At 45.8% G+C, this 72089-nt stretch overlaps 1 protein-coding gene across 1 annotated transcript; it reads left to right on the top strand.

The window, feature by feature from the left end:
• Positions 1-14280: 14280 nt before the first annotated feature.
• On the top strand, positions 14281-49269 carry LOC142784751 (glutamate receptor ionotropic, kainate 2-like). The gene is made up of 8 exons (XM_075883251.1): positions 14281-14304; positions 29951-30055; positions 37478-37591; positions 40904-41107; positions 42200-42723; positions 43916-44114; positions 46431-46644; positions 48998-49269. The coding sequence occupies exons 1-8, from the start codon at positions 14281-14283 to the stop codon at positions 49267-49269; spliced, it is 1656 nt and encodes a 551-aa protein (XP_075739366.1).
• Positions 49270-72089: the final 22820 nt, after the last annotated feature.

The raw sequence follows: 72089 nt of genomic DNA, 5'->3' as shown, positions 1-72089 counted from the left end.
CGAGCACTAGTGAACATGGTGCGACGAGTGACTTGCGCCGAGCAAGAAAGGCTTCGCCCCTGAAAAAAAAAACAAATATATTTCGCAATAAGTCCACAAATCCTACGTTTATTCCGAAGGTACCTCCTGAGTTTCTTGAACGCGCTACGAAATGATGTAGCGAGTATGTGCTACTTTGTTGGCAAGCCCTGTAATAATAACAACTGTTGGCGCTTCTATCAGCAAAACATGATGTGATCCACAAAACACGATAGTATACACGACGTGGAGGGCTCCTGAAATACTGACCACCCGAAGTTTTCACATGCAACACGCAACCCGAAGTTTTCAACGTGGGCCTGTGAGTACGCGGGCCTGTGGCGTGTCGTCGCCATCGCAAAACAGGAGCCTTACGGACAACGCGGCTTGAATTAGATTCCCTAAGAATGTGTCAAACACCGGGCGCCGTACCCTCAAGACCTCTTCAGGTGACTTTCTACGTTGAACCAGATATTAAACTGCAAAATAGTAATAATGTTCGAATAATTATTTCACTTTGAATAATTGCTCTCTCGTGGAGTCTTGAATTCGAGCTTTAAATGGCACGTTCGCCTCAATAGATCAGTGGCTACGGTGGTCGGCTGCTTACCCGAAGGTCATGTGTTCGATCGCGGCAACGGTGGCCACATTTCCAAGTTGGCGAAATGGTTGAGGCCTGCGTACTATGCGACGTAAGTGCACGTTCAAAAGCACCGGGAGGTGTTTTTAATTTCCGGAGCCCTTCATTAAAGAGTACCTCATAAACATATGTTGGTTATGGGGCGTAAGAGCTCCCTTGCTTTCTATAGTTCTAAGTGGCACGTCTTCGCTAGACTTAATAACGTGTAGCTTTGCATTCTAACAATGAATGCATAGTGATGGTATAGGAAACTGCACAAAAAATTATCTGTTGTTTCACTTGAAGGTTTCTTGCTTGGCTGTTGAAAAGCCTGTGCCTTAATTTTCGGTGTCTATCCTTAACAGTGCAGCAATGTAAGGGACATTGTATATCTAGCATGTATATATAAGGTGCAAGGTTTGCAAAAACATAGATGCAAATATGCCACAGGGTGACAAAAGGCTCTCTTTCCCATTTTTTAATGTTTTCTTTTATTTTGCCTAAGTATCTGGTTCAGAAAAGCTTCAACTTGTCTAAGACAGTTCTCTGCTAAATCACCGGAGAGAACACAGCGTATAGTAAACGTGAACGAACAAGGATGACACATAGAGCTAAGGGTGTCACCTTTCTTTGTCCTGATCCTATGTTGCATTGCGTTCCTCCCAATGTTTTACGAACACATCCATGCCTCTATCCACTGACTCTCATAGTGCTTGCGATCACGTATGGCTAGGAGTTAAAATGCTGCTTGCGTCGGACGCGAATGCTATAACATGTATCAGTGCAATGCTTGCAGACATAAAGCATGCCCGGAACTCAAGAAACATATTTACAGAGGTCACTACAAAAACAAGGAGGTGCTAATTTCTTAATTTTTGAAAATAAAAATATGTTAGCCTGTGGTCTAGCGCAAACTACTTGGAGCAGCATTGTCTCAGCAATGAAGAGAGAGACAAAACATCTTTATTATGTGAGTAGAACAAAAAGCATGGGAGGGACCCCTAGTCCGGGGTCCCTAGGATGACTCCGGCGACGTGTCGAGCCCGTTGTATGATGGCTCGCAGAACCTCGGGAGGTCCGTCGCGGAGGGCGTCGTCCCATAGCTCTTTTTTGCGCAGCGGGCGGAGGAGGGGTGGTAATGGAGGGAAAAGGTTTGCCTTGCACTCGATAGTGACGTGGAAGATGGAGGGTGACCTGCCGCAGCCCGGACAATTGTCGGCATAACAGTGTGGCCAGAATTTGTTCAGGAAGACAAGAATAGGAAAAGGTCGGTTTGCAACTGGCGTAGTGCCACTGTTTCCTCTCTCGAGAAGGATGGTGGTGGCGCACGGTGAGTGCAGCGAATGCTTCTATAAAGACGGAGAATCTCTCCGTAACGCAGCAAGGGATCCCCCCACCCTGAACTGGTAATTTCACCATGCCGGGCCGCCCGGAGGGAAATATCGCGGGCTACTGCCTGTGCGCGTTCATTGCCCGGCAGCGAGGCATAACCAGGGGTCCACATTAAATGGATGCGGGAAGGTGTGACTGAATCATTTTTCGGGATCTGTTTGAGAATTTGTTGTGCCGCTCTCGGAATGCCATGTCCTGATAGGAACGCCCGGCATGCCTGTTGCGAGTCCGTCAGTATATACCCTTCTCTTGGGACACGAACGGCGTGTCGAATGGCGAGTGCAACGCCGAGAATTTCTCCGTACGTGACATTAGTGCCGCGCATTGCAGCAGAGTCCTTCAGGGATTCAGTGCCGTCCAACACTACGGATGTATAGCCCTCTTGAGTGCGCGCCGTGTCTGTGTATAGAGCCTGGGAATCTGGGATGTTTTCGAGCATGCGGTTAAGGTATCGCACGTGAGCTTTACGCAGTCCTTTGTCATTCACTGGGTGCATTTTACGCTGCAAGGGATGAATATTCAGTACCTTACGTAGGGCGGGTGATAAGGTCGTTGGGTGGGCTTCAGGTTCAAGTGGTGGGACAGAGTGCCCTAACCGTGCAAGGAGATAGCGGCCAGTACGTGTGAGCAAGAGGCGCTGGCGGTGACTGACCCAATGCGCCTCTAGTAGTTCTCCTAGTGTGTTATGCGTTCCTAAATTAAGGAGACGGTATGTGGAAGTATGGTGCGGTAGGCCATGGGCTAGCTTCGTCACTTTACGAATGAGGGCATCAACGCGAAGTTGTTGCGCTTGGGTCAACCGCTGAAAGAGAAGATGGTATGTAAGACGACTGATGATGCATGCCTCCACCAAGCGGAGCAGGTCCTCTTCTCGAAGACCCGAGCGCCTGTTAGAGACCCGCCTGATCATGGCCAGAATTTGCTAAGTTTGTCGGGATAGAAGGGAAACAGTATAGTTAGACCTGCCATCCGCCTGGACGTGTAGGCCTAGGATGCGAACACGGCTGACATGTGGTATGGGTATACCATCCACGTGTACAGTGATGGGCGGCATAGGTGAGGGGCTGCGGGAACGAATGATTATGAGCTCCGACTTTTGCGGAGCACAATTTAAGCCCCCCTTTTCTCGCGTACTCAGAGACAGTGTCGACTGCTTGCTGCAGTCGCTCTTGAATAGCACCGTTGCAAACGCGTGTACACCAGATAGTGATGTCGTCCGCATAAATAGCGTGAGCGACATCGGGGATCTGATCGAGAAGCCGGGGGAGCCCTGCAAGCGCGATATTGAATAGGGTGGGGGAAAGAACAGAGCCCTGTGGTGTTCCACGCCCTACAAGGCGGATTGTACCTGAACGATGCGGCCTGATTCTGATGGTAGCTGTGCGATCTCGAAGAAATGCTCGGATATAGTTGTACATACGAGCCCCACAACGCGACTCTGCAACATTGCGAAGGATAAGTTCATGTGAAACATTATCGAACGCCCCTTTGAGATCTAAGGCAACAAGTGCTCTCGTTTGGGCGCGCGACGGTGGTCCTAAGACTTCCTCCCGTAATTGTAAAAGGACATCTTGGGCAGACAGATGAGCTCGATATCCGAATTGAGTGTTAGCAAAGAAAGAGTGTTCTTCCAGGAAAGGTTGCAGGCGCCGCAAGAGTACGTGCTCCATTAGCTTACCAATGCATGATGTTAGAGAGATGGGCCGTAGATTTTCAACTTTTATAGGTTTACCCGGTTTGGGGATAAGTGTAATGTCAGCATGTCGCCACGCTTGGGGAAGTGTGCCTTCGCGCCAGTATTCATTAAAGATATGGGTAATGTGGTTGATATCCGCGTCACTCAAGTTACGAAGGATGGAAAATGGGATTTGGTCCCCTCCTGGAGCCGTGTTTAGTCGTAGGCCTTGTAGGACCACCCGCACCTCGTCCGGGGTTATGTCGGCATCCAGCAATTAATCCTCCTCACCCACATACGGGTAATCAGGGTATTGTGGTGGCAGGCCTATGGGATTGAATTGATGTTCTAGTTCCGTGAAAAGCAAGTCAGGATCATCCCGGTACTCGTGCATTAAGATGTGCAGCTGCTGAAATGTTTTTCTCTTTGATGTGTTGAGGTCTGTGAGCGAACGTAGAATCGACCACGTTTTAGCTGTGCTTAATGTGCCTGGGAGGCGGTTGCAAAACTGTTGCCAGTTATTACTTGTGAGGGACGCTGCGTACTCCTCGGATGCCCGTGTAATTTCTTCTATACATTTCCGAAGTTTTCTGTTGAGGCGTTGTCGCTTCCATCGCTGCGTCAACCCTCTCCGGGCGTTCCAAAGATGAAGTAAATGCGGATGTATGTCTGGTGTCTCAGTTGTGGTACGCACTGTACGCGTGGTGGCTTCAAGATTGTCAGCGAGGGACTCAAGCCATCGTTCGTAGCCCTGGCCCTCAGGCGGGTCTTGGCGGCGTTCCCTGAATTTTGTCCAATCTCTAATGCGCACATTTTGCTCTGGCCTGCGAGCGCCTCGTAACGACAGAATGGTTGCGATAATATAGTTGTCACTGCCAAGGTGCTCTTCTAAAGGCCCGTGCGCTACGACTGGGCCAGTATTGCGGACAAAGGTAAGGTCAGGACAGGTGTCGCGAGAAACACTATTGCCTATACGAGTGGCGTGCTCTGGGTTGGTGAGCAGTGTGTATTGCATGTTACAGATGGAATTCCATAAGCGGGTTCCCTTGGCTTGCGATTTAACGTAACCCCATGCGACATGTGGAGCGTTGAAGTCACCACATACCACACAAACCCGTCCAAGGCTGCCAAATTCTTTTAACAGACGGTAAAAACAGTTTGTACGCGAACGAGGGGATCTGTATACATTGAGGATAAACAAACTTTCGCCGCGTTTTCCTTGCGTAATAACTTCCAATATTTGATGAGGAATGTCGCTACTCGTCATATGCATGCGACATGTAACGCGTTTCGAGACTAGGGCTCCCACAAGAGGTGAGACACCCGAGAGTGGGCTGTAACCGGATATTGAAGGGGTGCAATTGGATTCCTGTAAAAGGATGACATCCGGAGGGTTTGTGGATGTGGCAACGTACTGTTGCAAGGAACCTCGTTTATGACGGAATCCCCTACAATTCCACTGCCACACCACTAGCTGTGGCGGGTCACGCGGCGCCATCATCATCACGAGAGGAAGCAGAGGGGCGTGTATAGGGATGCGCGCGTCGGTTACCCCCGTTAGAGTTACCCACGTTTGAATGTTGCGTCCGAGAGATGTGGTCGGGTGGCAGGCTGGCGCTGTAACTGCTAGGTTCAGGTGTTTGTATGTTATTATCTCGTGTGAGAGTACGTTCTATATATAATTTCACTTGCTCCGTAATTCCTATACGAAGTTCTTCCATCTGCCGTTCGATTCGGTTGAGGGCCGCCTGCATACTTGTACCCATGTCTGCCACCAGCGCGTCCATTTGTTTTTGCAAGTGCTCACAGCGTGCCTCCATGTCACGGCGTAAACGGGCGATTTCTACCAGGGTATCGGGAACAGAGGATGAGGTAGTGAGAGGGGACGGAGTAGAAAGTGAAGTATGGGCTATAACGAGCTGTGGGAGATCAGCCGCTCGACTTACCTCCCGAAGTGCCTGTGTGGATGTTTTTTGCGCCGAGATTCTCTGCGTCTCCGTGGGGGCCTGGGCCACCTTGGCAGAGGCGTTGGTGCGCAGGGCCTTCTTGTAGGGTTGTTGTGAGGGTGGTGCAGTTTGGTCAGGAGGGTGTTTCTTGGGCGGCCGCATTGATGCTCCGCGGGATCTGGACCGAGACGTGGAACGGGTCTGGGATTTGCGACGGGATCTCGAGCGAGACTTCGAACGCGCTCGCAGTGTCCCCTGAGTCGAGACTTGTGAGTGTCCAGTCGCTGCCATATCTTTGGAAGCAGTAGATGCGCTGGGGGGCTGCAGTTCACGCTGCTCTTTCTTCAGAGCTTTACGCACCCACGCCTTGTTCGGTGTCTGGCGAGCGCGCCGTGGGCAGTTTGGGTCGGATGTACGATGGTTTCCGTCGCAGGACCTGCAGTGAGAGGTGCACGGATGTGACGGGGCTGGGTTGTCAGTCCCGCATGTTGCACAAATAAGCATGTGTGGCGTGGGACAGGGATCAGCCCAATGACCAAGCCGGTGACATATCTTGCAAACCAGTTGGCGAGGGCGATGATGGTAGCTGCGGAGTTCGGCGCTGTAGAATCGCACATAGCGAGGCACTTTGAATCCTTCAAAGGTGACTAACGCAACGTTGGTCTGCCCCATCATACGTGCTTGAAGAATCTGGGTTCCAGGTGTCAAAAGCTCGTCCACTAGCGTGGACGACGGCGTGCCGGGTACAAGACCGGGAACAATGCCCTTGCATGAGTTGTCTGGGGCAGCAAAATACGTTGTGATAGGATACACTCGCTGACCAAGCCTTAGTTCCCACACCTTGTATAACGCGTCGGCAACATGTGACTTGGCTGTGCTTATGACTGCCAAGTTCTGCTGGGGCCGCAGGCGGAATATGATGTTCTGACGATCTTCGGTGCTCAAGCTTGCCGCGCTCCATAAAGCGTTGGCGAGTTCTGGGCACGTCCAACTATCGAGGCAAAGTCCGCCGTGGGGTCGCAGAATTATCTTTTCATCGTGTTAAGGAAGCGGAGGCGGATTCTGATTCTGGCTCCGCTTGCGTGTGGTTTGCTGAGGGGCATAACGAATGCCCGATGTATCTTCGGGGGGTTGCGCCTCGGCGTGCATATGGCGGGTGCGTCGTCTGCGTTGGACCGTCTTCCAACAACCTCCCACGTCGTTGTCCGTGTTGTCACAAAGAGTAGTGTCCTCCTCCATCCTTTCCCCGGGTGGAGTGTTGACTTCAGGTTGTTAGGAGAAAGAATTGGAGACAGCAGGGTCACTTGCCGGCCTCGCAGTATTCGCCTCGGGTGTCTGCGCTGCTACCGAGGGACGCGCGTCGGCGTTTGCCGTCGACCACGGCGTTTCGTGTTCATTGGAAGCTGTCGTGGAGGCAGTCAAATGCTCCATCGAAACAGAGCGGGTAATAGGCCGAACGCCCTTGGCACTCAGGTTGAGAAAACGTACCTTGGACGAGCTGGTGGATGGGCGTTCCTGGCTCACGGTAGAAAAAACACGCCTGGACAGCTATGACCCCAACAGGGGCGGCTGCCTGGGAAACCGCTTCAGAGCTGCAGAGACGTGGGCAGCGGCAAAAAGCAAACGCACAGCAGCGAAGTCGTTGGCTACCTGCGACAGGGAACGTGGCAACGTCGTAGATTCACAGCTGGGGAGCGGGCACGGCGGAACGCGCCGTAGTCGAAGGAGCCAAGAGACGAGCGTCCGCACTCCACGGTTGCCAGGGCTAAAATCCTCAGCCATGAAAGAACTACATTTTCTGCGACGCACATAATTTTTTTTGTATTTCTGTGAAATGACCGTTGCACGTTATCTAATAATGTACGCAGGAACCATAACAAACGGGCACTCGCTCTACGCTAAAATAGAAATTGTGGAAATGTCCTGCATGAACCAACAGCATCTCCTTGCTACAACTAAAGGCCCGTATACCTTAGTGTTTATTGTGGACCTCGCTGCCCTGAGGCATGCAAGCGATATGAGAAATGTACGTTTGGTGAATCCCCTGTGCATATAGCGTTTAAGCCCAAGCGATGTTGTAAGTGGTTAATGTAAGCTTGGCTCCGTCGCGCATTCACTAGAAAGAGACTTGGTCCACCTTTATTTATCATGTAAGATGACAGACACACGGTTACATTGTAAAAAAGAGCGAGTAAAAAGGGTGTATTTTCGTCCAACAACAATAATCGTTATCTATATTGTGTTCCATCCTTGCGCTATCGCCCTGCGCCCGGTACATTCCGATCATCATCGACATGCCCATTATCAGGGTTACATTGCATTCTCGATAGGAAAGTGGCCAGCGCCGAGTATTCGAGAAAGTAAGTGCACGCAAGCCTGATGACAATTATTATTGTGGGGAAAAAAGACACCCTTTTTACTCGACATTTTATTAGAGTGTAGATTATAGGTGAGCCTTATTAAAGCTGAAAGTTGACCGTTTCGTTAAAGATTCATCATAAAAGGAAGGGTGCACGCAAACACAGACAGACAAAGGGCATTGAACAGATGCTAACAGCGTTTCTTGTCGCCTGACTCTCTGCTCTTGTGCCCGTGTTCGAAACCTCACCTATTGCTTTCAGGGATTTAGTGTGCTTTCTCTGACGGTGAAGTGAAGTCGCAGGATGTAAGGATAAAGCTGGACTAGATAGAGAAATATTTAAAAAAAATCACAACGCACATTCTTCAATGCATGATATTGTAGGACACGTTGTTTGGGTTCTGATTACACACTAGCAGAGCCAATCCGAAAATGGTGCCTGCACGCAAGCTTTGAAGATTGCGCACGCCCGGAAAATTCTTGCGACCTGGCTTGAAGTTCTATGCGCCATTTAGTGAGCCCATGCGGGAGCCAAATACTCATAACTGTGTTCAGCACTTTATGAACCTCAGTCGAGATTAGCGAATAAGTTTGTTTGTTTTTGTTTTAAAAAATTTAGCCCCGTAATAACGTTATTGCTCAGTAAATGTTTAGCGCTCTTCCACGGTAGTACTCGGTTATATGATAATATTTGTCCTCTCAGAAGAGAAACTTCGTTTTGTATTTCTTATAAACACGTGGAGAACGCTTTTGAAAAAGCAGTCTGAACTCTACAGCGAAATACCTAAACGAGGCCATTTCCATCAACTCCCTACGAGAAAAAAAAGACAACTTATCACGAACGAACTTTTCAGTATGTTCGTTGTAAATATCATGACTCTATGTGTATTGAAATAAATTGCTTATTTTGTTTGTAGCTTTGCTGTGCATTATCACGTCTGGCTTTAAGGATGTCAGTGCATTCCATTCCTCAACAAAAAAAAACAACATTATACTGAAATACTTATGAAGCATTAGCAATGACCATTACCCTCATAATATTTGACATTTCTGTGTTACGATGACATCTGCTAGAGTAATTAAAAGACCGTTAAAAACGTTAGACGTCAAAAAACCCCAAGTGGTCCAAATTTCCGAAGCGTAGCTTCCACTACGGTGTCCTTCATAATAACACGGTGGTTTTGGCACGCTAAACCCAACAAGTAATATTTTAATATTAATAATTCCGCATGAACCAAGAGCATAAATTTTGTGGAAGCATATCGCACAATACTGTCAACCGAAATCCTGTTTACGCTTGCTCTTTGCCCTAGCACTCGCAACACTATTTCGCACTTCACAATATTCACCTTATCGGCGCATCACATGACCTGGTGTGAATTAGAGATGCAAAGGAAAGTGATGCACCCAGACAACGCTTTTTTTCACCTGTACCGTGGGTATCATTTTGCAATCAAGCGGTGTTCATTCATTTTTCGCTCAGCTCATTGCTTCCAGCACGCCGGAAGTATTTCAAACCTTATATCAATGTTTCTAGGGCTCTGTAATAATACCAACTGGATGTGCCGAAAGTACAAGTTCTGAATGCACTGGTGCACAGTCTTTCTTGAAATGCAGGCTTGTTCATATTTTTGCGACATTTATCTAAGGCTGGTGCAATCGGTGGAACGATGGCCATTTTTTATTTCCTTTATCGAATTCGCAGCGTTGGTGCGGCTGCGTGGCCTCTTGCACTTGACTCAGCCTGGCAGTCTCCCAATTCCGGTGTCGCTTCGGTTACTTGCGGAGAAGATGGACCCCGGAATCGTTCTGCGGGAGATCGCTAAGAACGGTGAAAGCAACATTGTGCTCGACGTGGCGACTCACAAGCTGGGTGATTTGTTGAGACATGTACGGGAACATTTATATTTTGATATGAGTATAGTGTACGAGTCTGGTTACGTTTTCTTTACTGTCGTTTTCTGGGCCATCGGGTCTTTGACTTTATTATTTTAGCCTTACGTCAATCTGGTGAACTACTTTTCATTCACTATATTTAAACCGTCCTCACGAGAAAGGTAAACATATCTTTGAACACTAACCTTCGTCAGTATATCACCTTTAATTAAGTCAAAAGTAAATTGATACGTACTTAATTACGTTGGGTTGTTTGCTTTGTGTTAGTTGTTCAAAATAAAGAATAGAATCATAAGTTTTCGTCACTTAATCCTATCGGTATTTGAGCAGTTTTCAAGAGCGTCATACGAGTTTGACTTGAAGTATTCGTGCGAGTAGTTTGGAATAACTGTTTTGTCGCAAATTCTAGATGTGCTGATACATACTGTTGTGTTCTTTTAAATGCCTTTATTCTATGAGGCACACATCGCGTCTGACGTAATGTGAAAATATTTTTACAGGCACAAAGAGTTGGAATCGTGAATGAGTATCACAACTTCATTGTCACCACACTGGTAAGCATTATCGACGAGTTCTTTTAAATGACAATGTTGTCCTCTCTGCCGTGCTTTTTAGGATGTTCTGCTTACAAAGAATAATACAACACGGGCAACCAAATTCTTGATTACAATTGTTAACTCCATGGATTTGCTCGTCCATCACCGAGCCCTGGTCTTAAAGAACGCACCCTTCCCGCGTGATGTCTAAAGAAAGCCTTCTTCACAGTATGCGTCTACAAACATTACTGAAGAAATGCCGCACACCGAAATAGTGGATTCTATCCAAGGGTCATTTTAGTCTACAATCGCATTGATACCTAAAGGCTGCAGAGTGTTCTTACAATAAATATTAAAAACAACAAAGATGCGGGTTCGAAAAAAATGACCTCCCCGTGGCTCCGCCTCACTTGTTATCCTTCCAGATGTAATTTTTGGTTCATTTAGCTTGTCTGCCTACAAATGTGGATCACCAAATAGCCTTACTGTTTATTAAGTTGTCGTGCTGTCGTGCCAAGATATATATTTATTAAACCACAGTTTCTCGTTTGGTTTTGTTCGATTTGCGAAATTTCTCGTACATTACTGCATTTTAAACTAGAAGGTCAGAATGAGCATTCCTATTACACAATACGACACAGCGTGACAGTCATGACCACCTGACTGACACATTCGAGCTTTTGTGGAAAAATATAACAGAGATACATTGTCGCTCATTGCCAGTGATACAGGAATATAATGCTTTGAAGTTAGCGCGCATCGAGCCTCCAATGTTATTGAGCTCTAACAATAAACCTAAGTAAGAAGGTACAATTTACAGAAGTTTAAATTGCACAAAAATGTTATGATTTTTATGAAGCTAGGTTCCAAGATTTTGTTAACGGAACCAAGTATCTGGATGGTGCAGGACCTCCACACTGTCGACCTGACAGCCTTGCAGAACTCAGGGACGAATTTGACTGGCTTTATGCTTCTGAAGAGAGAGGTTTGGGAACAAGACATTGGAGCTGTACGTTAGAAGTACACAAAAACTGGCTTATACCCACTCTTCTTGACTCATCGGGTCTCCTGGAAGCAAATAAGGGTGAGGTCTTAAAGCAGTCTATTTTTATTACCACTGTTTGCAGACTTAGCCATCACAGTTATATAATTCAAGCTGCTTTGCAAGCAGGCTTGAAAATGTTAGACATGATTTTTTTACGTCGTTTTACGTGTCTCAAATACTCCTGATATCTTGTGACTGCATTCAAGGAAAACCAGCGCATCAGTCAAGCGGCTCGCATTAAGTAGTTACTTCGGTAAGGGTTCTATTTCTCTGTTGAACATTCATAACAGTCACTGAAACGACTTCGTCATACTCAAACCACAATACATCGCAAGAAAGTATATTGTAAAATTTATATATTCAACAGCCATACCATCATATTTAACTTTACTCGTATAAACTAGGGGCATCAATCACCATCTCTTATAGCGAGGACACTGTGTCTTCATCAGTAGAAAATAACATGGTATTCACTACTCGCGTAAGAATAGATTTTCCTTTGCACATCGAGGTAGTTATTGGCGCCAAAGAAACTGCACTCTTTCAGCAGATCTTGCTTAGCGATGCTCTGAACCTTAGTCGAAAATTGTGTCATGAAGGAGACGTGAAATTCACGTGTCCTAAATTATGCATTGCTCGCATAGAAAAATACTTATTTGCATTCAATACGCAAGTTTAGCAGAGCACAACAGTCGCACTGTAATGCGATGCTGTAGAAAACGCAGAGTTCTCAAAACCAGTGTACTAATCGTGAAAAGCCGCGCACTGAAAACTAATATCTGCAGCTTCTACCACATTTACCATGACACAAATAGCTCCATTGTTTTGTGATACTCTTCTCACATCTATTGTCCTAGCACAACTACACGAAGAAACAGAGATAATAATTGTTTTGTCCTGAATACTTGCTTAAGGCTAACCAAAAATTCGAGGAGCATAAAACTTCGCTTTTAGAAGTTGGGCGTAACAGCAAGATCTTGTTGCGAGTGCGTATTTCAAACATTTAGTGCATAAAACCTTTTCAAGTTTGCTATGCACCTACTATACCTGGCCTTAAGGGAATAGATGCAGTACCGTGTGTGCCTTTTTAAAGGGGGTAACCGGCCTGCAACCACGGATCCATAATAATAATCACATATTCTTACGCGCTTTGCCAACGAAGGCTTGTGCCACGCATTATTTATGCAAAATTTCATGTTGCATTGTGAAGCATGTGTACAGGACGCGTGCGTTGGGAAAGCATGGAAGCTACTTTCAGCGCATTTTCAAGCTGATCAAGTTCTTTTCGCTGTTTTCACAAGCAGAGGCGTGGTCGTGTGGTACAACATCCACTTGCTACGCAAACGACTAGTATTCAATCGACAATCGGACCCAAACAACTCTGGTGCGGTCCTTACTCTTTTTTAGGATTGTTCATCATTTACTTATTTTATTTGCATCATTCTCAATTTTTGAGTAACGCGAAAGATGATGATTTTTCGCTCACTGATAATGTTTCGCACACCAACAACGTAAACACCTATGCCGACACCAGAATTTCTGCGAAACGATCTTTTTAAGGCTATCGCGTTAAAATATCATCTTGTGTGAGGTAGAGCAGAAGTGGTTCGGAAGAAAGTTCACAAAACAGAAAAGACGTCCACTTGCGAATAAGCCTGTATCCTGTCTTGTGTACTTTATTCCAAACCCTTTCCCCCACCCCAAGTGTAGGGTAGCCAACAAAGTCAAGCTTGGTTAACCTTCTTGCCTTTACTCTCAGTCTCTCTCTCTTTCTTCCGAACCGACTTGTGCCCTCCTACGCAAGGTTTTCCGCCAAAGGACCCAACAATACAATGTTTTGCAATATTACAATATGTATGTGGTGTATAGTGAGAACTTCCTTAGGTGCTAAAAACTCGGGAGACTAATTATCAAAACAAGAGATGAACGTTGGGTAGAGAAACACGCAAAACGCAGGACTCAGGCCTTTCCAATATATTGATGTACATCTATTGGCACTGCTTTTTAGAACAAATCATAATCGCTTTCAGGAAGTATACTTTTAGCCAAGCACCTTCATGTCATCTTATTTCTGCAAACGTCCTCGGGCTCATGACGCACCGGTGTTAGTTGGATTTGTTTACGCGCTCTCGGTGAAGAAAAAACTTGTAATTGCAAAGGAAAGGCAGGGAGGTTAACAAGTTTAGAAGAACCAGTCTGCTACCCCGCATATTGGTAAGAGGGTGGGGAAAAGTGCAGTTTGCAAAGTATTGAGCATAAGAAACACGTGGTATGCCATGCGTGTAGGTCTCAGTCACAATTGAATCATTCTTTATAATTCTCTCCTGACGCAGGAATCGGTCTTTACCATGAATAAAGCGAATAAGCCTATATATTGCTATATAGGCATATTATATTGCTATCAATATGCTGCAAAATATTTCATTTCTTCCACCGAAGAAAATGCCAATAGACGACTGGGATACATTTTTATTAATAATGTTATTATCAAATGATCTTAATATAAAGATTTACCATAGTAGAGCTTCTCTAAAGTTCGAAATAAGGTTGGTCAAGTCACGCATGTGAGAAACTTCGAAATCAATACTTTGAATGAGCGTTATGCACAGCGTTGAAATGAACTATCGCAAAAAGTCCTGGTGTTTCCGTCCAGACAGACACGGCTCTGACTCAAGATGCTCTGATCGTTTTGGTGCGAGCCATCCAGAGCCTCGCCAAGGCGCGTGCATTGGAGGCACCACCACGATTCAGCTGCCGTACAAGTCCTGCGGAAAGGAACCTCACTCAGTCGAACATGCTTAAAGAGGCTGTGAGAAAGGTAAGCCAGCTACCTTAAACTTACTTCCATACAATCAGTGGCGACACTTGTTATAGCTTCAGTTTAATACGACGGTTACCGTAGGTGCAACACCTACAAAAATATGTTTGTTTTGATTATGAGGTCTGATAGCAATTTTGATTGTAACAACGCATCGTGAAGTTGCGTCATCAAGGCTTCTCAATCACTGCCCTCAGGTTTTCAATCTTGTTGAGGTAGGATTTAAATGTGCCGTGTCATTGTTGCAATAGAGAGCAAACGCAAGCATAATGTGCTTGTCAAATGGCTCTTCATAGAAAACTACGCACAATACAGCAGCGAGATTGTTCATATTCATTAAGCATCCTGTGTATTCATTGCAGAATAAAATATTGTTTTGAACTTTGAATCAGAGCCATAATGGGCGGCGGATGCCACGCTGTTTTTATTTTCAGAAGTAATCACATCACGAATCGGTCCATTCCTACAGGCCATTTTCCTTACTTCGTACCATGTATAGTAGCACCAGCAGATTTTCTGCCATATGTGAGAGGTACGGTTACACAAACTAAAACTTTACATAGTGATCTTGCTAGTAGTAAGATTGGCCTGGTTTTTTTAATACTGTGTGGTCCCATAATTCTTCAGCTACTAGTGCGGATTAAATCAATTTTGAGGTCAATGCTAAATTTCAAATTTTGTTGAAAAACTTCTGTTCCATATTTAGAGGCCAACAGGAGGAAACAATTCGCCCATGCTCCATGATATTAGCATTCGTGGTTCAACGTTGTTGGAAAATGAAACCCTTCAGACCACGACCATATTTTGTGCAAATCATGCAAGAACCACAAGTTCTCGCACATGACATTATGTTAAATAGACGTAATACCTCAAGCTGTGCCGGAAGTGTCCTGAATGTGTAATTTTCTTGTCCACAACGGTAAATTTGCCGGCTGTGGACATGTTGAAAGTTTCGCCACAAACCACTAGCAGTAGAACACTCTTGACATAAAAGAGAGAGAAGCAAAGAAAGGTAGTGATGTTTTATTTCGTGGTTCAAAGTTACCAAAGGTTACTCAAATTTTGTTATTTTGATAACAAAGTCTATTTCTTCACAAATAAGGGGTTCTTAGTCAAACTAACAGGAAATGTCAGGCACCTAACTTTGTTGGAAAGGTAGGCAGAGATCTTTATTTTGTGGTTTCGAAAAAACAAAAAATAACTAAGATTTTGTGATTCTGAATATAAGGTCTACATCTTCACAAACGACGGATTTACTTAAAGTAGGAGTAGTGAAACGGACACAAAATAACTGATACCAAACCTTGTTAAGAAGCATTACAGAGTATGGCGTAGACTGTACGTGACACATACAATGCCAACTTCCTGAGCTTAAATTAGCAAAGTACGTGTGTTGTCCTCATTCGTATGCATTGGCCTTGATTCCTCGCGAGAATGCACATGCCAATTTGAGAGCAAGGTGTGCTTCTGAGTGCTGCCATGACACGCTGTGTTGTTGCTACAACTGATACCGTTGAGTCGCCTAACGCCATGAGGAGGACTAGCAATAGTACCTTGACGTTTGCATGAGCCATTTACACCTTTGCAAATTAAACCTAGCTAACTCGTCCTCTTATCACCCACGCTTTTTACGGTACCTTCAATAATTGCATGTAACAAGATTAATTACGGCAAGCCTCATTCTCCGTTACTTTCTCCAAGTAATATTGCTACGGAGAGCAAACATTTTTACCGTTTTTGCCTTGTAAGATGCAGTTGTCATTAAATAACGAAAGCAGGCAGTCTTTATTCTCATTACTTTTCACGAGTCAATGGTAGTTCTTTTTCCATCCCAAGTGTGAGAATATCACTGGGCTTAACACTGATTGGTGTTATTTCCACACACGGCTGATGGCTGCCAATAAGGGGGGGGGGGCATTGTATCCATGCTGTTCATTTATCACTACAGATTCTCTTGTGTAATGACTGTTTTTCTTGTAACAGAGTATATATGGAGAAGACTACAAATACTCGCAAGAGCTCTCTTAAGGTTGTCATATATGTGTAGCAGTCCTGGCATATGGAAACCTTTTCTCTAGCAGATGCACCAATTCATTGCTCTAGTAGACGTGGCCGTGTTTATTAGTACTGACCATACATAGTGACCGTGCTCATTCATATAGAGAACGTGCTTATTGGTATCGTGGTGTGGCAATGCAAAAGTTGCTGAGCTCATGTGGCTGGGCTTACGATGGCGAAAAAGTGATCGTTTTTGCCGTGAAAACAATAACTCAGGGAAATCCACGGCATCTCCCGTGTGAAGTGCTAGTAGATGAAATCAGCCTAATGACACTTGAGGAATTTACGCGGCTATTTACCCGCGCGCATGAATAGAACAGACAGAACAAGCAACAGTCGTAACACCAGCGCACGGAGTATGCAACGTAAGTCACATGATGGAAGTACTATAACAGAGAATAGCAAGGATAGCAGAGAACTCACATAATAGCACGTGAGAGTTTCATCATGAATGACAGCAACATAGGAGATACTAGATTGTTTGCGCGCATCAGGAACAACAGACACATAGTAGTCGTAAGGCGGGGAAGCAAGCGTTTCAACAATACAGGCAACAGAAAGTGCAAGAGATAGATGTGGGCAGCAGAAACAAAAAAAAGCATTCAGTCCTCACCCACAACAGGTGATCAATCTCGGTTTCGCGAGTTCGCTCGGGGCTTTCTCAACGTTCCACATGTGGTGATCTTACTTCCACTGCTTGAGCTACCAGGTTTGGAGCAACTCTGCGAGTTTGTGGTTCATGACAACTTTTCGGGTGAACACACATTTTTGGGAGACAGAGATGTCGATCTTGCGGCTTGCGAAAAGGTATGGCTTCCTAATTTTCGTGATAGTTACCGGCTTCTACAATGTTTAGATGCCTTGCCGGTCACTTCTTAGTTGTGCACAGCTTGTTCGCGCGACTTTTTATTTTTCCTTGACTCCGTGTTTTTTTGCTTCGTTGACGCTGCCTTCACGCTATATTCTAAGCCCACCGGTGACCGTTCATCGAGCTCGTCTTTTGCACTCGTTCTTTCGGGAGGTCGGATATTGGTGATTGAGTTTTCCAGCGCCTGAAATGCTCGGGATGCTTCCTTCAAAGGTGTTGCGTTCGAAGATTGTTCGTTTTCTGTGGCCTTGAATTTCTCTAATGAAGTTGCAGAGGCACTTTGGCGTCTCCGCAGCGTTGCTAGGCTCCTCTAGCGATTTTGTGGAAGATGTTAACGCTCCGGTGTCACCGGTCAACGTAGCCAGAAACAATCTTTAGTCGCGTGTTCCACGTTACACCGCTCACACTTGCACACACCATCCTCAGAGGTATGGCCGAAGATGCACATAGTTGAGAGATGGAAGTTGGCCGGACGCAACATGCCCTTTCTTGCTGCATCGCGCGCACAGCCTGCGCACACAACGTGACTCAAGCATCGCGTGATTACCTTTATTTGAGAGTAAGTTATGGGCTGGCTTGTTCATCTTGATCTGACTATGCGTTGAGAGCCAGTAGCGACCCCGCCGGAGCACTGGTCTCGTTGCTGACGAAACATGCGAGCAAGACGCACTGCAAAAATGTATTCCTGAATGGAGCACAACACAGTGATAAGAGAAAGTGTTTCGTGATTCACAGTATTCGTACTCTACTATGAGAGAGCAGCGAGCCGTCCTGGTAAATATAATCCCGAACACCTACCGCCAATGTGTTTAGAAAAGTGGTTAACGATTTAGAGTCTCAGAACTCTAAACTATGGGAGAGCCCAAAACGTTCATTGGGCCTTTCAGTTAATCAGGCAGCATCTACCCTTTACACGCAGTATTAACAGCAAATGGACCCACCAAATGACGCGTTTTCCACGTACGGTGTTATAAAGGCTATCGGGTGACGAAGTGCTCGAGCAATGTCTTAGTGTTACTAATTTACCTTAATAAGCCTCTAATTGGAAGGCAAAAACTATTAGAGATTCAATCACCCATAGTTGCTCTCACCGACTGGTTCGCCCTGCGCGACCCCCTGACGACCGGATATTGTGGAATGCACAGGCAAGGCAACACATCTGTGGACTTCTTCTAGCGGTTCCCAACTTTCTTATATCGTTTTTAAATGTGAAGCATTTCTTAGCGAACTTAGGCTAATTTGCGCGTATCTATCTATCTATCTATCTATCTATCTATCTATCTATCTATCTATCTATCTATCTATCTATCTATCTATCTATTGTAGTGATGATAAGTGCAGTGCTCAGGCACGGGCGCATACGCGACTACAGAAGAAATAGAGGAAGACGAAGTACAGAATAAGAACAGCTGGCCCAGAATCGGATCGACGAGCGCTTGCCTACGATCGGGTGCCTGCGGCTGCGTTCCTTGTTCCATCCTCAGGGTTGCGGTCATGTAGCCGGCGGTTACTTTTATTTTATTTTATTAGATCTACCTCTTGTTCCGCAACTGTTTTAGTGCATTGATAAGTGTAACTTCTTATTTCATGTCTGTTTCTTCTCCGGGCCAGAGGCCTGCCCTCTGGTCAGCCTCTGTTCCCCCTCAAGATCTTCCTCTGGAGTTGTTTCTCCGCAATGGAACCCTAGCGTTCCTGTCGCTTTGGTGCCGACCACCGGTGGGTTCATCCGCATGAAAAAACCCCAAGACAATAGAAACGGAACTTCGTGCGATCACTCCCCACTCTCTACTGATAACAGAGGTTTGTCAGTTTGGACGCGGGGGGATACTATGCTGCTCAGCAGACAAGGCCTGCATCCAAGACCTTCTGAAGTGCACTACTTTTGCATCACATCCGGTGAGCTCTTTTATCCCACCTCATCTAGCTTGCTGCAAAGGATTGGTTCGGGGGGTAGACGCAAGTCTAAGCCCAGCAGAAGTCTTGGACATCTTTTTCCCAGCAGGTGTTATTTCTGTTTACCGCTGTACCAAACAGGAAAACCAACAGAAAGTTCCCACTGAAACTGTAATTGCCACATTCGCTGGTACAGATCGCCCTTCGGAGATCAAGGCATGGCCGCTTATTTATAAGGTCGAAGCTTTGGCTCCCCGTCCGCTGCAATGTGCTAAATGTTGGCGCTTTGGACACAGTACAAAAGGTTGTCGATCGGAGACTCGATGCCGCATATGCGGAGCCATATACGGGGCTGGTCATAGTACTGATGAGTGTCAATCAGACAGTAAGACATGCTGTTTGTGCAAGGCAAATCACGCTGCAGACGATCCTAACTGCCCTGCAAGATCAAAAGAACTTCAGGTGATTGAAATCATTGAAAGGAGACGATGCTCTCGTAGAGAAGCAATTGCAGAAATTCAAAGCAGGAGTCAGGGTTATGCCGGTATAGCAGCTCGTCCACCTCTTTCTATGGATGCATCACTTTCTCAGTCCATTTCTGCTACGGTAGAAAAGGCCGTAGAAAAAGTATTAGAAAAATGTTTACTCAATCTGTCCGACTCACTCAATAGTATTATGGATTCACAGATGTCGGGTGCATCTGATCGAATAACTGAGCGTATCCAACCTCCTAGTGCCTCAACTAGTAAACCTGCCGAACATCAGTCAGATGTCTCTATCGATAACGAGGCAATGCTTTCCAGTCCTAACACAACTGAGCAGGAAGGTATATCTCATTCAGAATCAATAATTAATCAAGATGTAGATATATATGGATGCTCGCCTTTTGAAACGCACCAGATCACCCACTAGCAAACTTAATAATTCTTCTCATCCGAAAACAAAAAAGAGTGCGAAGGAACCAATGACTAAAGCGGACTTCTTAAAAGATAGTATCTTAGATCAAGCAGTTGCTGCTGCTTGCTTATCATCATAGGGTGCCTTAGAGTACTTCAGTGGAACTGCCGTTCAATTCTCTCTGCAACTACAGACTTATTATACCTAATTTCTCAACAATCTCCAGACGTCATAATTTTACAAAAAACTTGGCTGTCTGCTGATCAAAACTTCTATCTAAAAGACTATCAGTGCTTTCGACTGGACCGAGACTCACGTGGTGGAGGATTAATGTTTTTCATTTCATCCAAAATTTGCCATAAAGCACACTTAGTTTACCAACAAATATCACACGATTATGAAGTAATGGTTCTGGAAATTCACTTTCCCGGATGCGCGCCACTATCTATAGTCAACAACAACTTTCCGGCTGGAATAAAAGATGAAAGAGCCCTTGACGTGACTGCGAGTTTTTGCAGAAACAGTATGCTATATGCGGGAGACTTCAATTCCCATCACGTTTCATGGGGATTCCGCACTGATTCATCAGGAAAACGGTTGTGGGACTGGACTAACCGGAATAACCTTATTTGTTGGAACTCCAGAGTTCCGACATTCGTTCGATGTAATTCGAGGTCCGTCTTAGACTTGACATTTGCTAGCTCAATTGTGACAATATCGTCTTGGACTGTTCTTGATACTGCTACAAGTAGTGATCACTGCCCCCTGGTATTTGAAGTCAGCATTCCTTTAGTGACGGTAGATCGCCAAGTGCAAAGTTTTGTAAACTACTCTAAATTTAAAAAGAACTTACAGTCAACGCTGTCTTCCTTGCCCAATATGGAAACAAATATGAAAGCTATGAGCCTTTGTTCCACCCTAAAGTGTACAATTAAAAAATCACACTTCACTATATCTTCAACAAAGAGAAAATTCATATCTGCCTGGTGGATTGCGGATTGCGCTAGAGATTATAGACGCCGCAACGCTGCATGGAAAAAACTCCTCACCAACCAATGTCCGACTAATTGGAGAAATTATTTATTTGCTAAAGCTACCATTAGGAGAACAGTTTCATTAGCGAAAGACGATTATGAAGAAAAACGGTACACCTACTTATCCAAGAGTGGCAACAAGAAAGCTCTATTCAGATTTCTTCGTAATCGTAAAGCTATTACAGCACACGTAAATATTGACTCAGTTATTTTTTCTCCAACTGATTTGGAAAATACATTAACGGAAATTGCAATAGAATTGGAGAAGAGATTTACATCACAAATCAAAATAAAGTGTACAAAACCGTCATTCGGAAATGATTTTGTTGAAGTAAGTAGGGATGAACTTGTGCACGTCGTTCGTATTCTGCCAAACACAGGTCCTGGATCAGATGGAGTCACTTCGGAAATGTTAAAAATATTATTCGACATCTCTCCTGAAGACCTCCTTAACGTTGTCAACTATTCACTTGAAAATAGTTGGATACCTCCTGACTGGAGACTTGCAAAAACAATACCGCTTCTTAAAAAACAGGGACTAGGAATGCAGATAGATAACATTAGGCCAATCGCTTTAACATCACACGTAGTTAAGTTAATAGAAAGAATACTTTACAGTAGAGTTACGAAGTTCATAACAGATAATGCGATACTCAGTGCGTGCCAGATTGGATTTAGACCAGGTTATTCTATATGGTGGGCGCATGTTGATTTAGAGGCTCGTATAAAGCTTGCTCGGCACAGACGACAATATGCGGCCCTAGTAACCCTTGATTTAGCCAAGGCATAAGACAGTGTTCAACATGCTATTCTTATCAATGTCCTAAAAGAGCTTACGTTCCCGCAGTACATAACAAATTGGATATACGAATATTTAAAAGACAGAAAATTTTATTGCTTCCAACGAGGTATTTCCACGCCGAAGTATAGCCAAACGGGAGGTGTTCCTAAAGGCTCTGTTCTATCGCCTGTGCTATTTAACATTTTGTTAAGTTCAATACCACAGAGTGATAAGGTACACGTATATGTATATGCAGATGATATCGCGTTTTTTGCATCTGACAACGATATTTATTCACTACATTTGACTTTACAGTGTTATTTGGCAACATTGGAAACCTGGTTTCAGAAAATTCATATGAACCTGAACGTAACTAAAAGTGCTCTAATAGTTTTTCCGTTGGACGCACCAGTTACTATTTCTCTTCAGTACCATCAGGAAATAATACCCCAGGTTAATTGTATTAAATATCTGGGTGTACTGTACGATCAAAAACTGAGCTGGCGTGACCACATTGAATATATTAAAATTAAGGCTACACGCGCTGTTGGAATGATAAGTAGGCTTAGCCACCTCCGTTCCGGTCTTCGCAGAGATACGATGATCATGATTCATCGCATGTACGTTCGTCCGATTCTTGAATTCGGATGTGTACTATCCTCTGGTGGACAAGCATACAAAATAAACCCCCTCATTCTTTTAGAGCGGGAAGCCCTACGTAGTTGTTTAGGTGTGCCAAAATTCACAGCTAACAATGTTTTGTATCAAGAAGCTCGGATACCCACCCTTGCTTGCAGATTTCGTATTTTGACAGTAAACACCTATTTAAAAATTTCTGAATCCACTTTAGGAAGGCGACAATTTGTATTCTTTGCCGAGCCTGGTGTCTTCTTGAATGAGCATTGGTCCCGTGTATATAAACCCCAAGTGCTATTTGTTCAATCACTTCTAGATGCTTTAAATGTTAATATATTCGAGATCACACCATCTGTCAAACCAATCGGCCAAGTCCAAATAGAATTTGACGATATCTTCCCCATGAACGCTAAACACTTGCCCTCTAAATATTTGATGGGTTTATTAGAACAACACCTGTCTCAATTAGGTACTAATACAGTAATTGCAACGGATGCATCTATGAGTGGCGAGAAGGCAGGTGTGGGTATTTTTTCTCTCTCATTATTCTGGTCATTTTCATTACGCCTCCCAGATTATACACCAATATTTGAAGCGGAATTAACGGCCGTTATACTAGCTATTCGTAAACTTCCTGCGACTCATTCGACAGCTGTGATAGTGACTGACTCGTACTCCGTGTGTTCATTCTTATCATCGTCGTCGACATCAGCAGTACTAGAGACTTTTAAATCATTAATCCCAGCAAACATTCGTCTAGTGCGAATGATATGGGTGCCAGGCCATCGTAGTATATTTATAAACGAGATGGCTGACAAACTTGCGCGAACATCTCTTGATCTTCCGATTGTGCCAATCATGCCTCCTACAGCTTATGTAACAGCAGCGAGGTTTAGAAAACTTTCCCTTCTTGAAGACTCATCAAAAACCATTATACCAAATCCAGATTTCTCGCACCTGCAATTCACATGGAATAATAAATGGTGTCCCACGCGTAAATTGGAAGTCTTGGTACCAAAATTACGTTGCCGTGTACCACCTCTTAATTTCTGCTTAAACCGGTCTGGTCTGGTGCCATCCCCTCTGTGCTCAAGCTGTAACGAACCTGAACATATCGACCATTTTCTGATCACATGTCACCGATTCAAAAATCAAAGAAAAAACTGCTTCGAAATTTTATTCTGAAAATTAGGAATATCACTTAATACTCCCAATATTTTGTCTTTTGGGGCCATTTCATTGGGACATAGCGACAGGAACATCTGCAGGGCTCTCTGCGAATTCATATATAACACAAGAAGATTACCTTGCTGAGTCAGCCATCAGCTCTCGAATTTTACTAGTCACGCTACCACTTATTATTTAGCTGATACACTGCAATGATTCAACTTTCAGGAGAATTTCATATAACGATTTCACCACAGATATTCAACAAATTCTATTACTTCTCCCCCCTCTTTTTTATTTTTTTACATTGCGCCAAATTATTTTCACAGTCAAAACGCAGTAATCATATTCCCCTAATCTAGAAAATCTATAGGTATTTACTTGCATTAACCACCGGCTTCTTGGCCAATCACCCTTAGTGGGTGAGAGCCACAAAAGAAAGGAACAAGCAAGCAAGCAAGAATCGGGTGTGTTCTCTTGTTCTCTGTCTAGTACATTACAGCGGCGCAGTCGACGAAGAAGAAGTCATACGTCCCGGCTTCGTCATCCAGGACAGCCGTGATAAGAGCCGCTTTAGGACGGCGTCAAGGCATCCTCGGTAGCGGTTCACCTGCCGCCACTGCCACCACAGTTCGGGGACGGCGTCAAGGCCTCCTCGGCGGCTGCAGTACAAGTTGCTGGCACCATTTCACAAGGGACGCCATCCACGCGTCCTTGGCTATGGATTCTGCCGTCAGCGCAAGCCGACAAGTGAACCCTCTGCGGGAAGCTACCGGAACGTGTCTTCGTGGTTCGTCGCAGTGCGGGCTTCTCCATCCAGGAACGCCGTTCACGCTTCTTTGGCGATGGAGTCAACAACCCGGCCGCGGCTTCAGCTGCCCATCGGATCATCAGGGGACGGTGTCCATGCCTCCTTTGTGGTACCAGGGCATCAACCAATGGACATTATGCTACGTCTTTGCGGCCGTACTACGCACGGGATCCTGTCCATTGCGAATGCTGTTCAAGCAACCCACGGACTGCATTGTCTGTCCAGTACTCTTCCAATATACGAGCCGCCAAGAAACGCTGTTCATGCTTCCTTGGACGTGCGTGTCACCGCCGTGAGTACTACTAGAACCACGTACTTCACGGACGCAAACCAAAGCGGTTCAGAAGCCTCGTGCGACTGTGCCCTGGAACTGCGGCTTACTATCGCGCTACTCCGCACCGAGACTAACAAACTGACAGCGTTGATCGCCGATCGAGCTCCTAGAATGTTGCCAGCATTGTGTGACATTAACGAGTGTTGGATGTAGCTGCCTCATACGACCTTGAGGCAAGCACACCGGAGCAACGCAGGGAGCTTCGGTCTTTTCTGATCGAGCTTTCACACCAGCTCGACTGCTTCGCGTCGGTGATCTCTGCGTTGCCACCTGCCACCTCACAACCACCAGTTGTCTGCGAACTACCAGAATTCCACGGGGTCCGGAACGACGCCGACAGTTGGGTGGCAACCGTCGACGCGATAGCAATGCGCGAGGCCTGGACGGAATCTCAGAAATGGACCGTGGCTGTACACCATCTTTGGGAAGGTGCAGTGGCGTGGCACCGGTATGAAGGCTGTAAGCAGCAGTCATGGGCGGAGTAGAGCTACAAGCTCATAGCTGCTTTTAGTCCTATTCCTTACCACGTCTCCACCACCACCCCGTCCAACCTGACCGGTACCTAGGATGGAGTTCAAGAAGGGTTCCATCTCGAGGCTCCGTCTGAGCACTCCAGTTCTCCACATGAGCTTCCAGACTCGTCGCTGGTACCGGACCCAAATTCGTGTCAGCCGTCGGCCACCCCGTCCTCTTTCGTGGGGGATTTGCCTACTACGTAGCAGTCATTGGCCGAATGTGAGAGTGCTTCACTCATTCAATCCATGTCTGCCAAAGACAGATTAATGGCCTGTTTGCCTGTTTTATCAGTATCTGCCCACCACGTCTTGGCCGACGGCAGTGATGCACCGCAAGCAGGCGAAGTCAAGATCATCACTTCCGACCTCCCGGCGTACAGCCCTACTTGGGATCAGGGGCAAGGCAATATGACTTCGAGACCATCTGAGTGCCGTGCGGATCACCAGGAGGCAGTGTGCGTTGAGGAGGAATCGGAGATAGATCGGCCAGCCGGTGACCAGCTCGCACAGAGCAGTGAGGGAGGCCTTCGTACGCCCCTGGTGTCTGCAGCATGATGTGCAGCTATAGTGGCGTTAACTTGTATGGACGCCGCGGTACAGAACGACCAAAGAGCATCTTGATTCCTTGTGGCCGCAGAACAAGAGGAACCAAAGATGGCAGGGCAGAGGCTCCTGCATCAAAGCATGAGGGCCGGGAATCACAGCCTGTGCCGAATGCCGACGGGAATGAAGAACAGTGCCCCAAACTGCGTTAACTAAATTGCCTGATGCTGCGGCCGCCTCGAAACAGCCAACGTCGCCCACCAGAGTGTTCGACAGCCCCGCAAGGCAAGTCAAGGCGTCCATGAGAGACACCCCACAGGCACACCGCCCGCCAGAGACGGTATTGGCAACTCAGGGCTCCGGGCCTGCGGGCCGAAGACGACCATTAGGGAACACTCAATGGCGTCCACTAGAGCCATCGTCACCCGACTTTTAAAGCAAGACACAAAAACCGGCACGACAAAGTCAATGGCGTCTACCAGAGACATCATCGCCTTGCTTTCCACGCAAGATGCACCGCGTTCATGACCGGCCTATGCGAGGCAGCCAATGCCGGCCACCAAAGAAATTAGTTCTACCTATAGTGGTTCATAGCCTAGGCCCTCTGAATGTTTCGACCTTCCAAGAAAAGGAGCTGTGACAGTGAAGGGCAAGCTTAGCAGGACTGCATGCTCACAGCGTGGCCGAGTGTAATGATGATAAGTGCAGTGCTCAGGCACGGGCACATACCCGACTACAGAAGAGAGGAAGACGAAGTACAGAATAGGAACAGCTGGCCCAGAATCGGGTGTTGTCTCTTGTTCTCTGTCTAGTACATTACACTATCTATCTATCTATCTATCTATCTATCTATCTATCTATCTATCTATCTATCTATCTATCTATCTATCTATCTATCTATCTGTCTGTCTGTCTGTCTGTCTGTCTGTCTGACTATCTATCTATCTATCTATCTATCTTTCTATCTATCTATCTATCTATCTATCTATCTATCTATATATCTAGCCGCCTACGAAATTTAGCTCCCCTGGCCGTTTCGATAATGAATGGTATCAATACCAAACTTGGTATGGCATAACATGACTGCATGAAGAACATATGAAAAGTCACACCATGAAAATCATGACATAGATGTCATGAATGTCATGATTTACATTCCATGGTCCTGCAGCTCTTCCGGTGTTTCGTTCACATGGCAGGCTGCAGAACTGGTATGGTATGACGTGATTGCATGGCGAACACAAGCGACAGAACCTAACATGAAAATCATGACATGCGTGTCATGTAACAACATGACTACATGTCACGCTCATGATGCACTCAAGGCCATTTCGCTAGGGTCACATATACCGAATTCAGTATTGCAGTACGTCAATAAATAACGATGGTATGTGACGAGTCAAACATGATGTTCATGAGATGCGTGTCATGTACAACATGACTACGTGCCACGCTCATGATGCACTGGCGGCCGTTTCGCTAGCTTCACTTATACACTAAATTTGGTATTACGGGACGTGAATGGATGACAAAGCTATGATACTGATGCAAACATGATAAACTGGCGATTTGTGTCATGTAACAACATGACTACATGCTACGTTGATGATGCGGTCGTGGCCGTTTCGCTAGCTTCAGATGTACGAAACTTGCTATTACGTGACGCGAATGGACGACATAAGTAAATGACATATCCAAGCTTGATAATCATGGCATGCGTGTCAATTCACAACCAGATCACATGCCACATTGATGATGCGCTCGTGGCTGTTTCGCTAGCTCAACATACGCCAAATTTAGAATTACGTGACGCCAATGGATGACGAAGGCATGCGGCTGGTGCAAAAATGATAATCATGAGATTCGTGTCATGTGAGAACATGACTACATGCCACAGTCAAGGCGCCAATACATTTCGACATGAAGCGGTGCGCGTGCTCGCCGGCGTTCATTTCGTCGCGTCACGCTGGCTTTGCCACACCAGGCGCTGGGCCTGCCATATACTCGCAGGTGCGCGCCACGCTGCGTTGCTTTGTCGCATGCGCGTTTCAGTGCGTCCGGCACCCCTTCATCACGAAAAGAGGGCGCAGAGTTGTTGGAGTAACGCATCGGTGCGAAATTCGGCGCCTGTTGCCGTCGGGCTGCGCCGATGGACGTTGGTCGCGCATGGTGTCAGACTATGGATTGCTCGAGATTTGCGGCCGTAGCGTCACTGTGCCCAGCTTGCGCGCGTCAACGCTACACTGAAGTATATGGAGCCCTTCATGATTTCTCTCGTCCATTTTGGTAGCTCCACTTATAACAAATTTGGGATTACGTGACGTCAGTGGATGATGAACTATATTACTGGGGCAAACTTGATAATCCTGACATGCGTGCTATGTAATAACATGACAACATACCGCACTCATAGTGTGCTCGCGGTCTTTTGCGCTAGCTCCACATATACTAAATTTGGTATCAAGTGACGTGAATTGATGACGAAGGCAAACGACACATCCAAACATGATAATCATGACACGGAAGTCATGTATGGCATCATTTACCTCCACCTTGTAACGTTGTGCTGATTTTGAAGTGACATATCAACATTTCTTACTCGTACTTCTCATATCATAAATTCCCTCTGTACGTGGGATTTGCCATGTTTTAGTATCAGACACCGGAGCTTCTCTCTGTCAGAAAAAGGAAAGTGCCGTCACAGCATTTCACTGTACACTCCGCTAGATATTAAGTTTATTTACAAAATCAGCTAGCAGCTGCATTATAGGAGCGGTAATAAATATACTAGAACGACAAATAACGGGAGCAGCGACCGACGTTTGTAAAGTTATATTCCGCTTCAAGTAATAACGAACAGGAAAAGTATATGTGGCTATAAGCGCCCTAGGCAAGTTTTTTACGATACGGAAACTGAGTATACACATCGTTCGCTATACTTAGTCTAACAATTGGGCACCAGAGAAGTCGCTGCCTGAAGGGCTGTTCTGAATAGTACCTGATCAGGGTTCGGTTTTGATAAGGCACCTTACGAGACTCTCCACTGTGAAAGCATTTAAAACGCCGAATAAACAGAGCACAGGCGATGAAATTATATTCAGCAGAGACTGACTAATTAAGAACGTAACTGTACACCTGTCGCCAACAAGTACAGCCAAATACAGGCGCTGTGTATGTATGCGGAAGTTGGGGAGGTTGTTATCTCAAACAAAGGCTTGCTGTTATTTCGGCAACAACGCATGGTGCTTTTCGCGTTGGTTCAAACTACGTCTAGAATACGTGCTCATATTTACTATTCGCAGGAGAGCCGTTTTTTATTTGCATTTAGGAGAATACCGAGGATGTTTTCAGGTACCCGAATGTTTTATGCAGATGTGAAGGCAATTAGGCGAAATGATTAGATTATGTTATTCCAGATAAAAATATAAGGAAGTCGTCGATGAGGCGGCCCGTTTTTGCGACGACGACGTTCTTCATGCACTCAAGTCATCTTGTTCAAGACAGGTGTCTTTCAACACCAAACAGATGAGCAGATGTTTTGTGGGTACTTTTGCATTAAGCATTGTTTATGAAAAGGGGTTTTTAGAATTTATCTATTGGCGAAGAACAAAGAAAGAGAGGCACTCAATGAGAAACATTCCTCCGTGTTTTGTCTTTGCAATAGCGCATTATTTACTAAACGAAGTAGCCCAATCTCATACTTCAGGTATTGACTTTATTTAAAAAGCGGCATTGGCTAATTGCCTTTTGCCACTAGCCGGCCGGCTTCGAAAAGTAACATGCGTGGAAGTGTTAATTGTGAAAATGTTCGCTGGAGGACATTGTGAGTGTAATACGTTTTGGTAAACAATGGCAAGCTGCTGTCCACCCAAGCAAAGCACAACCTTAATTATTGTTTTGCATTCAAAGTTGCTAACCTCAGATAAACGTTCACCATTTTAGACATGGCGAATATAACTTTAATGATGGTCCTCATTTGTGTCCAAAGTAGACAAAATTGCGACTTCCTTGCCTCTCCTCTCATACGTTACCCGGTGGCCCCTTTTCACAGTGAGGAACTGGTTAAAAGTTGTTTGAAATTTCTTTTCACTTATTCTTGTTTCTGGCAGATACGTTTCTCGGGCTTGAGTGGACCATTGTGGCTGGATTCTTCGGGCCAACGGAGAAACGTGTCCTTGTACGTGGCAAAACTCAAGCGTACGGGACTGACTTCGGTAAGTGATGTCAAATTCCAATAGCAGACGCAAGCGCTGGCCCAGACAGCAAAGAGAGCGCGCAGATTCAAGCCGGATATCTCACAAATCTGCTATTTGAACGCACGCATCTCCACTGAAGCAGTTTGTGAGCGGAAATCAAGCAAATGAGCATGTCTGTGCGTGAGGGAGCGCGAAGCGTTTTACGAACATCAATTGTTGATTGGATGAAAGACGGGCGCACAGAATACGTCACGTAAAATTCCGGGCAAATCCACCAGTTTCGGCGGAGCAAGAAATCTTGCTACACAGAGAAATCCGTGATCTGCGGTTGCTCTCAATTGGCCATTCGAACATACAACGCACGCTTCCGATCCACCATTGGAGTGTGATTGCTCCGCTTAGTGCGGAAAACCTTGATCTAGCTGTGCCAATGAAATTCAATTTTCAATACTTGGTTTTTAGCATTGACGTGGTTTACAAGCGACATTTAGTTCACATGTTCACATACAATAATACCTTGAAAATATGATTTTTTACCTTAATGTTGGACAACACGTGCACTTAATTTCCTATAGGGAGGGACGTCACGGGTATTTAAAATTACATGCAATCGTGCCTCGTTTTAGATGGCTGCACTTCTGTTTTGTAGGGTAACAATTTTATATGCGTATCTCGAGGACGTAAAATGTAAGACATTGAACAGGTTCAACACGAGCTTACATCTGCAAACACCTGCTCACTTGTCACCAACCAGGCGTAGTCACGTCACTGAGACGCTACTGTGGTTAATCGTTGGACAGGGTGTGAGATACATGTAATATCTGATAACAAAGACTGCACAACCTACGTCACAGCTGTGATTATTATTCTGGAGAGCACTTTATTTAGCTGTTATCAGCAGGTTTTCCTGCTGCCGCTTTGGTTAGATTTATGCCACTTGTTTACCATTCCACATTATGAACCCTGTTACGTATAACGTACGCTTCAATGGTGAATGAACGAATAGTGTGTTGTCATGATGTAGGTATAACATGGCGTTGTCATACGATACATAGAACAATTTGATTTTCCCGTGGTGGTTGAATTTCGTGGACAACAATTTTCGTTTGCTCAGCTAAGTAATATATTTTAATGTGCAACTGTAGCACAGCACGCTCGTGTTCCTTTGTTAATATCTGATGCTTTTATAGCTCACCGAAGTTTTTCCGCAGTGAAGATATTGCCACATGGTTTGCTTGGCTGAGATCAAAAAGTGAAAGAGGACCAAGACGATCTCTCTGAGCTGCTGCTTGGCTAGTCGACTCAACGAGCCCATTATATCAAGATGTCCTGAGTAACGTGACAAGACTGGTGGAGTTGCTTGGTACAACGTCTCACAATTCACCCGATGCCCAAGACCCCATCCAGCAGCCGGAACACAAGCCCTGCACCCATGGACACTCCTGTTCATAGAGTAAGCCGCCGCCAACGAGGCCTACCGCCTGAGACACCAACCACTGACGCAGCGACTATGACTTTGACACAAGATCCCGTGCAAGCTCCGACACCTTCCACGCCGATCTACTGCGCCATCCAGAATCCGCTCATGCCTAGCCCCTTTCACGGAGAGCAGCATGAAGATGTTGACGACTGGCTTAGTGAGTTCGAACGTGTCGCAGCGATCAATTACTGGGATGATGCTGCGAAGCTCTGGAACGTGTACACTTGCCTAAAAGACGGTGCCAAGACGTGGTTTTTGAACAGGGATGATGTTCTGACATCTTGGTGCGAGTTCCAGCGTCGCCTCCTGCAGACCTACAGGAGTCCCGACCGCCGCGAATGGGCGGAGCGTGCACTACAATCACGCATCCAGATGCCCAACGAGACCGTCTTGATGTACGTCGAGGACATGACACGGCTTTTCAAGCGAGCAGATCCTGCTATGGCAGAAGGAAAAAAGTTGCGCCACCTCATGCGTGGTGTGAAGGAACAACTTTTTGCTGGTTTGGTGCGTTGTGCCCCCAAAAGTGTTGCTGAGTTCCTTACTGAAGCGGCAACAATGGAGCGAGTATTGCACCGACGGTCTGCCCTGTTTGACCGTCAAGTGAATGCTGCCTCAACTCCCGAAATTTTCGCCACCCCTGGGAGCAAGAGCCCCGAATGGATTCGCGAGATCATCTGATCTGTCGTCCGGGAAGAAATTGAAAATATGTGCAGGAAGAGGCAAATCGATGTTGGTTCTATCACCAGTGTCATCCGTGACGAGGTCCAGCAGGTGCTGCACGCCCATCGTTTTCCGCCCACGTCAGTTGATCCGGAAATGGCTCCTGTGTCTACTGACAGTCGCCGTCGTACGTACGCGGAGGCCTTGCGATCTGCCACTCCTCTTTCTGGTCAAGTAGTTACGACCCAGCCAGTGCCGCATGTCCCGATCCAGACAATGCCATACGTCCCGATCCAGACATTGATGCCGTCAGTCGCGATTCAGTCAGCGCACACTGATTTGGACATCGATAGTCGCCGTGCACCGACGCGCAAGTCTCATCTCTGGCGTACGCCAGACAGACGACCCCTCTGCTATCATTGCGGTGAGGCTGGTCTCAATTACCGCGAATGCCCATACTGGCTACTTGGACTGCGTTGATTTTCCGTCAATTCCCCTCGTCCCCGAATTGGTCAAAGGCCAAGAGATACCGAAGAGTATCTCGCGCAACAGTGTGCACCCTTTACACGACGGCGATTTCGGTCACCGTCTCCGAGGAGACCCGCAGCCACTGGGCCACGTTTCGGGGTGACGACACGGGAACGCTCCCCGAGCCCTCGTCGGGAAAACTGAAGGCAGCGGCCCTCGGGGGCAAGGTCGCTGGGACTCAAAGTGCGAAATACCTCCCATCGACGCTTGCACGCAACGCCGAAGGCATTTCGTCAGAGAATCGCAGTACCGAAGAAACGCCGACATCCACATCTGAACCTAGTGACCACGTGTCACTCGACATACCTGTGCTGATTGACGGTCTTCAGGTCAGTGCATTGGTAGACACTGGTGCAGACTATTCGATCATCAGCGGGAGGCTAGCAAATGATCTCAGAAACGTGATCACGCCGTGGATTGGAACGCGAATTCGAACAGCCGGAGGACACGTTGTAACACCGCTGGGTCGCTGTACCACAAGAGTGAAAATTCGTGCGTCAACGTTTGTGCTCAGCTGCCTCGTTCTTCGCGACTGTTCGCCTCAGCTGATTATCGGCATGGACTTCCTTTGGTAATACGGTGCCTTCATAAATCTCCGTGAGCGCATCGTGACCTTTTCGACTCAAGGCGCAACAGATCGAGAGGCTGATAACTGCCGTAGACCTGCGCTGCGTGTTGCTGACGACAGTGTGACGCTGCCACCTCGAGCAACTGTTCCCATCGAAGTCACCTGTGTAGACTTCCAAGACGGCGACGTGGTGGCTGAAGGCAACCTATCACTTCTGCTGCTCCAAGGTGTATGCGCCGCACTAAGTGTTGTGCGCATCCATGACGGACAGTCAACGATACTAGTTACGAACTTCAATTACGAGCACCGGTATCTTTTCCGCGGAACCACCCTAGCTCATGGAGACCCTGTTGCCGACGTCACGGAGTGCTTCGCGTCCGAGGAAACGCTTGAGGATGAGGAATTTCTAGACCACATCGACATAATTCGACGCCGTAAGACGAGAGAAAGGCTGCACTTCATGACCTTTTAAGGGAGTTTCGATGTTGTTTCGCCTCTTCTTCTAAAGTCCGTCAAACACACCTCACGAAGCATCGAAATATTACCGACGATGACGTCCACCCCATCCGGCAGCAGCCTTATCGCGTTTCTGCCAAATAACGCGAGGCTATTCAGACACAAGTAAAAGAGATGCTCGATGATGGGATTATGCAACCATCCAGCAGCGCTTGGTCCTCGCCAGTCGTTCTAGTAAAGAAAAAAAACGGAACGCCGCGATTCTGTATTGACTACAGGAAGCTTAATAGCGTCACAAAAAAGGACGTCTACCCGCTTCCACGGTTCGACGACTCTTTCGACAGGTTACGACGCGCGAAGTATTTTTCGTCCATCGATCTAAAGAGTGGTCATTGGCAAATTGAAGTGGATGAACGAGACCGAGAAAAAACCGCGTTTGTGACTCCAGACGGACTTTACGAATTCTGAGTTCTTCCCTTCGGCCTCTGTTCTGCACCAGCCACTTATCAGAGGATGATGGACACAGTCCTCGCTGGCTTGAAGTGGCAAAGCTGTCTTGTCTACCTCGATGATGTGGTCATCCTTTTCGAGAGCTTCGAAGAACATCTGAAGCGTCTGAGGAAGGTTCTTGAAGCCATTCGCACAGCTGAACTCACGCTGAAACCTCAAAAATGCCATTTCGGCTATGAAGAGTTGAAATTTCTGGGACATGTCATTAGTGCGGAAGGAGTGCGACCTGATTCAGACAAAACTGATGCTGTCGCCGCCTTCCCTGTTTCATCAGATAAAAGAGCAGTACGCCGTTTCTTCGGCTTGTGCGCGTATTATCGCCGATTTATCGCCAACTTAAGATAGCTGAGCCTATTACGCGACTCACCCGAGATGGCGTACCCTTTACTTGGGGCGCAGAACAAGATACAGCGTTCACAGAGTTACGACAGAGAATGCAAACAGCCCCTGTTTTTGCCCATTTTGATGAGGACGCTGCTACAGAAATTCATACAGATGCCAGCAACGTCGGACTTGGCACTGTCCTTGTACAACGACACGGCGGCGTTGAGCATGTGATAGCTTACGCCAGTCGTACTCTTTCTCGAGCTGAGACCAACTATTCTACGTCAGAAAAAGAATGCCTCGCAGTCGTGTGGGCGACGACCAAATTTCGGCCGTACCTCTACGGTCGTCCCTTCAAAGTGGTGACTGACCACCACTCGCTCTGCTGGCTGGCAAATCTCAGAGATCCATCCGGTCGTCTCGCACGGTGGAGTTTGCGTTTGCAGGAGTTTGATATTACGATTGTGTACAGGTCAGGGCGCAAACACGAAGACGCCGACGCGCTTTCTCGAGCACCTGTGGGGAACGCTGTCAGGGGCTCCGAAGATGAAGATGCCTTTCTCGGAGCAGTTAGTGACTCCGAATTTATGTCAAAGCAGCGGGCGATGAATTACGCCCAGTAATTGATTCCCTGGAAGGCCGCAACTCTCAGGTCCCTCAACACATTGCTCGCGAACTGTCCTCTTTTTGTCTAAAAAGAGGCATTATTTACAAGAAAAACGCCCGTGGTAGCGACAAAGCCTTCCTACTCGTTGTTCCTAGTGACATGCGTGATGAGATCCTCCTTGCGTGCCACGACGAGCCCACGTCAGGACATTTGGGCTATTCGCGAACTCTCGCCAGAGTACGCCAACAGTATTACTGGCCGCGACTATCAACTAGTGTACATCGATATGTGAAAAGCTGCCGTGAGTGCCAGCGTCGCACGACTCCGCCTGTGAGACCCGCGGGCCTGCTCCAAGCGATCGCACCACCACGGACACCGTTTGACCTCGTGGGAATGGACCTTCTTGGGCCCCCCTTCCCTTTGTCGTCCTCTGGGAACAAATGGATTATAGTGTCGACGGATTATCTTACTCGTTATGCTGAAACAAAAGCGTTAGCCCGTGGCACGGCCTCTGAAGTCGCGCAGTTTTTCGTGCACCAAATCGTCCTACGGCATGGTGCCCCGTCATGCGTGATTACGGACAGAGGGACGTCGTTTACAGCACGAATGATGGAGGACATTGTTAAACTGAGCTGCACAAGTCATCGAAAAACAACGGCTTATCACCCGAAATCCAATGGACTGACAGGGAGGCTTAACAAGACCATAGCGGACATGCTGTCAATGTACGTGGACGTACAACACAAAACCTGGGACGAGATTCTTCCACACATCACGTTTGCTTACAATACGGCAACGCAAGAAACAACGCGATTTCCGCCCTTCCGACTTGTTTACGGACGCAACGTGCGAACCATGCTCGATGCTGTGCTTCCGTGCGACCAAAGCAATGAACTTGCTCAAGACGCTGAGCAATACACTCAATACCCCGAAGAAGCTCGTCAGCTAGCTCGCATAAACACCAGTCACCAACAAGATGCAGACGCACGACGTTACAACATTCGCCATCGAAATGTCGCCTACCACCCTGGGGACCAAGTGTAGGTGTAGTTCCCTGTCCGGCAACCAGGCTTATCCGAAAAACTGCTAAGCCGTTAATTGGGACCGTACAAGGTTCTTAGACGAGTCACAGATATTACCTACGAGGTATTTCCAGACGGCGCAGCGTCTCTTCGTCGACAGCTTCAGCCCGAAACCGTGCATGTCGTTCGGCTGAAGCTCTACTTCACACAGTAGCCCTTGTGATTTCACGTGCTACGACATGCCATGACTTTGCGTTGCTGCTGCTGTTGTGTTCTCCTGTGTTTTTATGCCTTTCCTTTTTGCGCTTGGTGCAAGCGTTGACGAAACTTCCTCATATGCGCTGCGAGTACTGTCAATCTCCCTCTTTTGGTTCTCTATATCTGCGTGTGTATACCTTCACTTTTTATTAACGAGCCTCAAGTCGATGCTTTCAAAGGGGGGACTATTGCCACAGGGTTCGCTTGGCTGAGATCGAAAAGTGAAAGAGGACAAAGACGATTTCTCTCAGCCGCAGCTTGGCTAGTAAACTCAACGAGCCCATTATACGAAGTTGTCCAGAGTAACGTGACAATATTATAACTTGAAAGCAATAAACAGCTGGTTTAGCTAAAATTTCGGCATCGGTGTTGGCAGTGGAATCCTTGGTAGACAGTGAATGTGGTCGAGAGATGAAATTCGACATACATGCGAATAAAAATATTTTGAAAACTTTGGTCCACGTGAGAATCAAACTTGTACCTTCTGTGGCTAGTCGGTGTTCTACCAGAGAGCCACTTCCGCACTTCAGGCTGCTTAAAAAGAACGTTATAATAATGTTATCTACCAAGGCCTCATCTAGATGAAAGAAGTATTACATTGCAGAATCATACCATTGCACCGAGTGTCAAACGTGCGAACTGCGCAACGAGTCAGCTGTTTAGAGCTGCCCGCTCATTACAAAGTGGGTTGTTGCCCAGGTGCGCGTGGCGCCTTGCGGGCGGGTACTTCGCCATATTCACGTGCTTTCAATTTCAATTTCAAGGCGAATGTTATGTGCATAAACACCCCTTGCTTACGGCATGGCTGAGCCCGACAAACTGAATCACAATATGCGCCATCCCGCCCTACTTCAGAAGGTAAAAGTTAAACGTGCTCGAAGTATCTTCTTTACATTTTCGTATCGTGCGAACAAACTTACTTTAACTTCAAGTGCGACCATAGAAAGACTGCAAAAATTGTATTTTTGCGATGGCATTTCTTGCCTAATATTCGTACTTTTCATGTTTGCATGTTTATTCTCAGATTGGGACGTGGAGTACGTCATCGGGGCTAAACATTACTCAAGCAGAAAAGATGTATGAGGACGAAATAATCAGCGTACTGAAGAACAAGACTTTGAGAATAACGACGATACTGGTAAGCCCGGCATTCACTCTTCCAAGATGGTGGAAGTTTCGGCGTCCGACATAGTTTTATGTTTAGCAGGTGGTTGGACTGGTAAAGCCGCATTTCATGGAATCGGGTATATATATATACCGAAATGTGAAGGACGGGCAAAACGAAAACGTTTTATTTTTCTTACGTTTCAGCCGGTGTCTGGCCTTCATCAGGGAAAACACGATGCAAAAATGCGCTTTTCTTAAGTAGTCATAGTATATAAAGGGCCCCTGAAATGTGAACTATAACTATCATACACTATCTACTGTGGCGTGGCGAGTAATGAACAGCAGAGAATGTCAATGTCAAAGCAATGTCACAGAAAGATATTGAGACTGCATGAACGGTGTTTACATCAAGTAGATCACATGAATAGCCTACCAAATCTACCTTTGTCTAAGCACGTTAACATTCCTGGTCACTCGTTCAATAAATTAAGAGCTGCTATACTGGAATCAGGTTTCCCTTTACACTATGATAGGAAACTGTGCGAGTCATTTTTGATACACAAGCTCAACACGATCTTATCTGGTACAAATGAAGATCCAGGCAAACTGACGTTTCTTTCGGCGCAGAACTAAGTCCTAGTTTCATCACAGTCTGTTCATAACCACTGTACACGCAGATTTTTACGACACCTTTTTCGGTGCAGAGGATTTCTTGACTTTGTCCAATCAATTCTGTTTGTACCCCATGAAACTCTTAGTTACGCATCTTTTTCCATTTTAACGTTTTCTGCTATACTTTTTTTTTCTTTTTTATGCGTGTGATTTGCTGTATTGGTTTGATAATTTTTGTTTGTAGATATTACTCTACTTTTCAAACTGCTATTCATGTGATCTACTTGATGTAAACACCGTTTATGCATTCTCATAATCTTTCTTTGACATTGCTTTGACATTCTCAGCTGTTCATTACTCGCCACGTCACAGTAGATAGTTTATGATAGTGATAGTTCACGTGTCAGGGGCCCTTGATATACCATGCCTACTTAAGAAAAGCGCATTTTTGTATCGTGTTTTCCCTGAGGAAGGCCGGTCCCCGGCTGAAACGTAGGAAAAATAAAAAGTTTTCGTTTTGCCCGTCCTCTACTTTTTGATATTTTTCTACTGGATCCAAGAACAGCTTCATTTCCATATATATATATATATATATATATATATATATATATATATATAGTTTATTTCGACATTTCGGCCTAGAGTCTGGCCTTCATCAAGATTGAAGGTACAGTTTGTTGGTGCTCAGCTTTACACAATTTCAAATCAGAGGGGGAGAGAGAAAGAGGGGAATGAACAGAAAAAAAATAAAGAAAGAAGAAAACAAAGAAAAAAAGAGAAAAAGACAATAAGGTGGACTCCCCCCCAGGCGCCCCCTTCCACTCTTCCTTCCACTTCCCCCTCCATCTCTCTCCCTTTTCTCCTTTTCACCTTTCGGATGTCTGAGGTCTGTGTATGCTTCCTTTCATTAACGCATTCTTGCCGACCAGACGGCGCCTTCTGGCTCTGGCGGTTCGGTGTGGGGCAAAAAGAGCTTTTTTAAGAAGTTTAAGCCTTTAACTACTCAGCGCCCGTCGACATTTCGTCGTAGAAAGAGGGGTGTCGCGTATTGCCGCAGAGGCTGGCAAGCGGGCGCAATGCGAATTCCTTGCCCGCCTCTGCAATACGCGTGCAGTAGGGGCCTCCCGACTCTTACATGGTTGCTGTTGGGCATGTCATGCTTGGCACAATTGATTGGGTAGTAAAGTAAAAACAGAAAACAGACGACAGCTGTACTTAGGAAGAGTAGTCACACTTGGCATTGTTTTCAGTTGTCCTGTGCCCTTCGCAGCTGCAGTGCCGTTAACTCAGTTACTATCTTCATTATTGCCATTATTGTTTTCTAATGCTTTAATTGCTGCAAGTGTACCAGGATTCTCATTTATTCCTCTATCGAGGGCGTTAAATCTGTGGATAAGGTATGACTCTCGTTGTTTACGTTCTCGGTTTGATTTAAATTCCGTCTCAAAGAGCGTTACTGATAGTTTGTCGAATGCATGGTCAGGAAGATTAAGATGTTTTGATAGGGGCAGATTTGGGGCTGATTTCGCATGGGCTCTGTGATAGAGAGAAACGAAGATAAAAGTAAGCCCCGCAACTGTCTGTGTCATAGTGCGACACCTCAAGAGTGACAAACGAGGGATGGTGGTAAGGATTAATTAAAAGGGATAGGGATATAGATAGGAGCCCGGACAAAGAGACCCACATAGAGAAGTAAGAAGATGGGAAAGAAGGACACAGTCGCAGGAGTCCGAGGACAGGGCACCACTCAGCGATAGCTTCACGGCATCAGGAAATGGCGGAGGGCTTTCCTTCGTGGTGGAGGGCGAGCCGGTGGGCCATAGCTGCGCTGCCGTCGGAGATCGCGGGGGCACAACCGGTCGGCACGGAATTCAACGAGCGAGTCCAAGCACGGTTTTTGCCTTGCGGAGACTCAAGCCGCAAATGCGAGTGTCAATTGTGATCTGCTTGTTTCACCCAGCTTACTGAAGCTGGAGGAGCTGGAATGCCGCAAACGTAAACGTAAGAGACCTAAAGCCCCCCGATATGCTGGATAGGTGGCGCTGTCTAAGGCGGTCAAGCAAAACCAAGAGAGCACAGAATTGTTCTTGCAGAAATGTCATGCATTCCACTTCTTGATTCAATGCTTTGCAGCGGGACAAAGACGACAGAGTTCCTTATTTACTAATATTTCCTTCATACCATTTTGGACAACGATGTATTTTACTACGCTTTGTGAGTGTTCTTACTTTGTATATTTTTGGATGTAACCTCCTGCTTTAATGCCCAATGAGGCGATGCAGGTATACAATAAATAGATAAATAAATGAATAAATAAATATTTACTAGGCACTAACAAACTTGTCCATGTTATCACGAGGTGTCAACACTATCGTCCGGTAATCCAGTGTTTTTATACAACAGTACATAAAAAAGAATAAAAACATCTCCAACTATTTTGCGTCAGTGACAATTCAATTTTAACAAAGTCAAATATAGTTTCAAAGCAATTTTCATCACCATTTAGTGGTTTGCACAAACGAGAAGGTGTACTTTTACGTACGTACACAAATGTTAACGCATGGGAAGCTAAAACTTTGCAAGAACATGCGTTCCTGTCTACTGGTAGCACAGTTACGTAAAAAGGCATAGATACCTGCTAAAAGCCTCTTGAAGTCAAAAACACTCAGGTGATATCGTCCGAACTTCAAAGTTAAGCTCTCGCGTATGCCTTACACGATCATTTCTGCAGAATGCACCGTACGTCATGCTCAAGAAATCCGCGCACAAGCTCGAGGGAAACGACCGCTTCGAGGGTTACTGCGTGGATTTGCTCCGTGAAATATCTGCAACGCTGGGCTTCCGCTACCGGCTCAAACTCGTCAGAGATGGCGCCTACGGAACCCGTGACTCACAGGGCAGGTGGAACGGCATAATGCGTGAACTTGTGGACATGGTAAGTTTTTATTGAGGAAATTCACTGCGCACTCCAACAAATGAGTGTAACTGTAGCCAGCTTTTAGGAAAACTGTCGTACTTGGTTGTGCATATTGTGATTACAACACTCCGCATGCTTCTTAAGTAGTTCACGCAGTACTTAAAAAAGTTTTGTTGCGTTCCGGGTCATGATATACAACCGGTATGAACTGTCTTGTGCTTTTTTGTCTTCAGAATAAATGGTACTTTAGACAAGACTATTGTCTAGGTTCTGCCGCTCCTAATACAATCAATAACGTATAACATAATTGCAACCAGGTAATGGCATTGATATTCTCTCGTAAAAAGCTTCACCATACCGTAGATTTTGTTCACATGCATAGACAGCTTTCACCTGCTTGTGTCATATGCGTAAAAGCTCAGTATAGCTGATGTGGCATGCGTCATACGTGTTCGCCCTCGCTTTTTGTTCTCCGCATTTACACGCCAGCCTAATGAAAAAAGAACGCACCCAGTTGTCTAACCTAGGCTAAGGGTCAAGCAGCCGAAGTGCTTATTAGTTTATATTACTATTATCAGTTAAGTCAGTTAAGTTATGGTTTTTGAACTATAGACACCGAAGTCCTAACCACTTCCATTTCGTAGGAATAAATTTAAACGCGTGCTGTCATGTTCTATTCATTGTGAACAGAACGCCGTGTTATAAAGCTTTGTTCTATTTGACCGTATGATTAGGGATGACGTTACCGAGGACAATTGGGTGATAAGTAAATTGACACCATCTCATAGATTAAAGGTGAGGCTTGTAAGCCTCAGGTGGCTCGATTTAGACTGTTTAGCTAAGCTTAGTGAAGGTATTGAGACATTTCAACCAGAATTATGTGAGGGTAAATACTGGCTACTCTTCATTTGCAAATACTCCGCACTATTCACTTTACAGCTTTTATTTGAATGTGTCAACCACGAAAATTATCTGAAAATTTCTTGAAGTCAATTGTAGCGTCTTACGTTTTTCAGTATACAAGCGTACTTATAACCCACCTCATCTCTAGCAAATGCTCTTTATTTCAACCGGCTCAACTGCTCGACTATTCCTACGTCTTCACTGCAGGAGGCAGACCTGGCGATTGGTGACCTGACCATCACCTCTGAGCGCGAGCAATGTGTCGACTTCACTATACCTTTCATGACGTCGGGAGTCAGCATACTCTACAAGACCGACCAGAAGCGTTCCCTCCTATTCTTTCTGTCTCCGCTGTCGGGGGATGTGTGGCTTTGTGTCGCTGGGGCGTGCGTCGCAGTGAGCGTGATTCTGTGCTGCGTCGCTCGTGCTCAGAGCGCATTGTGTCGCAGAAATAGTGCCATATCGCGACGTTATGGATGCTGCTGCTGCGGAAACAGTTTAGCGTGCAGTAATGTAGATTCGTACACTGAAACGGACAATAGCCGTGCCAGGCTCGACATCATCAAAGGTCAGGAAGCAGTCAGTTCCTCCGACCTACAACGAGAGACGTTATATTCTGACAGCCGGAGAAATAGTACTCTGCCAACGGTGCAAACTGACCTAACTCTCTCTAACAGTTGTTGGTTCATAGCTAGCGCCATTATGAGACAGGGATGTGGTATATTTCCTAGGTAGGTTGAAAATTGTCTTTCTTTTATCAATTTCTTTATTGCGTAGACTTTGTTTAAAACTAGACATTGCAATTCTCGTTCTGTACCTTTCATATTTTGCATATCAAAGAGAAAACTTCAACTAAGCAAATGTCGGGTTTTCGACCTTATGCTGATAAAATAGATTGTTAAAAAGACAAGAGTTAGCGCTTAAGAGATTGCTTCATTCTTTTGCGTGAGATATGCCTACGCTGAATAATTAAAATGACACCATTTTTAAAGTACGTATAGCTTTCCAGAATGATTAATCACGAAGTTGTATGTTACACCTTAAGCCTAAAAAAAGTAATGTTACGTTGCGCACATATCGAAACTCGGCTGACAGATTGAGGAGATATGTGGCTAATAGCCTTAGTGAATTGTTCACGCTCGGAAAGAAGTCCCCCAGTCCCGCTTGTAAAAACTGGTAATTCTTGTGACACACCTTATACTTTGGTCATCTCGGTTGAAATGATCCATGTCACGTGTCTGAAGTACTATTGATGAGATGACGCTGCCCCATGATAGACAGCAACAAAAAATTTAACGGTGGCGTAAATCCAACCTAAATATTCTAAACAAAACAGGGAGAACATACTTTTACATTTATCATGTTTCGCAGTAGTTTGTTGTGGCCTGGAGAATTTTTTATAGCAAAAATTACAGAGAAGTACAGTTTGGTGTTTCTGTTGTTTAGAGAGTAACGATTTTTTCTGCATATCCCGACTGTTGGTTGCCTCTTTTTTACATGTTTTTTAACACAACTTTAAAGATAGCTTGCAATTTTCGCATTACTTACATTTGGCTCGTTTTCAAAAGCTTGCTTTGTTATATATTTCGATTATCCTCAGGGCACATAAAGGCGTTACAGAGGGGGTGAGTAATACAACGATAATGCCGTAAAAGTAGAACATAAAAATACAAGTCAGTGAGATTACATGTTTAACAACAAAAAGTTATTTAGGACGTATAACATAATCTGTTAGTGCAGTTTTCAATGACTACATATTTCTGTCAGAAATTGGACATCATGCATCTACATACCATATACAAAACATACAGGGTAGCACACTCCCTATAGGGGGGCAATGTGTCGACAGAGTTCCACCATGTGGCCAGCTTGGGCACCGTCCTTTCTTCAAGATAGTTTTACATAACACGGCACATTGTGCAGGGCAGCTTCAGCACGCATCATTGCTGCAACTTGGTGGATCTTCTCCTTCGTGCTGGTTTCCTCTTACACGGCTAACCTGGCAGCTGTCCTGACTAAAGAGAGGCTTCTGTCACCCATTGAGAGTGCCGAAGACTTGGCGAAGCAGTCAGCCGTGCGCTACGGATGCGTTCGCTCAGGATCGACTCACGCCTTGTTCAAGGTATGTCACCATCTATCAGCGACAAGTATTATGATCGGCTCCTGATAAATGCGTGCAGTATTGATTTTAATGGCACTATGCAACAAACATAAAGCAAGTGGTCTTATTCAAATATTATATTTCGTATTGAACAGCATTGCTATCACAATAGCAATAATTGTTCAATCGTCGTGCTGTTAGTGAAGTCATACTTCTCCGAAAACTGAATTCACCATTTTGATGGGGTTAAGTCCCAAAACTACATTACGATTAGCAGAGATGCCGTAGAAGAAGACTCCGAAAATTTTGACCACATGGGCACATGAGATTCCTTAACGTGCGCCCAACTCTAAGTACACGAGCTGCAAGCGTTTTTGAGTCTATCGAAAATGCAGCCACAGCAGCCGGTATCGAACCCCTTGAAACTGGGCAACATATTATATCAAAGTGGATGCCTGTTTCGGTGATGGCCTTGCATGGCACTACGTATGTCCTGTAAAACAATTGATGGGTTTGGAAAACGCAAAAGTATGAGTACTACGTACGTTCAGGACAAGGCAGATGAAGTCGCCTGATCACGTAGCCCTAAGGAAAGTTTTAAAAGAAAGAAGCTTTTGTGCTGATATATTTGTGAGCTAATTATTTTTATTCAGCTAAATTCTGCCCAGACACTAGTTTTAAGGAAAGGCTTAGAAATATGTGAGGCTGAACTTCATGAACGAGACCTAATTACGTATCAGGTGCTTTGGAATTCATCGCTGCATAAAAACACTTTGGATGAAGAACTTTACGCAAACCCGAAGGGTTTGAAAAGTAGTTCTGGCTTTTCGGGCCAAATGTTAGCGTTACATTTGAAGTAGGGGTACAGCGGTTTAGGTAGGCCGTTGAGCCCCGATGTCTGGGTCCCACAGGGATCAACGACATCGGGGCTCTTTCTAGCGGATAACCAGTTTTTTTCATTCGGTTGCTCCGTGCCCCGCAACGCCAGAGCATGTGGTCTAGGCTAGGTAGGTCGTTGCAGTACCTGCAAGAGATTTTAGGATAAATGTAGGGATAAACTTTGTGCTAATTTGTGATGAATTTGTGATCAGTTTTGTGAATTTGTGATGATGAATTTTGTGAATAATTTTGTGATGACGGGTGTTTTGTTGTGCTGTATACATATTGTGTTTGTTTTCGTCTTACTGTATGTTGCCCGCTGGCCTTTTCGTACAATTGTGTTAATCTCCGTTACGTTGTGTATTCAGTGTACTTCCTGTTATCTGGATAGACTTTACTGTACTTGCCAAAAATTGAGCTCGTGTTCTGTCTTGTAATCATGTTGTATTCCCCCCCCCCTGTAATGCTTATGGCACTGTGGGTATCAAATAAAAAAAATAAAGCCGAGCTGAGGTACCAACCAGTGTGCAGTAGCCCGAGAGTCAAAGCCTGCGCTCGATTTGCCTTATTGTTGGGAAGATGAAAGTCTCTCTTGCCAAGATAAAAGTGATAGGTAATTTCATTATAAGTGGTCGGGTGATCTCTGTTCTCCACAACTGCGGGACGGCCTAAGAGTTCTTTGAGGTCGCGAAAAGCGAGACCTCGCGCCTTGGAGTGGACTAGGTCGTTCGGGTTTGTGGGGACTTCCCTGATGGATCCTATAAAGGCGGGAACCAGCTGCGCTTCTTTCTGCGTTGCCTTCGATATTGACTCTGCCAGCGTCTTGTAACACTGCGTACGCGTATCTCATAGGCCACATAGAGCAAAACGTGTCGTTGAGGTGAGGCTATGATTCCAGTGGTTCATAAGAAACGTCTGCACTTCCAAGTAATGGAATAAATCAAATTTCAGTAAGTAGTATAGCTGCTGACGTGCTCTTCCTTGATCAAAACCTATGCTCGGATTTCATAGGTATTCTGTACAATCCTTAGCTTCTACCATTGCCTCACTGTATATTTGTTTATTTATTAGAATATCGCAACATTCGAGCCGGATGAACCACTTCGACTTGGCTGGGGACCAATTCCGTTGCGCCCTTCAAAAAACCTAATGTCACAAAGAGCTAGTGCCATGAAAAGACACACACTTCTTGTGTTTTCGTTAATTACTATTTCTTGTCGTGAGTGTCACTTCTTTGTGTAACCTCTACTTGTCACAATATTCAGAAGGGTGAACATATCGGCATTTATAAAAACAAAGACAACAAAACAAGCTCACCCTTTAAAGTGAAACCTGGCTTGTGGTGCGCTTTGAGAGTGTCCAAGTTTATTTGAAAAAGTTAGAAAGCAATCGCACCCTGCTCATGCATCACTTAAGTAAATAATTTTCTCTTATATTATCGGAATCACTGGTTCACAGGAGTGGAGGCACGAGACGTACGAGATGATGTGGCATGCCATGAAAGAGGACCTAGTGTCTTCCATAGCCGAGGGCATTGAGCGTGTGGAACGCGGAGGCTACGCCTTCCTCATGGAGTCTACGAGCATTGAGTACATGGTACGACGACGGTGCCAGCTCAAGCAGATCGGGGGTCTTCTAGACTCCAAGGGTTACGGCATCGCAACGCCACATGGTGAGCCTTAACTTCTACAACGTGTCTCATTTTCACATTCATTATGACTGTTGTCATTTTTGCTATCATGAGGCTGACTCCACTCACCCCAGGAGGACAAGTGCCTCTTCCGTGCTCCCGTCTTCAACAATTGATCCGACGCCGCCTTTCCTAAGGCCATGCTGTTTCTGTAGACTACCGGTAATATAATTTGTCCAACTAACTTGCTGCGTCCCCATCAAGTGCCTGACCTCACGCTACATGCCTCTCCAATGCTCATTTCGTCATGTTATTGATTGTGATGTTATTATTGAACATTTATTTCCTCGCTCCACTCTGCTCTCTTCTTGTCTCTAAATGTTTCACCTATCATATTTCTCGCATTGGCTCGTTGCATCGTCCACAATTGTGTGCTAACCACACTTTATTGAACGACACATTGCTCATAAACAACCATATCATTAGCTTGTAATAACCATGTAATGAAGGTGATGTCAGCGTGTCTTTTTGTGGATAGCTTTTCATCTATGAAACTGCAATTTCATAATCGCAAGACGTTGATACGTAAACACTAAGATCTATGTTTTATGAACGATACTTCCTCTTCTGACAATATAAAGAATTCCAAAGACATGTTTCTTTCACGCAACCTTAATGAAATTTAGTGCATAAGGAGGCCAAGAATCTTATAGGTGACATATTTATTAAGTGTTCAGTCAATTAAAGTAATTGTATTATCATTTCATCAAAGTTATGGATGCAGGTAAACACGCTCTGCCTATAGTTTTTAGACACTGTCCGCTCTTTTCTCTAGAATTTCTTATATGCCGTTGAGCGCGTAATAGAGAAATCTAAAGCTGCGTTTGCCTTTGACGGCAATTGCTATTTAAGATTGTATTGTATTGTTATCTATTAGCAGGTCTCTTAGGACTTTAAAATACAGTGAGTGATGCAATATCGTCCCATATACCCCACGTTACATGTCACAGGAACACAGTTTGTGCCAAAATGAAGCTAGGTTTGTGTCCATGAAGCCAAAAATGAACGGGTAATTCTGACGTCACAGCAAGTGGCATAACACGAAAGCAAAAGCTGTCGTTCCCGGAGTGGTTAAATGCTTACTGTACATTGATATGAGAGAGCTTGCGCAATGTCTGTTGTTTTTTGGTACTTATAGCGCTGTTTAACGTAGATCCACACACGTTGGCACCTGCTCGCACATCTCCATGCCGACTACTAATGACCATATTCAAAGAATAAAGAAGTTTTTGTGGTAGCCGTGTTAGTTACAGCTGAGACCGCAAGCAAATAAAGTGGTGTGAAAGTCAGAAGAGTGTTGCTGACTGGAAGCATATCTTAGGCTGATGCCGCCATCCCGTGGCATTTTGCAGAGAAATGCAACACGCGTTGATTGCACCCTCTAGCCTGCGGTGATCTTTCATAGGGACAACGTATGAAGCGCAATGTTACAATAGCGGTGTTGTTGCCAGTATGAATTACAAAGAATGCGAATTGAACATGGGAACACAAGAAGAAACCTTAAAAAGAAGAAAGACTGCAGCGCTTGTCATTGATTTTTCTTGTATACGCGTGTTGAATTCATGCTGTTCGTATTTCGCACTGCTAAACCATCAGGCCAAAGCTTCACTAAATTAAATTATAGCCAGCTGAGTCAGGGGTGCATCGTACCGCTATCATATAGAACGATTGCATGAGGCAAGTCGAGGCTTGGGCTAACGTCGCGAACTTGTGGCAGGCCACGGCGTTGAAGAAATTCTACTTTTATCATTGTAAAGGCATTGAATGAAACGGAAGCATAGGAACAATGCCTTGCAGGAGCTAATAGCGGAAATCTTGGTCATTATGCATTGCTTCGCTTTGCCGCTTGCAGACAGTGACTTCATCCTGCCAGCCCAGATCACTGCGAGATGAAAGGGTAATATAAAAAAAAGGTGGTAACGCCATCAGAGTATGTGACCTCAAAGCAATATGTGCGTGTCTCCGCGAATGAAGACTTTCACTTTTAAGATTCACAGGTACACTTGCTGTGAAGACAAGGCAAATGACTAAATCTTTTTTGTCTTGAACGTTAACTGCTTATTGTGCTGAAATCATGAGACTATCGTTAAACGTTTCGTTTGTTTTCATTAGGAAGTGCTATTTTGGGATGTTATGCAGCGAAAACTGAAAAAGACTGAATTTGATTCCATGAACAATAGGCCCCTGGATGCGACCACGAGTAGCAATGTCATTTAATTGCGTTCAATTTTCTGTGCCGTTTACTGGACGGAAATACGTCACTGCAGTCTTCACGGGCCCCAGGAGAAACCTTCAGTCGTAACAAACCATGTGACATGTTGTTTTATTTGTGCAGGATCTCCGTACCGCAACATCCTGTCATCGACGTTACTGCGGCTGCAGGAGCGCGGCACCCTGCAAAAATTAAAGGATCGTTGGTGGAAAGTACGGGATCCGCTCAAACGATGTCCTACTACCGAGGCCGGCAAATCTAGGACTGACGCAGCTAGCGAGTTGGGCTTGCGAACAGTCGGTGGCGTGTTCGTCGTTCTCCTTGCTGGTCTTGGTCTGGCCTGCATCATCGCTTTCGCCGAGCTGTTCTGTGAAGCGAGATTAGGACGCAGTTGAAGGAGTGCCTGAGCCTTTTACACTTCAGCACATGAATTGAACTATTTAGCTTTTGTTCATGTGGAAGACATGGTAGGCGCATTGAAGCGCATGCGGGATACACGAAGAAGTTGCCATTGCTCCCCACGTGGAATTTCGTGTTGCACTTAAGATTGTTTGGATCCTTGCTGGCTGTGAATTGTATGGAGAAAGACACAGGAATAAATTATGAATGGAAATGCTCAGAGCTCCTGCGAGAGTGTAGTTTTTTTCTGTTTGAGCGCCGATCATTAGCGTAAAAAAGTGCATTTTCATTATGCCTACACGTATTTTGCCGAATGGCTGCCCATCTTGTTCTTGTGGCCTGTAGCGCGTTTTGTGAAATTGGGTCTAGCGTGGCTGTTGCAACTATTAAAGGAATATTCAAAACCGCCATCATTACGTTCGTCTTCTTTTGCATTTTGTAATGGCTCCTTGTTTTCAAAATTTAAACATCTATGATAGCTTGAGAACATATTTATGAGGGTTTATTATTTCAGTAACGAAGCAAGTAGCCCTCATCAAATCAAATGTTTACAGCTTTAAAAAAGCATCTTTTATCGACAGCCATATAATCAACCAAACGGACTTTGTTTTTGGGACGTTCTTTAAAAAAAAACTTTGTTATTTAAACTTGTTATGCAATGTATGCTTTTGTACAACATTCATGCCACTAAGGCCTTTGTTGTATATTCAAAGAAAAGCGCGGAAAGTTGGCACCTCTTTTCATGAACACAACGGTGAAGAATCATGTTAAGTATTCCTTTATCGCAAGACCAACCACAGTATACAAACTTGCTCAGACGCCGCTGTATATTCACCACTGCTCCACTTTTTCCTCACTCCTTCGGCACAATTCATTCATTTCGACTTGCTTTTTGCACGCGGCATGGTATTGTGTCCAAATAGACAAAACCACGCTGCTTCGAGTACCTGCAAGAGTTGTTCTCCTTCATAAACCATGCGGAACTTCATTACTTTTCGCAAAACCATCTTGCCAGACTTGCCGTCCTGGGATGGTAAAAACGTTCCGTAAGCGGCACGAGCCTCTTCTAGGGTGTGGTTTCTATGCTCTAGACACACATTTATCACTAGGATATCAGAAGAGGCCGATGCCAGATTGATGAAAAAACAAATTAATCCTAACAATTTTTAGAGCCAAGTGACCCCGACAACCATTCTATGAGCATAGCCAAAATGCGCCCCGTTTATAGTATGAAAGGCTCTAATACTGGTGGTATGTGGTATACGTAGGGTTTAACGTCCCAAAACCGCCATATGATTATGAGAGACAGCGTAGTGGAGGGCTCCGGAAATTTCGACGACCTGGAGTTCTTTAACGTGCACCCAAATCTGGGCACATGGGCCTACAACATTTCCACCTCCATAGGAAATGCAGCCGCCGCCGTCGGGATTAGATGCCGCGACCTATACGGGTCAGCAGCCGAGTACCTTAGCTCCTAGACCATCGTGGTGGGGCACTCTCATACAGGTGGTGTAACTAGCCATAAGTATACATCACTCGTATGCTATTGTGCTGCAACACTAACAGACGGCCTTCCGGGAAAACAACCGTCATGGAACCATAGCCAAATGAGCAGCCGTGTCATAGGCATTGGGTCTACAGCACGTCAGCATTTGTGGCCGATAACGTTTACCTAATGTCACGGCTGTATCGTAAAATACGCAAGTAATTAATGTTTATAAAATTGAATAACGAGTACGTCCTTGCAACATGGACTGTTGTTTAGTGAAGATTTCGTCTGCACAGGGTGTGTTTCCAAAGTGGTTCTGAGACTTGGAGTGGTTGTGAGCTATAATACTCGATCGTCATGCAGAATGTTTGGGTTCGATTCTTGCTGAGACCAGAACATTTATTCTTTAGATTTGGCGGGTGAACGCAGCTGATGTTCGTTTTTCTATGCACTCTCGCATTTGAATTATAAATGTCTGTTTTCACCGTTCCTCGGTAGATATGTCCTGTCAAATAACTTAGGCGCGTACCTACCCGTGGTATGCGGGTATGTGCCACATGTGTCTGGCGAAAGGGTTCCACGATGTACGCGATGAAATTTTCGCAATATTTATGTCGTGACGAGTAAGTCATATTTGTGAAACCATATTACTCCCCATTTATCTTGGTCTACCTCTAATTGATGGGGTGATCAATAGAGCACCTAGACGTATGAAGCTATATACACAGGTAACGTTGATATGTGAACTCATGAAAAGTACCAGCTGTAAACAAACAAATTCTTCAGATTTCCCTTCACTGACATCATTGTTGCTGCTTTACACCTGTCAGGTGATGTCGTGCTATTAAAATGGTTGTACGATTACGGACAAGCTAATGTTCTGCACTGGTATTTGTGCCGTCTAGCGGAGCCTTTCAATTGATTTTTTTCAATTACTCGGCAACCCACTAGCTGGCCGCCAAGTCAGCAGTGACATCCATAAAGGTTGAAGCGTTAAGGCAAAGCCCCTGATACGACAGATTATATAGAGTTATCAAGTAAACTAGCGCTTGTTTCGGAATGATACTAACGTAAATTAAGTAAGAAAACGTATCTACGAATACTCTAACAGATATTCCATGGAAACAAGCAAAATCGGCCGCAATTATGTCAGTTTCATTTAAACACTCCTGTAGATGGGCAGTCGCTGTGCAGTTGTATTCTATCGTAGCAAAGTTACAAATGTATCGGACTATGTTAAGATATAATTGGGAAGTATCATGTCGGAAACATTCATTCCGGAAGAATCTTGTGTCTCTATCTCCAATATTTTTTGCCCAGGTATTTTGTAATGCCGTGGTATGATTTCAAATATTATTTGCCCTACACTCCACCGCTAAGATGCGTGGACGACGGAAAGGCGATATAGCGTGCAGCTATCATTGCATGAGTTTACTGAAGACTAAACGACGGAAGTGCACGCCCTCAATATCCTCCGCAGTCTGGCTTCATATAGCAGCCAGTACTGAGCCCTCAGCTTTTCCCCATTTTATAGGCGTCCTTATGAGAGCACTTAGCACAACTTAAGGTAACCGTGTCCGAACCAGACGGTAAAAAAGCAGTACCGCCAGAACCCCTTTCTCTGTTTGTTTCTCCGCAACTCTGCACCAGGCTTGAGGCTGCTTGGGAAGTGAAGACGGCAAGTGGAGCAGCGTACGTAGGTTTCGGAGCAGTCTTCGGAGCAGGTAAAAGTGCCTTTGTAGCATGCTTGAAGCACTCAGAAAGACATCTTGGAGCAGGTTTGGAGCTGCCACAAAGACATTTTCGAGCAAGTTTGGAGTAGTCAAAGAGAACGTTCAGAGCAGATGCCACTCTGTTTATAATGACACGTGAAGCAACATGCGTCTAATGGTGCAATTTTTCTGACACTAAGCTAAACTGCACGACAGCATAGTGTACTTGTGTTTCTTATAATCATAAGAAAGAAAAAGAAACGAAGTAAAATACGGGGCAAGTCTTTATGTAGTAAACATAGTCTTCAGTTCTAAGACCACGAGTTCTTGTTCTTCAGACTCTGTATTCACTATGTTTTTTGTGTCTCTTTTAAATATCAAATAACCCTGATAGACTTTACGCCAGCTTGGCCTAATGAACCTAATTAAACTTAGCATGTTCGCGAACCATGCTTCTAGGCAAGTAGGCGGTTAATTATTTATTTAATTGTTTATTCATACATACAGTCACTGATTTATTTATTAAATTCTTGTGTATTTAGTACACCGATATCCCAGAGGAAATTACAGGGGATTTCGTCACGCCGGTGTAAGTGACATGAAAACTGATGGCAGCAAGGAATAAAGCGCATGTAATAGTAAAGCAACTGCTTAATTGCAATTTTCACAGACGTGCTGCTGTGTGTGGGAGAAATGAATTCTGGAAAGGTTCCGAAGATTTACAGCCAAAGATTACGTAATCTTCACGGTAATAGATGGCTGGTAACCGATTACAGCCATTTGTGTCAACGTTATCTTGCCTCTGATCAATTCAGATATATGAATCGGGTACTATTGCTAGCATACCCACTTTACAATAGAAGCTCAGGGTCAATTGTAGTGACTCGTTTTAACTTCGCTAGTAGACTGCGCGTTGACTTATTGGTAAACGAAGTGTAAACAGTACACCATGTACTGTGCAATGTAACGTCTATTTTACGTGATAACGCTCGATATTTTGAACGGGTACCAAGGTGACTTCCATCACGTCTGCTTTAAAAATTAAATCGTAGATCTTTAGTCTAGGTGGATAGGATGGCGCAGTTTAAACCTCAAATTGTTTGTCTCAACTCTTTGGATTGCTTGAAAAACGGTGCTCGTGTTGTATACTTTCTTGGGTCTTCATTTCTTGCGCTGGAAAGCATGTCGATTTGTTAGTTTGGGTTAGTACATTAGGCATTTTACGACAATATGATTTTGCAATCTTGCATGTCTTTAAAGTAAAATAAAGCTTCTTTCTTCCCCATCCTAAGTACAGGGTAGCAAACCGGAGTCATTCTCTGGTCAACTTTTCTGTCTTGCTTTTATCTCTATTTATTTCTTATTTAATTTTACCCAATACAAATTACGCGATAATACATAAAGTTAATGTTACATGTTTATTATACCTACATTGCTTTCATGGCTTCCAGCACAGCTTATTTCATCATTCATCTTAAAAGCATTACTATTACCAGGAAAAACGTTCACTAAACAAAAAATCATTACCATAAACTTGAATGCCGATTCAAAACTATTTTATTATTTTTTTATTCATGGCAAATTGTTAAAATTGCTTTATGGGACAAGACTAAAAGCTCAATGAACGCCTGACTAGGTGGTGCCACCCCGGCGGCAAAAGTGAGTAGTACCTGGTAACCTAGAGCGAGAAAAAAATAATCATGAATTTTTGGTGTTTTGGTACAAGGTGCACAAAGAACTGAAACTTAACAGGACATTAGCGTTCGCGGTATATTCATAAATGTTATAAGTCTTTCCTTTGAAAGAGCTCAGAAGACTCCTTGGTCCTCAAACGTCTAACATTGTCACCGACCCTACGCAACGTTATTAGCTTTCAAGACGTCGAATACATCCGCTTTGCTTTGATCTCCCCCACAATGCTGATTTTCGTTCGTCGTAGTATGGTAAAGTTACCAAACGCCAATGCATTTCATCAAGCAGCCTTCAAGTCCATATTGAAAGGGATATAGGGCTTTTTTAATGTGACTTTGCAGACAGAACCCTGCAGTTTTACCGCATGAAAAATTTTAAACGGAGTCACTGGAGCACAACCCTCTTCAGAAGGACAGTGTTTCGTGCTGTTCTTTTCGGAGCGTATACCAGAGCATAGATGCTAGAAATCGAAGTCGTGGCAAACTTCTCCTCAGATCAGTGAGCTAAACTAATTGGCGACGACGATTTTTGTGATATAAAGTAGACATTTTGTTCGTATTTCTTATACTAACATTGAATGCCCTGCAATAAATCTTGATTAGAGTTCTTAGTTGCTCTGAATGCGTAAAGTTTGGATGTAGACGTCTACGCATTGTTTAAGCGGCAAAAGAACGAGGAGACTGGTTTCGCCTGTTTAAAAAGGAAGTGAATTGATGTCGATTGCAGTTCATTAATTCATCTCGACGATGGCTCAGAAGAGCTTTTGAGGAATGAGGACTTGAGGTGGGAGGCTTTGCAACAGCCACGTCTTTACCAACCAGAGTTTTGTCTCGTCGAAATCACTGATTGAGAGCAAAAACTTATAATCTTGTCGATTACTGCAAGATCAAAAAATTTATAATAGTAAACCAAATAATACAGATGGTTCTTTGAAGTGAGCACAAACCCTGGCCTTCTGCGTGACAAGCAGCTCTCATACCACAGAGCTACGGTATCGCTTCAAAATTTTGTAAATGTGATGCAGTGCGAAAAATCCAGTGCATGTAAAACTGCGTGGGAGATGCCTAGATTCCAACCCGCTAGGCGTGAGAAATTGTAAATTGCTGTCAATTAAAAAGCAATTAACGCGCATATCTGAGGCGCCACTACAACGCTTCGATGTTTTATATGTCAGCCTTAATACTAGAAGAGGCACACACAAGTAACACTAAGGAATGTAGCGTTTGATCGCGCTGCACTGACAGTGACTGGGTATTCTAAAACACCACACATCACAAAGTCTTCAGACATTTTTTAATCATCATCAGCTGCGGAAGGACACACAAAATTACCTCATTTTTTACCTACGAAGTTCCCACTACTTATGTATTGTAACATGCATTGTCTACCTTCTACTCTAAAATCTATGATTGATTTTTAGGGCGTCATAGATGACAATCTCCGGTTTAATGTAGTGAGCTTGATGCTTCGCTTGAATGCTTTCAGCTGCAAACAAAGCGAACGTGTCTTGACTGATTGAATGACTGATTGCATTTCTATAATTTTGCAATATATACTACTAGTGTCAATGTATCATGCAGCCTTGATTTGCGGCCCCACCCAACTGCGGTGGTCTAGTCGCCAAGATACTCGGCGTGTTACCCGCAGGTCACGGGATCTCACCCCGGCTGCAGCGGCTGTATTTTCGATGCAGGTGTAGTCCCGTGTTCTCAGATTTGGGTGCAGATTTGGGCGGTCGAATTTTCCGGAACGCTCCACTACGGCGTCCCTTATTAACATACAGTGGCTTTTGATGGGTAAACCCCACATAATTATGATTTAATATAGATTTTCCACTACATATTCTGAATATCTGCACCGATTGCGAATAGAGGTCGTTATACTACAAAAAATTGTTATGTGTTGAATTCGCCAGAACTGTACAAATTATAATGTACAGCAGATATCACTTCACTCGAATGCATTTGCCGTGCAATGAGGCTTCAATGATGTGGAATGTTTTATTCAGTAAATAATATCTTAAGTATATAATATTCATGTAAAACTGAAGATTTGAATGGTATGCTTTTGCAGAGGAACAATCGAAACCATACGCAATATACCCTTTGGCATCAATAGCATAATTTTATGCATTGCATGAAGGAAAGCACCACGTTATATTTCAGTGGTTGGCAAGTCAATGAGGGATCATCGGTAATGAAAAGGCGGATCAAGCTGCCCGATCAGCCCATACAGACGACCACGACCTGTGAATACCTCTCTTTAGGATGAACGCTGCTAGAAAACTCCGCATACTTGCTCGCCAATGCTCCATAGCTCTTTCAAGTGAGCCTTTTTTAGGGCAATGATCTATAAGACTTGTGTTTGTCTATCATTTATATGTATATGTGTTTATGTACGCGACTGCCTATATGGCAACCACCTTCGCCAGCTGTCCCTATTTCGTCCTTGCAAACATCCCACTATGCCCCATCACCGATCCACCCCTTCACCGACCATGAAGCCGTTATAATGAGAGGGAATGAATACGACGTATAGCTACCACTTATGAAATGTAGATAAATATATACAGTATTTGTAAATACAAGCCTCCAGCGTTTTGCCCCACTAGTCATCATTCACACTGCGGATATGCTGCGATTTTTTACGCATGCAGATTACACTCATTTGATGCAACATTGAGCTTACGTCTTCCAACATAACTTCATGGAGGTGACGGTAATGCTCTGTGCAGACTCCAGTTGGGCGTGGCAATCACTCGTGCGCGCGCATTCCGCATAGGGATGGCCGACATGGGCACCTGTGCTCAATGCAGAGATAAACAGACAATTCGACACGTCCTCTGCGACTGCTAGGAATATACCATACATATACAATACATTTCTAATACACTCCACAAGATATGACCAGCCGCTGTCAGAGGAAAGTATACTGCGCCATCGTCTAGACTCATCATCACAAAAGAAGGCCATGCAGGCGCTACTGAGCTTCTTGCGAACTACTGGCCTGTCGGAACGGCTCTGAGTAGATTGATTTCGTGTGTGCGATTGTGTTCGTGTTTTGCTTTTATATTTTTTGGCTCTTTTTCTTTCTTTAAACGCCCTATTCCCCAACCCCAGTGTAGGGTAGCATACGTGATAGTAGCATCTGGTTAACCTTCACGCATTCCTTTTTGGTGTTTTTTTCTCTCTCTTCTCTAATAACCGCATATTGAAAATCTCGAGCACATGCTGCTTGAAATTATTTTTGCACATTTGATAGTTTCACCACACAACGTACCCATCGGGGCCTCACCAGTGGTAGTCATTCCGTCGTCATGAACAGCATAATGACCATCGGTTGTCGGTGCTTTTCGTTATGTTAGCCACACAGGTCCATCGTTAATTTTCTTTTAATATAAACTGGTCACCAGAAACCTTGTTCATTCTCTGACATATGTGTTGTCTTCCTAGTTTTCAACGGTAATGTTATGGTAAGTTCCGTACCATCGCACGCTGCCTAGTGCCTAACTTTATCGCAGGTATTCTTATTATCTTTCAAGTTTTTATCTATCTGTCAGCACTTGTAGAGCAACCATCGATGGGTCTCGAACTGAAAACCAGATCTGTCTAGCTCGGTTCTTTTATGGAAGTGCTGAGTAGTTAATAACTTAAGCGGTAACGAACAAAATATTGCACTTGTGCCTTTTAATGGCTTGAGGTAGAGAGGATGACGTTGTGGTGTGACAGAAAGTGTTGCTGTGGTAACGCCATCCAACGTGTTCAATGAGACGTTGCTGAGTAGTCGTTAGCGCAGCCGGACGAACGTCTTTTGAGAAATCTTTCTTTTTTAAAAACAATAGCTTTTTTGGGGACGTTCGACGAAAAAAATTTGGTCTGTTTGTCTGTTTGTCTGTACATATGTCTGTTTGTCCGTCCTAACAATACCCCAAACGGCACCAAACGGCCAACCCTATTCGCCGCACCCACCAATATTGCTCAAGGTTCACGCGTTGATAGTTGTGCGAGTGTCAATTAAAAAGCAATTAACGCGCATATCTGAGGCGCCACTACAACGCTTCGATGTTTTTATGTCAGCCTTAATACTAGAAGAGGCACACACAAGTAACACTAAGGAATGTAGCGTTTGATCGCGATGCGCTGACAGTGACTGGGTATTCTAAAACACCACACATCACAAAGTCTTCAGACATTTTTTAATCATCATCAGCTGCGGAAGGACACACAAAATTACCTCATTTTTTACCTACGAAGTTCCCACAACTTATGCTTAAAAAATGTTTCCAACGCTTTGCTACGACGTCACGGTGGTGGCACCTGCCCGTCGCTTTGCGTTCTACACCTTATCAACTCCGGGACTAGCGCGCATCTTTTTCCGCGGGCTGCACGCCTTCATTTTCGATGATAACTGCCAGATGGCACTTGTGTCTAACGTGCCTAGATGCGCTCGTTTGCCTCCACCACACACTCGAGGCATTTCTAACGCAACGCCTGCAGAATACCATTCACCGATTTCCTTGCGCAGAACATCAAATAATCGTTTTGTTCACTCTCTCCGAACACAAGACTATCGTCTTTAGACGACATTTAGAGTGTAACATGTAGATTCGGTCCAATTTTTTGTTGTTTAGTATTCCGGATAGCCTAACTATTTCAAAAAGTAACCAATATTTTTTATTATTTGACTCTCCCATCCATCAGTGCTACATTTTAGGACTTGCGCTTCCAGCTGTCAGATGAAATAATACAAAGTGAGGCGGAAGAGTGGTCCTCACGTCGCCTTCCATGACGCCTCAAGTTGGTTTTTTAGACGAAATATGTGAAAAAAAGTGCCAACAGTGCAGCCATTGTTGGCATTTTTTTATTATCGCAGTAACGTAACAATACATTCATTTTCATTGCTTAATAGGTTCCAGTTGTGAAGTATTCAATAAATACATCGAATGTGCACTATAGCGTTCGCCTACGTCTAAGTGCAGGCATGGCTGATAGAAATGCTTCGTTGCTTTTACGAACATATGCTGAAACTAATAGTATTTACGCGGACTGTATATTGTCACGGGGTCGTGACGTGGCCGAAGACAGGAGACTTCGTGTTGGGATTTAACTGTTTATTTGGGCGAACCTGTGCCCGGTAAAATGGAAAGTCCAATTACAGCAGCAGTCTCGCACAGATAGCAGTCTCGGACTGATAGCGGCGAACGGAGCGTCGGCCTTCGATCAACTACTGACAAGCGGCGAAGCGCGTTGGCATTTATACTCTTGCTGTCGAATGTTCTAGCGTTATCGCTGGCGGTGGTGTAGGTTCCAGAACAATCTGTACCGTTCGCACAGTGGGCGTGATCTTATCGAAATGATCTACTACAGTCCGGAACCTTCTGGAAAACTGCAGGCGCGGTTCGCACTGAGAGTCGTGTGGTGTTTTGGGACGATAACAAAAACTTGGTAAATGGAACGTGGCATTGCCCCCCTCTGAAAAAAAGGCATCGTCCCGATGCTTTAACTAAAGATGAAGGTACAATAATAATGCAAGAAAGTACAATGAATAAATTACGATACAACTATAATACAAAAAAACACTGTTTCAGTTTGTTAACGCGCATGAAACGGCTTGAGGCGCGCGACATGTACGACTTCAGGTCGCGATTGGCGTCGTTGAGAGTTCATGATGCCGTCGGGGACAACCTCGCAATCAAGTGGGCCGAGACGTCGAACCACCCTGTACGGTCCGAAATACCGTCGCAGAAGCTTTTCACTTAGTCCACGTCGGCGTATCGGCGTCCACACCCAAACACGTTCACCGGGCTGGTTATTCCACGAAGCGTCGTCGAAGATTGTAACGGTGGCTGTCGGTCGTCTGTTGATTCTTGATACGGAGACGCGCAAGTTGTCGGGCTTCTTCGGCGCGTTGAAGGTACTCGCTCACATCGAGGTTTTCGTTGTTGGTGACGTTGGGTAACATGGCATCAAGAGTCGTTGCCGGGCTCCTTCCGTATACAAATTTGTACTGAGATATCTGCGTCGTCTCCTGCACCGCCGTGTTGTATGCGAAGGTCACATACGGAAGAATGGCGTTCTACGTCTTGTGTTCGACACCGACGTACCTTGACAGCATGTCGGCGATCGTCTTGTTAAGCCGCTCGGTGAGGCCGTTGGTCTGTGGTTGGTACGCTGTCGTCCGGCGGTGGTTTGTTTGGCTGTATGCCAAGATCGCTTGAGTTAAGTTGGCAGTGAATGCCGTTCCTCTGTCGGTGATAAGGACCTCCGGTGCGCCGTGATGTAGGACGATATTTTCGACGAAGAACTTAGCTACCTCGGATGCACTGCCTTTTGGCAGGGCTTTTGTCTCGGCGTAGTGGGTGAGGTAGTCGGTAGCTACCACGATCCACTTGTTTCCGAAAGCCGACGTCGGGAACGGCCACAGTAGGTCCATACCAATCTGCTGCAAAGGTTGGCAAGGTGGATCAATTGGCTGCAGAAGTCCCGCTGGCCTTGTCGGCGGTGTTTTGCGTCGCTGACAGTCCCGGCATGTCCTTACATAACGAGTGACGTCGGTGGTAAGACGTGGCCAGTAGTACCTTTCTTGTATCCTCGCGAGCGTGCGAGAAACACCGGGGTGCACTGCCGTCGGATCATCGTGCAGGGCCTGCAGGAGTTCTGGTCGCAGAGCTGAAGGCACCACAAAGAGGTACTTAGCTCGAAGCGATGAAAAGTTTTTCTTTTGTAGAAGACCGTTTCGTAGAAAGAATGACGCAAGTGCGCGCTTGAATACCTTCGGGACTTCAGCGGTGTTGCCTTCGAGGTATTCTATTAGGGCCTTAAGTTCCGGGTCGGCCCGCTGTCGTTCAGCGAAGTCATTGGTAGTTATCGTTCCCTAGAAGTACTCGTCATCCGGGTCGTCGGGTAGCGGTTGGTCGACAGGCGCACGAGAGAGACAGTCGGCATCGGAGTGTTTTTTGCCGGACTTGTAAATGACAGTAATGTCATACTCTTGAAGTCTCAGGATCCATCGTGCGAGGCGACCTTAAGGGTCCTTGAAGGTGGCTAGCCAACACAAGGCGTGGTGGTCGCTCACAACATCGAAGGGCCTGCCGTAGAGGTAGGGGCGAAATTTCGACGTAGCCCAGATGATGGCGAGGCACTCCTTTTCTGTTGTGGAATAATTTGCTTCTGCTTTGGATAGCGATCGGCTGGCGTAACTAATAACCATTTCAAGTCCGTCAGCCCTCTGAACAAGAACGGCGCCAAGACCTACGCTGCTTGCGTCAGTATGTATTTCTGTGTCGGCTAATTCGTCGAAATCGGCAAGTAACGAAGGCGTCTGGAGGCGATGTTTAAGCTCCTGGAAAGCGTGTTCCTGTGGCGTTTCCCACTTGAACTCCACGTCGGCCTTGGTAAGGTTAGTGAGAGAATCGGCGATGCGGGCGAAGTTTTTCACGAACCGCCTATAATAGGCACACAGGCCCAGAAATCGGCGCACGGCCTTTTTGTCAGTGGGCGGCGGGAAGTCGGCGATGGCGTCTGTTTTGCGTGGATCGGGACGAACTCCAGACTTGCTGATAACGTGTCCCAGAAACAAGAGCTCCTCATACGCAAATATGCACTTTTCTGGCTTCAGTGTGAGTCCGGACGTCCTAATGGCTTGAAGTACAGCTGCAAGACGCCGAAGATGCTCGTCAAAACTCGAGGAAAACACGACAACGTCGTCCAAGTAGACAAGGCAAGTCTACCATTTCAATCCTGCCAGTACTGTATCCATAACGCGTTGAAAAGTTGCAGGCGCTGAGCAAAGGCCGAAGGGCATCACCTTAAACTCGAAGAGGCCGTCCGGTGTTATAAACGCCGTCTTCTCTCGGTCTCTTTCGTCGACTTCGATTTGCCAATATCCAGTCCAGAAATCCATTGATGAAAAGTACTTGGCGTTATGAAGCCGATCAAGTGCGTCGTCTATTCGTGGGAGAGGATACACGTCCTTTTTGTGATTTTGTTCAGGCGGCGATAATCGACGCAGAAACGTAGGGTCCCATCCTCTTTCTTCACTAACACCACGGGGGATGCCCATGGACTCTTGGACGGCTGGATAATATCATCCCGCAGCATTTCATCAACTTGTCTCTTCATGGCCTCACGTTCTCGCGTCGAAACCCTGTACGGACTCTGACGGAGTGGTCTGGCATTTTCTCAGGTTATGATGCGATGTTTGGTTATTGGGGTCTGGCGAATTTTTGATGACGACGAAAAGCAACCTTCGTATTGCAGGAGCAGGCCCTTGAGCTGTTCTTGCTTATCGTCCGGAAGTCTGGGATTGACGTCGAAAGCTATGGGAGGGGCTTGGTTCCTCTGAACAGGTTCCGCATAATCGGTGAGGGCGAAAGCACTGGTGGCTTCGACAATTTCTTCGATGTATGCGACCGTTGTTCCTTTGTTCACATGTTTGTACTCATTGCTGAAATTCGTGAGCATAACCGTTGCTTTGCTTCCCCGCAGCTCTGCAATTCCTCTTGCGACGCAAATATTTCGGGTGACCAACAGATGCTGACTGCCTTCGACGACGCCTTCCAAGTCAGGTGATTTAGGAGCGCCGACTCAAATAATGACGCTTGAGCGAGGCGGAATGGTGACTTGTTCTTCCAGCACATTCAAGGCATAGTGTCCTGACGGCGCGCGCGATGGTAGTGCTTTTTCTGTGGCTAACGTTATCGACTTTGTTTCTAGGTTGATGACAGCACCATGAAGGCATAAGAAGTCCATGCCAAGAATGACATCTCTCGAGCAACGCTGTAGGACTACGAAGTCTGTAGGATAAATACGGCTGTTAATGGTGACTCTCGCTGTGCAGATTCCTGCAGGCGTTACGAGATGACCTCCGGCTGTGCGGATTTCAGGGCCTTTTCCAAGCTGTCCTAACTTTCTTTAACTTCGCGGCGAACGACCCACTGATGACAGAATAGTCGGCTCCAGTTTCGACGAGAGCGGTCACACTGTGGCCGTCGATAAGAACGTCGAGGTCGCTAGTTCGCCGTCTCGCATTACAGTTAGTGCGTGGCGTCGGGTCACGGCTGCGTCGGCGTATTCCGCTGCTTCCATGTTGCGTCGTCAGGCCGCCTTCGGTAAGTGAGCTTTCGCCGTCAGGGCTTGGCCTGGTTGGCGTTGTGTTCGGAAAGCTCCGTCGTGGCGTCGTCGTCGTCGGAGGATCTTCGGTAGTTCATCGCACAGCAACCGCACCTCCACCGGTTGCTGCCCTTAGTTTCCCGGATACGGGCTAGGAGACCGGCCCCGCGTAGGGCTAGATTACTGCCGGTGGTGCGGTGACGTGCGGCGGCTGGGCGACGGGGAACGCGAAGGGCTTCGTGGTGCCCACCGAGTTGCTGTCAGGTAGTCGGCGATGTCACGTGGTTGTTCTCCTGGCTGTGGACGCGGTGCATTGACGGCGAAGCCACGCAGTCCCATCTGTCGGTACTGGCAACGGTGGTATGTGTGTCCGGCCTTGCCGCAGTGGTAGCAGAGCGGGCGATGGTCAGGGGTGCGCCAGACGTCAGTCTTCCTCGGTGCACTGCGCTGGGCCGCTGAAAAATGGTATGACGTCGGTGGTGGTGGTGGCGGCGGTGGCGTCTGTCGACGGAAGTGCGACGGGGAGGCGTTTTGGCGTGGATGGGGAGGAGCGTTGTGGCGCAGTGCAGCGGCGTAGCTCATAGCTTCCGGCTCGGGCAGCGGTGCGTGGGGAATTTGAAGCGATTGCCGAACTTCTTCTCGCACAATGTCGGCGATTGAATCCACTTGAGGCTGCGCCGAAGGCAACAGCTTGCGCAGCTCTTGCCAGACGATCGCTCGGATCATTTCACGCAGGTCTCCGGAGTTACTTTCTTGAGCAGCAGCGCAGTCTGCGGTCAGGCGACGATTATCCTGTCTGGTGCGCATGTCCAGGGTCTTTTCGATAGTGGTCGCTTCGGCTACAAATTCTTGGACGGTTTTCGGTGGGTTTCTCATAAGTCCCGCGAAGAGCTCCTGTTTCACCCCTCGCATGAGGAAACGAATTTTTTTCTCCTTAGGCATGTCTGGGTCAGCGTGACGGAATAGTCGGGTCATTTCTTCTGTGAAAATGGTGACATTTTCATTTGGTAGCTGAACCCGGGTCTCTAATAAAGCAGCGGCCCTCTCTTTGCGAGCGACGCTCGCGAACGTTTGCAGGAATGCGCCGCAGAAGACAACCCACGTTTGGAGCGTGGACTCCCGATTTTCGAGCCAGGTCCTTGCGGTGTCTTCCTATAGAAGAACACACGACGCAGCTTTTCGTCATGGTCCCAGTGGTTGAGGGCGGCCACACGGTCGTATGTTTCTAACCAGGACTCCAGGTCTTCGTTTCGAACGATGACCCATGGAACATTGGTGGTTCCCTGGGTTGGTGCATGACCATCGTGGGCTGGGACGCTGCGGTTGTCATTGTCGCTGCAGTCGCGGTCATGGCCTTGGTCTTCCGCGCCTTGTCTTGTAGAAGCCCGTACTCCGGTAGTAGCCCTTGCTGTCGGCGGCTTGTTCGCTGCGCCTCCTGGTTGGCGTCGGTGTCCTCTCCGCGACGTGGGCTGGGTTCGCGGCTTGACGGGGGCGTCCGGTACATGAACGAAGTTGCACCTCCACCAGATGTCACGGGGTCGTGACGTGGCCGAAGACAGGAGACTTCGTTGGGATTTAACTGTTTATTTGGGCTAACCTGTGCCCGGTAAAACGGAAAGTCCAATTATAGCAGCAGTCTCGCACAGATAGCAGTCTCGGACTGATAGCGGCGAACGGAGCGTCGGCCTTCGATCAACTATTGACAAGCGGCGAAGCGCGTCGGCGTTTATACTCTTGCTGTCGAATGTTCTAGCGTTATCGCTGGCGGTGGCGTAGGTTCCAGAACAATCTGTACCGTTCGCACAGTGGGCGTGATCTTATCGAAATGATCTACTACAGTCCGGAACCTTCTAGAAAACTGCAGGCGCGGTTCGCGCTGAGAATCGTGTGGTGTTTTGGGACGATAACAAAAACTTGGGAAATGGAACGTGGCAATATAAAAAGGAAGCAAAAAAGTTCGCTCTACGGTCCAGTAAAGGATGCTGCTGTCAACGCGTCAGCAAGTTCAACTAGGTAATTGTGTTTTTTTTCTCCATCCCGTGTGTTTTAATCCTCTATATATTTACCAAGTTCAATCATATTTGTGATTGACCATATGGCCACTCGACAAATATAAACTGTCATCATATTTTTTTCTTCGGTCATATTCGTTCCTCAGCAGCAGAGAGTCATTTTGTAATCACCATTGATAGTTATTTGTATCACCTGTCTTAGTAAAAGAACCAGTGCCGTAGGGAGCGGTAGGGATTTTGATTCACAGTGAACTTTTTTTATTTCTTGTGCGTATACATGCGCACACACTAACGCATGCACGGCCATATACAAAGTAGGTGGACCTGTCATCAACCCCGTCAAAAGTATTCCTGAAATAAACCTTGATTTTACGCTGTTTACTGTGATTGCTGTATCGTAATCAATAGCGTCAGAAAGTAAGACATTCTGGCATGAAATAGTGTTTCTTAGAACGCATTTTAAGATATAGCCGCTATAGTTTTCTTAACTGTCAGCAAGGAGTTGGTAATAGCACATGGGCACCAGGTAAATATCTGTTCTATCTAACAATAAAATCACAACTCTGAAAACTGAATCTTCGATACACAAAGCACAGAAGGACGATCTGTCACATGTATTAGCAAAATAACCATTACGGCATGCCTAAAATCTCGTTATATTGAAATTCGCGGGAGAGGGAAAGTGTAGGAAATGTCTGAATCACTCGATTCACAAAATATGAAAAGTATCACAAAATAAACCAAATGTCGATTACATCATTGTATCTTTATTTTGTTAATGAATACGTTATTTCAGTGCCTATTTCGTGTAACAAGAATATGAAAGCCAAGATTTCGTCATTCGCGACTTCGTTCGAAGTGTGACGGGCGCACACTGTAAGATAACCACTGCTCGAAAAAACCAGTCTTTGATCTTAAAGGTGCTGCAAGCCAATCTCTTTTCACGTACTGCCACTAGCAACGCTAGCAGGTGCACATGAAAATAAGTCTTTCCACATTTAATTGGGCGCCAAGTGATCCTTCGTTCATCCAGACTTAGCATGCGAGCATTAAATCAGCCCGCGGACGGTAGCTGACGCTGATCTTCAACAGCTTCCGCCATGTTTGACTTTTGTGCTATAGGGCGCACATTCCTTCATTTGAAGTTATGCTAGTGAGGGTCTCAGGAAATGGTTATCGAAGCACCTGCGCACTTATGAAGCAACGCGTGCATTTTACGTTCCGGGTCTAAACGTCATTTGTGAGCGCCACACGACAGTGAACGTTCCATTTTTTTTCCTGTAATGCTACATCCTTAAATAGTGCAATGATGTTGACGTGTCGCACTGGTCATCTTACGCTGTTGATATATTTATCCTCATCCTAGAAGTGGTACATGTACCATTCTACTTCTGCCTCATCGTTTTGTAGCTTTCCTAAAATGAGCCAGAGCCTTGTTGGTTGTCATCAGTCATCATACTTATCATGACTAATTGCCGCAGCATCGTTAGCTGTTTAGCGACATGTGCAATATATTATAGATGGTTGTATGCGGTACCTGTCTTTAAGCCTGAGGCCATTGTCTCGTAAACAGCTTTTATTTTTGTTAGGCTTTAAAATTTTGCGCATCACCGAAAAAAATTATTATAGTACTCTTCGGATTACCATGTCGGATAACAATAGCGCGGCGGAAGGCTCGTGCGAATGCCAGTGCCAAAGATATTGCCCTTGCAAGTTTATTTGCGTTCACTGCAAAAAATTCTTTGCTGCTAAAGATTTCTCTTTAATTGGCATTTATTATGCGCCGTATATTGTGCATCGCTACGAAGAAATTAGTTTTCCTCGACAAAAACTTTTCAACGCAGACACTGTTCTCTTTTTGATTATTGTGGTTGCAGCGAAGATGAACATACCTGGCGTTTTTCTCTTAACCAAAGCTGTTTTTGCATTTGCGCTGTCCGCTTGGTTGATAACAAAAAAAAGACACTAAAGCAAAGAATTTTCCATGAGTGAGTCTGACTGAGCTCCGGATACTTTTTTAACCCAGGCTACACTTGCCAGACATCTTGTTGATGTGTGATCCTTAGGATGAGGATTTTTTTCTTCGGCTATTGCAGATACTAATTGCGGCTTGATATTTGTTGGAAGTAAAATTACGATTGATGCCTCGCACTTAATATTTTTTGAGTACTGCTGTCGATCGCACTATTCAATGCTTTACATCCCACCTGTCCTGCAGTACGATGAATGCCGGAAGATTGCGGCTTAAAAATACAGGTTTAAGAGCAGAATAAAGTCAGTTAATATTGCACTTTCACTGCTCACATAAAAAAGGCCGTAATCATTGTTAACGGTGGTGAAGCTTTAGTCGTGTAGTCAGATCTGTTGTAATAAGAGCCCCAAGGAAACCACCGTCACCTTCGGTGTCGTGGCCACAAACTTCGACAGGTGCACAGGACACTGAATCAGCATCTTCGTGCTTATGACCCAATTTGTAAGCAATCATAAAATTGAATTACTGCATCGTGCCAGTCGCCCGCACGGGTTCCGTTGGTTGACTAACCAGCAAAACAAATGATGGTCGATCACTACCTTGAAGTGGCGTTCATTTATGTAAGGCCTAAATTTCATTGTGGCTCATACAACAGCGAGGCACTCTTTCTCTGACGTGCAGTAGTTGACCTCGGCGTGGGAAAGAGTGCGACTAGCGTACGCAATCACTCGCTCAGTGCTCTCTTGTTATTGGACGAGGACAGAACCAAAGCTCACGTTTCTGGCACCAGTATGAATCGCAATGTCACCATCTTAGTCAAAGTGAGCGAAGACGGGGGGGTGTCTGCAAACGCTCTCGTAGTTTAGCGATAGCTGTGTCGTGTTCTTTCCAGAGGAATGGCATGTCTTCACGATTGAGTCGAGTGAGCGGTTCAGCAAGCTTAGAAAAATTGACTATAAAGCGACGATAGTAAGCGTAGAGCCCCAGAAAGCGACGTAGTGCTTCTTATTACGGGGAGCACAAAACGTGGCTATGGTGGTGATTTTACCAGGGTCCAGTCTAACACCATCTACACTAACAAAATGGGCGACAAACTGAAGTTTTTTGTAACGGAAGTGGCATTTTTCTGGTTTCAGCGTCAGGTTAGCTGAGCGGATCACTTCCAGCACAGTATTCAGACGCTACAGGTGCTTCTCAAAGGTTACAGAAAAAACGACATGATTGTCTGGATGAAGTAGACACGTGTGGAAATTTAGACCAGTAAGAACAGTGTCCATCATCCTCTGAAATGTCGCAGATGCAGAACAGAGGCCGAAGGGAATCACTTCAAGTTAATATTGGCCATCCGTGTAACGAAGGCGTTTTTTTTCACGATATATGTTATAAACATCAATCTGCCAGTAGCAACTTTACAAGTCTATCGACAAAAAATACTTGACCCGCCACAGTCTGTCGAGGGAATCATCGATGCGGGGCAACGGATGGACGCGTTTTTCAGTCGCTCTGTTGAGTTTTTTGTAGTCTGCGCAGGAGCGCAATGATCCATCTTTTTTTTTTACGAGAACGACCAGAGATGACCAAGTACTCTTTGAAGGCTCAATAATGTCATGTTGCAGCATCTCTCCGACTTGAGCCTTTATCACGACACGTTACTTTGCCGAAACATGGTGAGGGTGTTGTTTTATGGGCGAGGCATCGGTATACGTAATTATTCTATGTTTGGTAATCGGTGTCTGACGAACCTTTGATCTGGACCCGAAGCACTCTTGAAATTGTTATAGCAGTTCACGTAGCTTGGTCTGTTGTTGTTTCGAGAGGGTTCAGTTCAGACCAACTTTGGCAAGTAACGAAGTCACATCGCTTGGTCAACGCTTTCTCGTCAGCTGATGTAGATGCAAAACAATAGAAACGTCTGCGCCTGGGTAAGCAAAACCAATGGTAGTGTGACGAAACAGGTGCCAGTACTCGTTACTGAAATTACTCTCAAGTATAGGGCAGAGGGTCCGTCATGAAGCGTGACGAGGTTGCGTGCAGCGTGGACACCTAGTGCGAACAAAACTGCCAAGTTGTCCTCGGCGACAACCCCACCATCCCGTAACTTGTTGAACACCACATCAACTAGGACGCTGGAACGCGAAAGGCAATGCGATGCTGTCGGCAGAAATGTGAAATGTGCTGTCATGGCTGTTGTCGAATTTTTCGGTAGATCCAGCTGTCGAAAACGTTCAGGTACGCTCTCGAAGATTTATAATAGCGCCGTTCCCCCGCAAAAAGTCGACTCCCAGAATTAAAACTCGAGAACAGTCATCAAGTACGAGGCAGCTCTCTGATATGCTGATTGGTGTGACTGCGTGCCCGCCAGCAGTACAAATTTGTGTTTCGTACCAAGGCGTAACAACTTTCTATATGTGCGTTGTTCCGTTCATGATCGAATAGGCCGCACCTGTGTCCAATAATGACTGAACGTCGTGGTTACTCTGGACTACCACATGTATATTCCAAGAAGGTCTGGTTCCGGCTTTTGTCATTGTCGCCGGTGAATCGCTGCGGGTCCGTGCTTGCGTTGGTGGGAGGCCTTGCGTGTTTCGAGTGTCATCGGTCTCACTCTCGAAGTTGCTGTCGTTAGTTTTTCCGCCTAGGTCTTGGCGAGCGCGCCTGCACCGCCCCTGGGAGGTTCGGGAAATTTGGAGAAGATTGCCTTAAGGATAGCGACCGTGACTGCCACCGCTGTGGCATGCGCTGCTGCGAGAGGTAACCTTCAACAGCTCTTTGTTTTTCGCCGAATCTCGGCCGTGGCGAGTCGACAGAAAAACCTTCTAATCTAAGGCTGTGATAGAGACATTCCAGGTACTTTGAAGAAGAAAACGCATCGTTGGCAAGCAACATCGCCTCTGCTTGGGTACTGGGTCCTGGGCTTCTCTCGCTCGGCTCGTGCTGATCATCGCCGGCATCTGCTTGACCGTTGCTCTTGCCTGATTATGTTTCATCGTAGGACCACCGTCGCAACAGTCGCCAATAAACCCTTCTTCATTTGGTGGAGGGTGCTGACATTTCCCGTCGCCTGAACCTTGGTGCTGCCATTCGCCGTCGCTTAAACCAGGAGCTGCGCAACCGAACGCTACCTCCCATCATGACGACCAACAACGCGCAACCTGGCTCTTCCCCTCCATCCCCCAGAAACCCCGGCGTTCTTCGTTTGCGAGAGCCCAAAGTCTTTAGCGGAGCTGATGAGACCGATGTGGAAGACTGGTTTGCTAACTACTAACTGGTGAGCGCAAGCAACAAGTGATATGACGCGGACAAATTGACTAACGTCATCTTTTACCTCACTAACGTGGCCGAAATGTGGTATAACAACCACAAAAACGACATTACGACGTGGTCCATCTTCAAAACGTTGTTTGCTGACGTTTTTGGCCGACCCGCTGTCCGCAAGTCCAGAGCCAAACAACGCTTGCGGACTTCAGCACAAAAGCCAACGGAATCTTTCACAAGCTACATCGAAGACATTATTGGTCTTTGCAACCGTGTGAACACCACCATGCCTGAGTCGGAGAAGATTCAACACATCCTCAAAGGGATAAATGACGGTGCATATCAGCTGCTTCTGGCCCGTAAAACTGCCACTGTTGCGGAACTTGTCACTTTGTGTCAATGTTTTGACGAGTTGAGCAAGCAGCGCGCCCTGACTCGGCCATTTTCCTCACACGCCGGCTTGCTCTCAAGTCTCACTTCCGTTCCCGACCACTCACCAACCCTGAAAGAGAATAAAGGCTTCGTGCGTGAAGAAGTAGCTTGACAACTGTCGTTGATTCCCTTCACGCAGCAGCCGCCGTCCTCTCGTCTGCCCTCACCACTCCGCGACGTTATTGCCCAAGATGTAGCTCAGGCTGTTCCCGTCACTGCCCACCAGCAGCCTGTGGCCATGCCTGTTGCCCATGCACCGGCTATGCAGCCCGTGGCCGCGCCTCTTACGTATGCCCAGGTGGTACGCAGCAGACCCCACCAGCAGCATTTGCCAGCCATGTCCTCAGTTGCTCCCCACTCCGCGCCTTTTTCGACACCTTGGGCCGCACCACGAGTCAGCAATTCCTGGCGCACTCCTGACAATCGACCATTCTGCTACGCCTGCGGTGCTCCAGGACACGTGGCACGATATTGTCGCCGTCGCTTCCAACCACTCCACGACGCTACTCGGCCGTTACCGTATGACCCACAACCCATGCACATACCTGCTCCCTATCCCTCACCGCAGTATGGATACACTAACCTTCCTGAGTCTCGGTCACCCCAGCCCTCACCTCAGACTCACTCTCCCCGCTCCCCATCTCCTCGCAGGCAATCACTGTCCGCAATGCGTCCTAGACCCGCCTCTCCAACCGGGAAAACTGAAAGCCGCAGTTCCAGAGGCAAGAACTGCGCCGTCATTGAAATGCTCAAGTCCACGCACTTCACCAGCTAACGTCATCGCCATGTCTGTTGATGGTGTTTCTACATTTGCCCTCATCGACACAGGTGCTGCCGTTTCAGTTATAGCCGCCCAGCTCTGCCGCTCCCTACGCAAAGTGACCACGCCGCTCTCTGGACTATCGCTTCGTACGGCTAGTGCACAACCAGTTCGACCTCTCGGCACCTGTACAGACCGCATTTTCATCCAAGGCTCTATGTACGTTGTAGAGTTCATGGTCTTTTCGGTGTGCTCGCATGACGTTATCCTAGGGTGGGACTTCTTGTCACATCATCATGCCGTCATCGACTGCGCACGCGCTGAGGTTCAATTTTCGCACCTGTCTGACAAACCTTTGCACGAAACACTTGAGCGCTCCCCA

The sequence above is a fragment of the Rhipicephalus microplus genome, unplaced genomic scaffold (genome assembly GCF_043290135.1).
Source record: "Rhipicephalus microplus isolate Deutch F79 unplaced genomic scaffold, USDA_Rmic scaffold_15, whole genome shotgun sequence".
Lineage (NCBI taxonomy): Eukaryota > Metazoa > Arthropoda > Arachnida > Ixodida > Ixodidae > Rhipicephalus > Rhipicephalus microplus.
The sequence above is the reverse complement of the archived record's forward strand: the minus strand, read 5'-3'. Positions and strand labels throughout refer to the sequence as shown.

What these genes read in the sequence shown, in the direction of transcription:
- LOC142784751 (XM_075883251.1), top strand. Translation starts at nt 14,281, where the DNA reads ATGCTTAAAGAGGCTGTGAGAAAG. An exon ending in TGCGTGAACTTGTGGACATG is followed by an intron (nt 41,108 to 42,199) that starts GTAAGTTTTTAT and finishes TCTTCACTGCAG; the next exon opens with GAGGCAGACCTGGCGATTGG. An exon ending in CGGCATCGCAACGCCACATG is followed by an intron (nt 46,645 to 48,997) that starts GTGAGCCTTAAC and finishes TTATTTGTGCAG; the next exon opens with GATCTCCGTACCGCAACATC.